The sequence below is a fragment of the Hoplias malabaricus genome, chromosome 3 (genome assembly GCF_029633855.1).
Source record: "Hoplias malabaricus isolate fHopMal1 chromosome 3, fHopMal1.hap1, whole genome shotgun sequence".
Taxonomy (NCBI): domain Eukaryota; kingdom Metazoa; phylum Chordata; class Actinopteri; order Characiformes; family Erythrinidae; genus Hoplias; species Hoplias malabaricus.
Window position 1 is genome coordinate 30,057,272 of NC_089802.1, and position 62,092 is coordinate 30,119,363.

The 62,092-nt window shown below is 38.8% G+C and overlaps 3 protein-coding genes across 6 annotated transcripts; all 3 read right to left on the reverse strand.

Moving 5' to 3' along the window:
• Positions 1-2,942: 2,942 nt before the first annotated feature.
• Positions 2,943-9,753, reverse strand: LOC136692221 (pancreatic secretory granule membrane major glycoprotein GP2). The gene is made up of 9 exons (XM_066665432.1): positions 9,621-9,753; positions 7,787-7,846; positions 7,594-7,617; positions 6,732-6,842; positions 6,371-6,555; positions 5,365-5,522; positions 5,010-5,252; positions 3,632-3,794; positions 2,943-3,473 (listed from the first exon to the last, which is right to left on the reverse strand). The coding sequence occupies exons 2-9, from the start codon at positions 7,830-7,832 to the stop codon at positions 3,378-3,380; spliced, it is 1,026 nt and encodes a 341-aa protein (XP_066521529.1). The 5' UTR covers positions 7,833-7,846; positions 9,621-9,753; the 3' UTR covers positions 2,943-3,377.
• An 11,397-nt stretch (positions 9,754-21,150) lies between these two features.
• LOC136691398 (pancreatic secretory granule membrane major glycoprotein GP2-like) lies at positions 21,151-26,971 on the reverse strand. The gene is made up of 7 exons (XM_066663959.1): positions 26,846-26,971; positions 26,016-26,079; positions 25,100-25,278; positions 24,832-24,995; positions 24,362-24,631; positions 23,126-23,288; positions 21,151-22,413 (listed from the first exon to the last, which is right to left on the reverse strand). Exons 1-7 carry the CDS (start codon positions 26,969-26,971, stop codon positions 22,303-22,305), a joined length of 1,077 nt encoding a protein of 358 aa, XP_066520056.1. The 3' UTR covers positions 21,151-22,302.
• Positions 25,110-45,521, reverse strand: LOC136692725 (alpha-tectorin-like). Of its 4 annotated transcripts, XM_066666347.1 has the most exons (22): positions 44,902-45,509; positions 44,717-44,766; positions 43,369-43,422; positions 43,155-43,181; positions 42,820-42,950; positions 42,148-42,403; positions 41,942-42,040; positions 41,672-41,801; positions 39,278-39,428; positions 33,992-34,049; positions 32,803-32,856; positions 31,830-31,954; positions 30,950-31,177; positions 30,776-30,874; positions 30,545-30,662; positions 30,104-30,234; positions 27,849-28,115; positions 27,674-27,775; positions 27,456-27,573; positions 26,133-26,206; positions 25,600-25,707; positions 25,110-25,278 (listed from the first exon to the last, which is right to left on the reverse strand). In XM_066666347.1, the coding sequence occupies exons 11-18, from the start codon at positions 32,840-32,842 to the stop codon at positions 27,740-27,742; spliced, it is 1,044 nt and encodes a 347-aa protein (XP_066522444.1). In that variant the 5' UTR covers positions 32,843-32,856; positions 33,992-34,049; positions 39,278-39,428; positions 41,672-41,801; positions 41,942-42,040; positions 42,148-42,403; positions 42,820-42,950; positions 43,155-43,181; positions 43,369-43,422; positions 44,717-44,766; positions 44,902-45,509; the 3' UTR covers positions 25,110-25,278; positions 25,600-25,707; positions 26,133-26,206; positions 27,456-27,573; positions 27,674-27,739. The 4 variants fall into 4 exon arrangements, with proteins under 4 accessions (XP_066522444.1, XP_066522443.1, XP_066522446.1 ...); XM_066666346.1 differs by lacking the exon at positions 39,278-39,428; XM_066666349.1 differs by lacking the exon at positions 39,278-39,428 and having other exon boundaries at positions 30,950-31,139; positions 44,902-45,506.
• Between the last annotated feature and the right edge of the window lie 16,571 nt (positions 45,522-62,092).

Below are 62,092 nucleotides of genomic sequence, written 5' to 3' on the forward strand. Positions count from 1 at the left end.
CTTATCCTATGGCTCCTAGGAGACAGAAAGCATGCAGCACATCCAGTCTTCTCTGCTAATCTGTTTTAGCGTTAGTAGTCCATCAAAACAACTAAAGTAATCCCTTTATTGTCAAAAACAGCAAAAGAATGGACCTTTTACTCCCTTACATTGAGAACACAATGCACAGAAGTGATATACAGAATAGGTTTGAAGGAAATGTGTTTAAGACAAACAATGCTTGATAATTCAATACACAACATCAATTACACCTTTATTAGTAGATTGACTATGGACTGTGTTGAGTCCAATCCAGTTAAAATTTTGTTTTTTAGGATGCTACTGTTACAATGTGAGACAAAAGGGCACGATTCATGGTCTCTGATGAAGTTGTCTAAATTTCTGGGGTGTAGAAAATATGAAAAAAATGAAAATATGTGCTGTACCACTGTTCAGAATAATTGACCATTCAAAATCTAGGAAGGTTGATAAATACACATACAATTATTCTGTCTGAAACCTACCTTGGTTGTGGGTATGATTCCCGCTCCAGGTGACTGTCTGTGAGGAGTTGATGTGTTCTCCCAGTGTCTGTGTGGGTTTCCTCCGGGTGGTCCTGTTTCCTCGCACAGTCCAAAAACACACATTGATAGGCGGGCTGGTGACTCAAAAGTGTCCATAGGTGTGAGTCTAGGAATATATGAATATGTCTGTTTTGGCCTCAACTGTCCACAGAACTATACTCTAGTGTGCTTCAACCGATAAGCAAGGCTTTGTACTTGTAGCACCTGCATTGCCCACCATGGTTTCTCAGTGTTCTCATGAATGTCAAAATGTTAAACTGGAATATTATTACAGTTATATTAATAATATTATATTATGTCTGACTGTGGGTTTGGTGGAGTCCAAATGTAGCCCATTATGTAATCTTTTCCATCCAGATGAGCATAAACAACCCTTTATGTTTTCAGTTTCTTCTAAAAACATAAATGACTTTGTATAGAATAGTATCTCCTTTGTTCTGATTAAATCTGGTTTTTAAAATAATAATTATAAATAAATACAGAACATTTTAAAGGGTTCACAAACTTCCCACTTTACCCACCACTTTACAGACGTCTACACTTAATGTTCATCTTCAGATAGTAACAGGATTGCGTGCTTTAAAGGGTGAGGCTTTGACGAGTGATGGTTCTGGTTGACTAGCTGTAAAATATGACAAATGACCTGTTCAGCATAAAATGAAAAGTATTGAAGAATGTGCTGGTCACACTTTTGACATTTTAAAAAAGACAGTTAAACTGTTTCTAGAGGTGAGAAATGGACCGATATTTTTAAAATTCAAGAGCTAATCAAAGAGGCAAAATGTATTAGTCAGAATTCACAGATGGCATTAGATTCTTCTTCTCTGCCCATCACTCCAGGTGTGTCAAAGTTTTATCATTTTGGCCTTCCACAAACAGAATTATATGAGGATACATTGCCATTCTGGAATATTTTTATTGTCTGAACAAGGAAGCAAAATAAGTAAAGTATAAATAAATAAATAAGTAAAAGACTTACAAATAAACAAAAAAGACTTATTACCCCTAAAAATGAACAAAGTTTCCTTAGTGCTCATTACTGTTTCATGCAAAATGTCCATTTCACCCTACATGGTGTAGAAGTCACAAGACAGAATTGGAATAAGGTGCTGGTGAATAAGAATCCAAATCAAAATCATCCCAACACTGCACCAAGAAATGAATACTAATTAAAGATGTTTGGCCACAAAGATGTAAGGCTGAACCTATATTACATGAGCTTGCTGTAAAGCTCTTTGGAATTAAATTCATTTATACCATATTCAATGTCTTTGTTACTCCTGAAGTATTAGATGTGCGTCATCATTGGGGTCTGACTTGTCAGTTTGTTTAGAGTTTGTTGAATTGTCAGTTTGTTTACATTTGTAACACATTTGACCATTTCTGCTATGTGTAGGGGACTGGTATTTTAAGAAACAGGGTGGGGCTTCTCAAAAAAAAACAAACAAAAAAAAAAAAAAACATAGCCTTTACTTACGGGAAGATGACTGATAAATTCCTGTCTGTCACATAAGGTATGTTTGCAGTGTTTAGAAGAAACATTTCTGAGCTCATACCTTGGCTTAACTTGAACTTGACTGACTGTGTGAATCACAGGTATGGTATTTAGTAGTCTGTGTTAATTTGTGTTATGTGTTAATTTATATTTACTTAAAAGGAATAAAATAAAACAGCAAGTTGAAGAGGATAGGCAAACTTCTGCATGCAAATGTTATTTATCAACAATCTTACCCAATCACAGGGCATAAGACACTCCTCTTGCTATCACAGTCTATTCCTAGCCAGCATTGGTACCGTCTACTGACGTAACAGTTGTTGGTTAGTTTTCTCTACTAAGTGTGTTGAGGTTTTGTGTTTCATGTTAAATATCAACAGTTTATAGGTATCATTTTATGCCATTTAATCCCCAGTTCTTTGCCATTTCCACACATTACTCAGGTCTCCCTAATTCACGTGATGATTTCAAGATGGCAGCACATGCTTCCTAAGAAACATACAAGGAAATGAATCCACTGCTCCATTTCGAACCACTGATAACGTCACTGGACAGACCTGTTGATGTCTCTAGGGACACTGATGTTTCTAGTCATCTTTTTCACACTTTGAAGTTTCTGGGGACGACAATACCCCAGTGATACAGCTCAGGGCTGATATCTCCTGTCGCTGTTTCTGTAATCTCTCACTGATATTTCGAATCATTTGTAATCACCAGTTTCAGTTGCTGATGTTTCTGGGGACCTGTATCTCCTGGTGGTGTACCCACAATGTCCCACAGATAGTAAGTGCTGTAAGTAACACCACGTAAGACACTTTGAATTCAGCAGATGACATCTTGTTATCTCAAATGTGTTGTTTTAGTCGTTAGTCAGATCACTGGAAAAAAATAGTTGAAAAAATTGTTTATTGTAAAAGTAGCAGCCATATTGTATTTGAAGTTATGTAACAAATTAAACAGAACAGCAAATGTTGCCAAATGTTAACAGCCAAAAATGTTTGTGGTGGTGGTGGTGGCGGCAAAACAGATTGTTGTAGGCATCAGTGCTTAAAATGTTGAAAATGATTGCCCAGTTTATTCAATAGTACTATACAAATATGTGCAAAATAAAGAAAATGCTTAAGACAGTTTTATTAACAGGAGATTACAGAACAGATGTCCAGCATTTGGAAAGACACTGATCATAACTGTGATTAAAATGCAGGTTTCTACTAAAACCTTCCATCAGACAAATTAATTTGAATGCTTTACTTATGCATAGAATATGGAAATACACAGAAAGGAAATTCTAATAGAGCCCTATGTAACAATTAGAGTTTCTAAGAGAACGCTTGGAAGCTCATGGTAATGGCAGCTGTGTCGTGGATAACCGAAGGTCTAGGTGTTGCTGTTTGAACGTTAGAGTTGCTGCATGTCTGAAAAGGAAAGCAGACATAAGGATTAGTTCAAGGGGGAAAGAGGAAGAGTGTTTTTTTACATTTTCAATGATTGTGGTACACCTTTTCATGTTGCTATGCGTATAATTGCACAAATCATTCAAAATCAGTCAGTGGGCTATGTGACCCCAAGCTACCTGAGCACAAACACCACTCTGCCGGAGGCACAGGTGAACCTGGCAGTGCAGGAAGATATTATCAGACTGGCTGGTGAAGGTGAACATCCTGAAGGAAAACATGCTATCTGTTGTGAGTCCGTTCTGCAGCACCCGCACTGTGCCATCGTTAGGGTTGGGACACCTAGAACATGAAAGAATAATTTAAGGCGTTTATGTGATTGACACATGAACAAGTCCAGACTTAAAGGAACACATTCTACCACTGCACTCTCAGAAAAAAAGGTACGGTAGAGGTACAATATTGATCACTAAAGGTACAAACTGTGTAAATGTACCATTAAAGGTATAACAGTGTTTAAAAGTCCAGTTTAGTTCTTTAAAGGTACATTACATTCTCTTCTCCAGAAGGAGAAATACATGTTTGTAATCTTTCATTATAGAACTGTGTCATATAAAAAGACATAAAAGTCCTGGAGATGAAATGGGGCATATGAAATCAACACAACTTTAAAATCTACAATTATAAGAAAATAAGGTACAGTTCCCTACTTAAAGCTATAAATATGTACCCTTGATGATACCACCACAGAGACAGCAAAACGTACCACCAGTGACAAAATTTCTGACAGCGTGTGTCTCAATGAAACATCTGGGAATTGCTTTGGCCAATATACCACAAGGATCAAACCACAGCAGATTGCTCCCCTGTTTAAAAAGACTTGTTAAGTATGGCCAGTTTCAACGCCTGATCCTTTAAATGTAAATAAGCCACTGTTTACTCCAAATGCCAGAAAACAGATTTTGCTTTGATCTCTTTCTTCTGTTTCTAGTTTTCATTATATTTAATCGATACTCATTTCTTACACTTGTTGGGATGCTTTTGTATGCTTTAACTTTATCATTGTGTTTTCACATAAACACAGGTGAAGAGCTGTGATTGGCGAGACTCAGACGAGGAGGAGAACAATTCTAAAGTTATAGGCAGCCCACAAAAACCGACTGGGTTGTTTTATTTCACAGCATGTGGATTTGTAAAAGCTCCAGATCCAAAATGTAATGTGTTCATGCATTCAGTTTGAATATTTTTAAATAAAATGCCCCTAGCATCAAAGGAAAACAGAAAACATTAAAACCAAGCCAGAGCTGAGAACAATTAGCATCAAATTTATATTTACTTAATATTGTTGAGGAATAATCTAATACAATCTGTGTTGTGGTGGATCAATCGCAGCCATAGATAGGTCCCAAAAGAAATGGGTTGTGCCAGCACTGTCAGCCTCCGAGCTGAGCAGCACTGTGTGATAAGAAGGTCTAGCTGGTGAGCAAGAATCAACAAGGGCTTCCCCAGAAAAGAAAAGAAGCAACATTCAAAGTGCTATACATTTAAGATCCTTACCCATTAATGATTAGATTCCAGCTGTAGGTGCTGTTTATGTCATAGACCGGTGTGGCCCAGCACCTGTCCAGGACAAGAGCAATCTGCTGTTCATCCACTCCGTCCACCACCACAGCAATAAAAACCTCCTGGTTCACATCCAGAGTGACATTGCCAGAGAATGGCTCGATGAAGGAACCATTGGGAAAGGGGATCATACGGATTTCGTATGTACCCTCTGTAGACAGATCCCTACTGACCACACTGTGGACAAAAACAGTCAGAGAACTGTTGAGGAACAGCTGCACTTGAAGAACATATTGAAGACCTTTTAACGTATGAGAGGACTGTCTGCTGCTGCTGGAAATATTGTTACCTCGGGTTGGCCTGCAGGGCCATGGGCATGGAGATGTCCTTAACGAGTGGATACACACAGGAGAAGTTAATAGTCAACCAGCTCTCACGACTGATCACAGAATACTGACCCACACTTGTCTGAACGGCGTTCATGTAGATGAAGTGTGTACCATTACTCTAGAATCAGAGAGGGTTTTTTGTTAGAAAATGTACACACTGATGATGTACAAACTATTCCACACCCAGTAATATCTTTTAGCAGTGTGGCAGTTTCACTCCAGGAGGTTAAGGCCAGTGCCTTGGCTTTTTTTTGTTGGCTGAGTGAGTCTCTAATTAACCATTTCAGGTGGTTTTCTGGGCACAATGGCACAGCAGCTTGTATCACAGTCATACAGTTGGGTTATTGTCTGTGAGGAGTTTGGTGTGTCATTCCTGTGTCTACGTGGGTTTCCTCTGGTTTCCTCCCATGGTCCAAAAACACACATTGGTAGGTGGATTGGTGACTAAAAAGTGTCTGTAGGTGTGAGTGAATGTGTGAGTGTGTGTTGCCCTGTGAAGGCCTGGAGCCCCCTCCAGGGTGTGTTCCTGCCTTGCACCCAGTTTCCGAGTAGGCTCCAGACCCACCGCGACCCTGAACTGGATAAGCACTTACAGACAATGAGTGAATTAATGAAGGTCGTTTTCTGATATTTCTGGGATATTTTTTTCATTTGGATTAATATGTTGTTAAAATAATCATAGACATACATTCATGCATTCATTGTCTGTAAGCAATTATCCAGTTCAGGGTGGTGGTGGGTCCGGAGCCTACTCAGAAACTGAGGCGCCAGTCCATTGCAGGGTGACATACACTCACACCTATGGACAATTTTGAGTCGCCAATCCACCTACCAACTGAGAACACACCATACACCTCACAGACAGTCACACGTAATGGGACTCGAACCCACAACTTCCAGGTACCTGGAGCTGTGTGAAATTATTACGCATACAGCATTATGTGCGAGGATCTGAAGTTTGTATACCGTGAGAGTTGTGCCACAGGTCTGATTATAGTTGTCAAAATTAAACACCAATCTGCCGTCCTGGATACTCCCTTGGCAGTTGGGATCATTCAGGTGGAGGTTCTCGGAAGGAAATCCGGCATCAAAGAGCTGACAGCGGGAAAGTGACAGAGATGCAGAACTGCCTGCACACGTCTCGATGGCATCTGAGAAAAATAAATACAACACACACAAAGAGCAACTAATACAGTTTAACAATGCTGACACATCCATGTCTGTCAGAGCAGGTCATTTGCATAAAAAATTGGGAACTTCTGATATGTTAGTGTCACTCTTAATTTGGGCTTTTTATCATTTTAATAATAATAAAAAATATATATACCAAATGTGGTTGAGTTGGACCTCGGATTGTCCTCTGAACAAGAACAGCCATAATATCCAGATCTCACTGTACACTCCTCACGCTCAGTACAGTATAAATCATCACAGGTAACTGGAAACATAAAAAGACAAACAAAGAATCACCAAGTGTCTGCTCACATCTTAGGAATTGACCGTTTTTAAATGCAGTTCACTTATTTGAGTAAATAACAGTCGATAGACCAATAAACTGGAAACAATAAATCCTCACTTCTCATATTTCACCTACAATAAGCTAATAAGGTGAATTCATGTGTCGGACTTCAATGGCGGTCCGAGCTAGAATGAGGCTCTGAGTAAACCCACCCTTTACACTTTAGTTCCCAGCTGCCTTTGTTACTATCCATCCATTATCTGTAACCGCTTATCCAATTTAGGGTCCAGAGCCTACCTGGAATCATTGGGCGCAAGGCGGGAATACACCCTGGAGGGGACGCCAGTCCTTCACAGGGCAACACAGACACACACACATTCACTCACACACTCACACCTACGAGTCACCAATCCACCTGCAACGTGTGTTTTTTGGACTGTGGGAGGAAACCGGAGCACCCGGAGGAAACCCACGCGGACACGGGGAGAACACACCAACTCCTCACAGACAGTCACCCGGAGCAGGAATAGAACCCACAACCTCCAGGGCCCTGGAGCTGTGTGACTGCGACACTAACCTGCTGCGCCACCGTGCCGCCCCCTTTGTTACTAACATTACGAATTTGTGATCTAAATGTTACACAGAAGTCTAAAAGAAACTGAGGAGAAAGTCTTTAAAGGGTCTTAAGATTTAATTTAATTTCATTTAATTTAATGGAGGGTTCATTTACCGTTCTGTGCCTTGGCCACTCCACCTTAATTTACCGAAGAGGAGAGGAGAGAAAAACAAAGAACCAACCATAAATGACCGAACCCCATTCAAAACCATGCAGTCAGTTAAGGTTATGAATTAATATGTAGGCTTATATATTCATGTGTATTTGAAAAAATCTTAATGCTGTAATAATCAGTGCATGGTCTTACTCATAAAAAGCAGAATGGCCAGACACAGCTTAAGTGGAAAGTCCATTCAGGAAAGAGAATCTACAACACAGAAATGGATAAAAAAAAATTGTGTTATATTAACACTGCCCTGACCATGTTATTCCATTTGAATAAAAATGAATGGCCAGCATGGAATTGTAAGAAAACACAATTTTTACAGAGGATTAATGTATGCTTTCTAACCACATATTAATTTAAAATAATTAAATGCATACATACATACATTTTCTTTTCCGCTTCTCCATTTCAGGGTCGCGGTGTAATTAAATGCAATATTAATTTTATTAACTTTTTTATTAAATAAATATATAATTTTTATACATTTTATTATTTCTTATAGAAAAATGTATTAGAATTTCTTGCTCAATATGAATTTATTAGAATTTGTTTACTGGATGAATTTATTAAAAATTCATATGCTATAAAAAAGTTAAGAATGTTAATGTTTAATGTTCACACACAGAGTATCACTCTGGAATAATGTTATTGGGTTTATTCTAATGTTGGCTGTTATTTTGTTGTTTGTTTGTTTGTTTTTAGTAAATAAACAAATACTGCTCAGATAAATAGCTTTTTCAGTCTCAATCTCCAGGCCCAAAATTTTTGCACAGTACTGTATATGGTTCTGTAAATTTTACATAGTTAAATTTTAGGGAATTAAACATGTCTGTTAGATGAAACATTAAATATGCAATTGATCTAGCACATTTAATATTTAATTTTTTGCCAATATATTTAATAGACTAACATTTGAAACATAATTTACTGAAAAAAAGTGTATAGATCTGATGAAATACATCAGTAACAATGTAAATAATAGACATATTATACACAGACAATTGGTGATTCTGTTGTATTCTGATTTTTAAAAACGCTAATTACAGATATAGACTGTTATGAGATTTCTCATAACAAGGAACAAGAAAGACATTATCTTCCATCAGCAACATTCCTAAAACTGAACATAAACCTGAATACAATTCAGATATAATGGCTAAACAGTAAAAAAATATACATTTTCTGTTGTTGAATTCTTAGTTTAAGATTCAAGAGTTACAGTAAACAATCTACAAAACACAACACATGTTTTTGGACAATATTTTACTTTAAAAATACATAGAAACTGATGTAAATTTGAATGTAACTGCTTTCATTCTATTTACAAACAGTAATAACATGAAATTAATAAATATATTAAATTAATATACACAATAATAACAATTATAATAACAATTATGATTATCATTATTAATAATTGCTGTTATTGTTATTATTATACATTCCATATGTATGGATATCTCCAAGATAAAACAAGAAAAAGACAGGGTTTTGTTCCTTGCTAGTGGGAAAATTGTCAATATTGAACTTTTTTCATGGTTAAATTGGATATCTGCATTTTTAAAAAACATGATACATGTATCCAGATACATAAAATAGTAAATAACGTTACTACTATTATTACATTATTATTACTATTATTATTAATGTTATTACATTATTATTATTACTCCGAAATAACGTTATGAACATTCAATTAACTTCCATTCAAATTTCAGAAAAAAAAATAAGTAAAATAAAATATTATATATTTATATAGCTAGATCTCTTGTAAAGTTACCATTAATGATTTTTATTTGTTTATATATTTATTTTTTGGCAGTACTTTACAAGAGTTAGCAAGTTTAGCAAAGAGTTGCATACAGATTGCTACTTTCAGATCTGAGAAGTAATGTTTTGAACAGGTGAAAAGAAGGTATAGATATTCCCATGTTTTTGAATGACAAACTATTATTTAAGTAAAATAAAGTCTTACCAGGCATTAGCTCTCAACACCCGATGAGTATTATAGGCTTCTTGGTAAACTCTAAAGCAAAACACATTTCAAATATGTAGCTATCAAACAAGTTCAGCCAGCTGTGCCACGGAGAGGAAACGCTTTCTCTTTTGATAAAAGTCATGTGGAGATTACTGCTCAACATTTTTGTCATACGTAATCAGTATGAGGTACAACGTGTTTTTCTCCTATGAATTTCTCAGAATTTAGCACACAGAGGATCTACATATTAACATTAATTTAATATTAAGTAAAATCATTGTTGAACTGTCACCAACTGTAGCTACATGTGATTGCATGTGTTTATAAATGCTCTGGCTTACATAATTATGTTTCAGCCACTTACTGCTTGCATCATTGATTCCCAAAGGTGTGTGTGGGGGGGGCAGCATGGCAAATGACGGACATACTTAATTCATGTCACTCGTATTAATTCTATGGTAAAAGTGATTTGTCACTTTGTTTCATTATGCTTAATAAGTTGTTTGTACAAACCAGATTCCAAAAAAGTTGGGACACTAAACAAATTGTGAATAAAAACTGAATGCAATGATATGGAGGTGCCAACATTTAATATTTTATTCAGAATAGAACACAAATCACAGATCAAAAGTTTAAACTGAGAGAATGCATCATTTTAAGGGAAAAATATGTTGTTTCAAAATTTCATGATGTCAACAAATCCCATAAAAAGTTGGCACAAGGCCATTTTTTACCACTGTGTGGCATCCCCCCTTCTTCTTACAACACTCAACATAGGTCTGGGGACAGAGGAGACCAGTTTCTCAAGTTTAGAAATAGGAATGCTCTCCCATTCGTGTCTAATACAGGCCTCTAACTGTTCAATCGTCTTGGGCCTTCTTTGTTGCAACTTCCTCTTTATGATGCGCCAAATGTTCTCTATAGGTGAAAGATCTGGACTGCAGGCTGGCCATTTCAGTACCCGGATCCTTCTCCTACGTAGCCATGATGTTGTGATTGCTGCAGAATGTGGTCTGGTATCATCTTGTTGAAAAATGCAGGGTCTTCCCTGAAAGAGATACGTCTAGATGGGAGCATATGTTGTTCTAGAACCTGAACATAGTTCTCTGCATTAATGGTGCCTTTCCAGACATGCAAGCTGCCCATGCCACAAGCACTCATGCAATCCCATACCATCAGTGATGCAGGCTTCTGAACGGAGCGTTGATAACAACTTGGGTTATCCTTGTCCTCTCTGGTCCGGATGACATGGCGCCCCAATGTTCCATAAAGAACTTCAAATCGTGACTCATCTGACCACAGAACAGTCTACCATTTTGCCACACTCCATTTTAAAAGACCCCTGGCCCAGTGCAAACGTCTGAGCTTGTGGAGCTTGCTTAGAAATGGCTTCCTCTTTGCACTGTAGAGTTTCAGCTGGCAACGACGGATGGCGCGGTGGATTGTGTTCACTGACAATGCTTTCTGGAAGTATTCCTGAGCCCATTCTGTTATTTCCTTGACAGTGGCATTCCTGTTTGAGGTGCAGTGACATTTAAGGGCCCGGAGATCACGAGCATCCAGTAGAGTTTTATGGAATTGACCCTTACGTACAGCAATTGTTCCAGATTCTCTGAATCTTTTGATGATGTTATGCACGGTTGATGATGATAACTTAAAAGTCTTTGCTATTTTACACTGGGTAACACCATTCTGGTATTGCTGCACTATCTTTCTGCGCAACAATGGTGGAATTGATGATCCTCTTACCATCTTGGCTTCAAAGAGACACTGACACTCTGAGAAGCTCTTTTTATACCCAACCATGTTGTCAATTGACCTAATTAGTGTTAATGGTCTTCCAGCTGTTCGTTATATGCTCCATTTCCTTTTTCCAGCCACTTATTGCTACTTGTCCCAACTTTTTTGGGATTTGTTGACACTGTGAAATTTTGAATCAACATATTTTTCCTTTAAAATGTTACATTTACTCAGATTAAACATTTGATCTGTCATCTATGTTCTATTACGAATAAAATATTGACATTTGCCATCTCCACATCATTGCATTCAGTTTTTATTCACAATTTGTTTAGTGTCCCAACTTTTTTGGAATCCGGTTTGTATACAAATTACAAATTGTTAATAGGATTTTTTTCCAGGTAATTGTTATAAGTAAATTTTTTACAGTGTATAAATTACAATTTTTTTTAATCATTTAAAACATAAAGCGTTACGTGCAGGTATAGCACGTATGTTTTTTTTTTTCTTTGTCTCTCTCTGCTACCATCCTTCACTATAGGTGCTGGGTGTACTAATGAGGAGGTGCCATAATCTGCACTACACTAATCCGGAGTGACTGCTGTGTATGAGGAGGCAGGTCTTGGAACATAAAAAGGCCAATTGGAAAGGAGCTCAGTGTGGAGGAGCATTATAGTTTGATCGAGACTTTGTATGCCGGTTGTGATTAATAGGAACTGTGTTTTCATATGTGTTTTTTTCCTGTGATGTTTTTTCTGTGTGCTCCCCACCACTCTCACTCACTCTCTCTCTCTCTCTCTCTCTCTCTCTCTCTCTCTCTCTCTCTCTCTCTGTATGCTCCAGCCATGTGAAGAGTGGACAGGCAAGCTCTGGGGATATATATATATATATATATATATAATGTTTAGGTTCTATAGGTAAGGGGTGGGTGCCACCTGTGTATTTATGTTAGGTTTAGTTTTGGGCCAGGTAGATTACTTGTTTTGTTATTTTCTTTTCTTTGGCACCATCCAATGTCCACATTTGCTGTTTTCCACAACTGTGTTTAACAATATAAGCTGTTCACATATATCCAATGCTATTATCTTGTTTTGTCTTTTACTTCTATCTATATGTATTTGAATCATACTTCTATCTTCCCGTAACTAAGTAAACTGGTGTTTTCTTTATACTCATTTATTGCTGCTGTGTTTGTCCTTGTGCTCGCCATACACAGGTTACAATATAAGTGTTGCCTCCTCATTATCCCTAGTTATTTCACCTTGAGGAGCATAACATATTTGGGGGCTCGTCCGAGATATTCAGTTATCCAGGATTGCTTTGTGACTTTGTATATAGTATCTGGTCATTGTTGTCTTTGTTTAGTAGGTTTGCCAGAGTGTTGTGTTCCGCTGTGGGGTACTGTGTTGTAGTTTAGGAGTATAGGTAGTATGGCTATTTCTAGATTTAACTTGGACGATTTTGTAGCAAGGCCGAGTTTGGATGTGTTGCAAAAAGGATGACTTGATTAAAGTTGCTGCCCACTTCAATCTGTCTATATCGAGGGCTTTGTTAAAATCTGATATCCGTATACAAGTTGTAGATCATTTAGTGAAGCTAGGTGTGTTGTGTTCAGGCCCAGAGGCAGACACCACTGCTGAGCCAGCCTTGCTTCCTGAGGAGGATACGTCAACTGTCCAGGACACTGAGGAGACTGGGCATCATGAGGAGGAGGTGGAGGGACAGGAGCCGGGTGTTTTTGGGGAATTACACACGCCGGCTAGGACAACAGTTGCTGAGTCTGAGATAAGAGCTACTCTGACTCGCTATGAGCCATTCTCTCCCACCTCTTCTCACACTTCCCTGAGCACAGTGGACAGTCGTGTGAAAGTACGTTTAGCACGTCTCCAATTAGAAGCAAAAGAGAAGGCTGAACCTCGCAGGTCTGAGTATGATTTTAAACTGGCTGTGCGTAAAATGGAGTTAGAATGTGAGAGGGAAATTAAGTTGCGTGAACTGGAACTGAGAACAAAGGAGTTTGTCTCAGTTCAGACATCCCAACAACCAGATTCTCTTCCACACACTGCTCCGTTATTGGACACACTGCCGCAGGCTGGGACTCAGACTATGTCTGCTGTGTTTGAGTCTCACACCCCTCCATTTGATCTAGCCAAGAACATTTCTTTAGTGCCTTCATTTAGAGAGACTAAAGTGGACACTTATTTTACTATTTTTGGCCAAAAGATGTCTGGGCTTTATTGTTGCAATGTAAGTTACAGGGGAAAGCTCAAGAGGTTTGTTCCGCTCTATCTCTTATTGACAGTTCACAGTATGATGTTATAAAAACAGCCGTATTGCATGCATATGAATGTGTCCCTGAGGCTTACCGGCAAAACTTTAGAAATTATAAGAAAATCTCCACCCAGACACATGTGGAATTTGAGCGGGAAAAAGGAACAATGTTTGATAAGTGGTGTGCTGTGAGTAAAGTCCATGATTTTGAATCATTAAGGGAGCTGATCCTTTTGGAAGGATTTAAAAATTGTGTACCAGATTGTGTCGTGATGTACCTCAGTGAACATACTGTTACCACTGCATCACAAGCTGCAGTTTTAGCAGATGAATATGTGTTGACCCATAAGCAATCTTTTAAAACTGTTAGAGAAGTTCAGATGCCAGAAAGTCAATCAAAACAGTCTTCTCAGGGTTGGTCATCTCTGCACAGTCATGTCAAGGAATGCTATTATTGCCACAAACCAGGACATGTTGCTGTTAATTGTTTGGCTTTGAGAAAGAAACAGGAAAGACGAAATCAGCAGGGTAATAATTATAATCAGTCAAAAACTGTTGCACTGGCTAGGTCTTTGTCTTCAGGACAGCTAAAGGAAGGACCCCTTGTTGACAAATCCATGATAGATCCATGTTACCAGCCTTTTATTTTAAAAGGCAGGGTTAGCTTGCAGGGAGACATTGTCTTTAAGACTATTCGTGTCCTAAGAGATACTGGTGCTGCACAATCTTTTATCTTGGCTGATGTCCTGCCATTTTCTGCCCAAACCTTTTGTGGTTCATTTGTAGTCTGTCAAGGTTTGGAAATGGGGTATGTTAGGGAACCACTGCATTGGGTCCAGTTGTGTACTGTAAATGTAAATTTGACTGAATCTTTTCTTTCTGATGATAAGTTGTCTGATTTATGTCCATCCATCCATTATTAATTGGATCGCTTATCCAATTTAGGGTCGCGGGGGGTCCAGAGCCTACCTGGAATCATTGGGCGCAAGGCGGGAATACACCCTGGAGGGGACGCCAGTCCTTCACAGGGCAACACAGACACATTCACTCACACACTCACACCTACGGACACTTTCGAGTCGCCAATCCACCTTCAACGTGTGTTTTTGGACTGTGGGAGGAAACCGGAGCACCCGGAGGAAACCCACGCGGACACGGGGAGAACACGTCTGATTTATGTATGGAAGGTAATACCAGTACAGTCCTACAGAATAAGCATGGTGAGAACAGTCTTACCGGAGGACACTTAGAATTGGCTGTTGGCCATGATAAACTTGTGGAAGCTCAAAAAGCAGATCCTGCCTTAAAAAAATATTTTGCCAGGGTAAATCAAACAGAAGTACCTGATAAATTAATCACCTATTTTATGGAAAATAATATACTCTTCCGAAAGTGGAATTCTCGTAAAAGTCCTGAGCTTGAGTGTGTTTTTCAGGTTGTTACACCCAATATATATATATAAAACAAGTTTTATCTTTAGATCATTATAACCCATGGACTGGTCATTTGGGGGTTACAAAAACTTATAATCGTATTCTTAAACTTGTTTTTGGCCAGGAATGAAAACTGACATAGCGAGATATTGCCGGTCATGTCATGTATGCCAGATCACAGGAAAACCTAATCAAATTCTTCCTCCAGCCCATTTGTGTCCAATACCAGTAATGGGTGAGCCATTCGATAGGATTCTGGTTGACTGTGTGGGACCTTTACCAAAGACCAAGTTGGGCAATCAATTTTTGCTTACCATTATGTGTACTGCTACATGTTTTCCTGAAGCTGTGGAAAGACCCAGCACCAGCTGTGGTTAATGCGTTGGTTAATTTATTTTCTATTTTTGGATTACCTAAAATAATTCAAACCGATCAGGGGACCAATTTCCTATCTAAAATCTTTGCACAAGTCATGCAGACTTTAAAAATTAAACATTTGGTTTCTAGCCCTTATCACTCAGAGTCTCAGGGTGCCCTCGAAAGATTTCATCAGTTTGATAAGAAAGCCATTGTGCGCACGTTCATTCCAGGTGATCAAGCATTAGCTTTGATACCTATGCCTGGTTCTTCCCTCTTTGCTAAATTCTCCGGTCCTTATACTATGGAAAGAAAGATCAGTGAGAGGAGTTATGTTATTGAAACTCTGGAGCGTAGGAAAAGAAATAGAGTATGCCACATTAACATGTTGAAAGCTTATCATTCTAAAATAAATCCTCTAGTAGGTGAAGTAGCACCCTGTTTGGTTTTGGGGCCTATTGTGGATACTCAGTCTGATATGTCTTCTGTTCTTAATGATGGTTTAAATTTCCATGAGACTGTTCTTCCTTGTGCTAGATTGTCTAACTCTCAAGATTTATTAGAGTTACTTTCTAGGTTACCTCATTTATCTGCAGAACAGTGTGAAAATTTGCTTAAGTTAATCCATGATTTTCCTTCCATTTTCCATGATGTTCCTTCACAAACACCAATATTACATCATGATATTAAAGTTACATCAAGTAGTCCCATTAAACAACACCCTTACCGGGTTAATGCTACTAAAAGAGCCATCATGAAACATGAACATGGATTAGACAAGCCCAGTTTTAGTCCTTGGAGTTCACCTTGTCTGCTGGTGCCAAAACCCGATGGAACTTACAGGTTTTGTACGGATTATAGGAAGATAAAAGGTGTTACTTTGTCTGATTCTTATCCTCTGCCTCGCATGGATGATTGCATTGACAATGTGGGTGCATCGTGTTATGTCAGTAAGTTGGATTTTTTAAAAGGCTATTGGCAGGTTCCACTGACTCCTGAAACGCCAGATCAAACAGTATACTGCTTTACCGTTCGGCTTGAAAAATGCTCCTGCTATGTTTCAGCAACTCATTGACGCTGTAGTTGGTAATGTTCCCAATTGTTCTGCATATTTAGATGACCTTGTTGTGTTTTCATCTGATTGGAACAGTCATGTACAGACATTACATACTCTGTTTGAACGATTAGCTTTAGCTTCCCTCACTCTTAATTTAGCTAAATGTGAATTTGCAAAAGCTACAATTACGTATTTGGGGAAACAAGTTGGTGGAGGACAAGTCTGTCCTGTAGAGGCCAAGGTAGCTGCTATAATTAATTTTACCTAAACATTTTTTAGGTATGGCTGGATATTATAGGGCTTTTTGTAGGAATTTCTCCTCTGTGGTTGACTCTCTCACTAGATTACTCAGTCCCTCTGTTCCTTTAAAGTGGACATCCGAATGTACCCATGCTTTTCAGAGTGCTAAAGTACTCTTAAGTCAGGCACCTGTTCTTGCTGCTCCAGATTATAGTAAGCCTTTTCAGCTGGAGGTTGATGCCAGTGCTGTGGGGGCTGGTGCGGTGCTCTTACAGGAGGATAATTGTGGGATAACCCATCCAGTGTGCTACTACTCAAGAAAGTTTAATAAACATCAATTGGATTATTCCACTATTGAAAAAGAGGCTTTAGCTTTATTATTTGCCCTTCAACATTTTGAGGTATATGTTCGGTCAAGTCCTGTATCACAGTTTACACTGATCACAATGGTTTTTCTATCCCGTATGTATAATCAAAACCAAAGATTAATGAGATGGGCTCTCCTTATACAGGACTATATGTTAGATATTAAACATAAAAAATGTATACATAATGTTGTTGCTGTTGCCCTTTCACGTGTGTAATGTTGTTGGTTTAGAGAATCTGCATTGCAAACAGGATTTGCTCTCTTTTTTTTTGGGGAGAGGGGGTGTTATGTGCAGGTATAGCACGTATGGTTTTTTTTTGTTTGTTTGTTTGTTTTCTTTGTTTCTCTCTGCTAGCATCTGTAAGAAATTACAGTATGGACCCAAATGTGACTGGCTTAACTTGCTGCAATCAACAGTATTAATATCATAACAAATGTTCCAAACCAGTGTGTCTTCCTAGAGATAGGTTGACCATTTGGCATATCTAGCATATGAACAGGCAAAGCAGGAAGAGCCACAACAGCTCTCACTGTGGGACCAGAAAACCTTATCAATATCAAAGGAAGTTTATTACTGAGTAATCAACAACCACCACAGACAAAGTGAACTAGTCTATACATGAAGGCATGAAGGTGATAGAACTCAATACACATTAAGTTCCCCACAGATGACAGGGTTCCATGTGTACTGTGTTCCTTAGGAGGAGCTGAGATGGAAATGGTATTGTCAAACTATATAAGCTGTGTTTTTCTATTACTCAATTTTCAGTCCAGCTCCGCTGAACCCATGGTACATCTTTGTATCTTGCAACTGCTTGCTGTAATAAAGGTTTTCCATTTTTCATCAATTTTTGAGAGACTTCCCATTATTTCCTACAACTGTGAGCCATCCACTCGAGGGATTTTCCAAAACAAAAAGTGGGGATTGGTAAGTAAAATCAATTCTGTGTTTACACTACAGGATTTAGATTATCACCTCGTTTAAAAAAATCTAGAAAATTTAAGGACAGGGATAATTGGTTAATCTTTTATTCAGTCATAGCAGGAGGAGTCATATACCAAATTTCTGATAATTCTGTAAAGATTCTAAAGTAAGTGAATCCTCCCGACGTAGTGTGGTAAACAGAATTGTATCAGTATTAGGTATTAAACATTTCCAAAGTAACTGAAACTTGTTGTGTTGTAAAGTTTCTAAAGTAACTGAAACTTGTTGTGTTATACGTTTCAAAAGTAAATGAAACGGGGTTAGGTTTCTGTGTGGTGAATACATACAATTATTTGACCCTGAAGCAGCCTGATTGGTGGAAGTACTGAGATAGTTTGACAGAAGATTTTTTTTATATTTTATTTTATTTTTTCTTTCTTTCTATTACACTGAATAAAAGTCTAAGAATGGAAGAATTAGTCATTGCATACATTTCTAAACATAGTTCAAAGGAACTGTTCAATGGGATTGAGAATATTGTGGACGAACCCTATAAGTGGGCTATGTCCCAATTAGAAAACGATCCTAAAATGCCCAAGAATAATTGCAAATGCTCTTCATGCCATCTTTGCCTCATATAAACTAACCAGGAAAAGGTTAAAGGAAGCAGAGACACAGAGAGATGCACTTGAGATGGAAAACACAGTGCTTCACACTGAAATTAGTGAAAACATAATGTCCATGAAAAATTACCAAGCAGGGGAGACAATTTTGAAGGAGGAAATAGTCAGACTAAAACAAGAAATCTCAAATTATGAGATGGACAATAACAGACTTGTATCATCTGTGGAAAGGTTATCAAGCGATCTACAGCAGACTAGATCAGCATGTCAGTTTATGTTAAAAAAATCTCCCCCATTGGCTGAAGGACTAGATAATGAGGGAACAATAGATTCCAAAACACCTTTGGATCAAATCAGAAATCACATTTTCAGAGCACGTATGAAACAAACCTAAATTGGAAGGAGACACAAGACTATGTCCATGATAGATATAAGGCCATGATCACTGCTCTAATCATACTATAAGGTTTCCTATGGCACCACTGCATTGTTCCACCACGGTTCGCCCCGGAGAGGAAGAAAATATTGCTGTCACAACTACTACTGTCTGTGCTCTGAATCCCACTGAAATGGAATCATTAATCAAAAATGTGGGAAAATTTGATCCAGTAAAACACGATCCCTTAAATTTCTTAGACAAATTGGAACAGCACGCTGACATTCATAGGTTAACAGATGCAGATGCTTGTGTTGTCTTGATTATGTGTCTTCCCTCTACTCTAGGCCGAGCTCTTTCAGATAAAGTTACAAATAAAAAGGCTAATAAGGCAGAAAGGAAACAGGCATTGTTGGAGGTCTTGGGCGCAAGAGTCATCGACTGGGAAAAGATCACAGGGGTGACCATGCAAAAAGCAGAGCACCCTGTTGCTTTCTCAGAGAGACTCATGGATGCTTTTGTAACCTATAGTGGTATTAGTGACATTACGACACAGGATCAGAGATTTAAGTCCGCTCTGATTGGCCAGAGCGACAGTTTTACCCATGCTGCCCTAGCAATGCATGTAACACATACATCTACATATAATGAAATCATTACTAAAATGATTCAATTTTACAATAGCAATGCTGATACCAGGAAATCCACTCCCATAGCAGCTATTAATCATAAAGCTTCCAATCAGAATATAGCTCGAAAAAATGTCAGTCAGGTCAGATGGCTAGAATGGCTCAGGAGAGACTACCACTCTACAATACTAATGTGACCAAGGTGTGTTATTCATGTGATAAAGAGGGACATATTGCTAGAGAATGCAAATCTACTTTGAGGCATGGATCTTCAGAGATGTTCCCAAACTCCAAGGTGCATAAAAAGCGATGAAGAAATTGAGCACAGAGAACAGCGAATTACGGGCTGCTCTAGGTGAATTGCAAGCAGCAATAGCGAAACAGCATAGACAACTGTGAATTACAGGCTGCTCTAGGAAGAGCAGACTGTAAATCTGTGCACAGTTCTGCATAGGAATCCCAGGACTCTGTGATACATGTAGCACTTATGCCATGAAACAGTATTGTAAGCCAATTTTTAAATGTTGTTGGAGGTCAGTGCAATGATTGGCTATTGAAGATATTAAACACATAAAATAAAAATGATGCATTTGGGAAATCCGTAACAACCATTCATTGTTCATTCAGTGGTTTGTGTTTATTATCCTTGCCGATGCAAGATGAAACAGTTTGGCCCATTTGACATTGCTGTGTATTCACACCACAAGCTGAATATTGGTGTTTGTTTGCGCCATTTTTCACAAACCCCCCACTGACAGGTCTGACACTCAGCAGCTAAAGCTGTGTGATAATGATGGGAGGGACAAGGTGTGCAGGCAGCTTTCATACAAAAATATAAACATTTATGCTTCACATTGACGTCCCATTTTTTTCCTACACATCCTTCACTATAGGTGCTGGGTGTACTAATCAGGAGGTGCCATAATCTGCACTACACCAATCCGGAGTGACTGCTGTGCATGAGGAGGCGGGTCATTGAACATAAAAAGGCCAATTGGGAAGGAGCTCAGTGTGGAGGAGCACTATAGTTTGATTGAGACTTTGTATGCCGGTTGTGATTAATAGGAACTGTGTTTTCATGTTTTTTTTTCCTGTGATGTTTTCTCGGTGTGCTCCCCACCACTCTCTCTCTGTATGCTCCAGCCATGTGAAGAGTGGCAAGCTCTGGGGATATATATGTGTGTGTGTATTTATGTTAGGTTTAGTTTTGGGCCAGGTAGATTACTTGTTTTGTTATATTCTTTTCTTTGGCACCTTCCAATGTCCACATTTGCTGTTAACGTTTTCCACAACTGTGTTTTAACAATATAAGCTGTTCACATATATCCAATGCTATTATCTTGTTTTGTCTTTTACTTCTATCTATATGTATTTGGATAATACTTCTATCTTCCCGTAACTAAGTAAACTGGTGTTTTCTTTATACTCATTTATTGCTGCGTTGTTTTTCTTTGCGCTCGCCATACACGGGTTACATTCTTATATTCATGTGTCAAACCTTTATCTCAAGACATATGTGAACAAAACTTTATTTTTTATTGCAATATCCATTCAAAGACTACATTTTCCAAAATCAATGAACATCTTTCTCATTCTTACCCTCATTAAAACACTATTCAAAATAGAATGTTGGCAAATCTGATTTCTGCTGAACTGAAATTCATTGCAGATATTCTGCAAGACAATAACATTTTAATAAAACAGTTCACACATGGCTGTCTGCAGTTTGATTAGCTGAGATGCATATTGGAATTTTAAATGATTAAGGTTTGGATTGGATCAATCTTTTTATGAACAGTTTGGTTGTACATTAAAGACATTTGGAGAATTTATAAATACTTATCTACTTCAAAGGCACAAGGACAATGCATAGCATCAGTCCATGTTGAGAAGAATTTCAGCTTCAGAATGCTATTAGGCCTGTTTTGTTGGGCAAAAACAATGTTTGGTTATTTTTTGTCTTTTTCCTTGGAAAAACATTCTAAAGATTCTAATTAAGTCAGTACTCAAAAACAAGTTTCTTTTGGCTAAAATAGAGTAGTTGTCAGGACCGGGCGGATGCACTTGCAAATAACAGGTGACTTTTATTTATACAAAAGATAACAAAAGAGAGACAGACTTGGACAACGTGAAATGATACTTAAAGGCAGAGACTTGGACAGAAGGACAATACATGGAGCGCTTAATAGAGAGCTAGATAAAGAAGCTAAACAGAATAAACCTGAACAGAAAGCACAAGGAAGAAACAAACATACCAGACTGACAAACAAAGGGAAGAGAAGCAAATCTAGGAGTGAGTGAGTCAGACAGACAGACAGGAGGTGGAACTAAGGTGGAGACATGAACAATAACAAACAGAACCATGTGCAAGAGCACATGGCCTGGAAAACAGACATGACAGGAACAGGGCATGACAGTAGTATTTAACAATGGTCGTAAAACCTTTTTTTTCTGGAAAGGTGGTTACAGACAATGAATTAATTAATTTACACACAAGGTTTATTCAAGTTTATTATTTTCCTCAACATTCAAAAATAACTGTAGCATTTATTTACCGAAGATTACGTAATTAAGTAATTAAAGATGCAATATATATTGGAAGGAATACAAGGGCCCCAATACATCTTCATATCGACAAATGCAAGTTTCAGCAGAGGAATGCTAGAAGCTCATGCTGATGGCCGTGGTGTCGTGGAAGTCCAAAGACCTGTGTCGTCGTTGTCTTCTTTCTGAAGATTGATCATCCTCATCACCATCATTATCAGAGCATGACTGAGAAAGTAAATATAGTAACATTTTAATATTTGTTGTTGAACATCTACACCATACCTGCTATACCTGTGATAACAAGTATATCATTCTCCTAAAGAACTGTCCAGACCTACATTTAGACTGTTCTGGTCAAATTACATATTTAGTTGACATTATAAGTGAAAATAAGTGAGCACAATCACACAGCATCTACAAGAAAACACAAGTCACACATAGTAATGTCGGGAAGCAAGCTGAACCCAGGCCTCCATGAGCCACCACACAGAGAGTAAGGCTTGAACCCAAGCACAGAGCTAGACAGACCCGGAATAAGGAAAAAAGGGGGACACAAGCCCTAGAAACTAGAACTTAAAGACTGAACAAATGGTTTGTTTTGATTGTTTATATTAGGTTGCTTATTAAAGAAGAAAACTCACATTTATTCATTTTTAACTTTATTTTCCACCCAAAAGGGAGAGCAAATGTAAAGTCTTGAGTGGAGGGAAAAGAATCAGATATTAGCTTAAAGGGAGAAGGCGTGTGTCTGTGTCTCCCTTTACTTGTCGGGAAGTGGTGTCTTACAAACATATTAAACTTGTGCACTGCTACTTTTATATCTTAATTTTATCAGTAGGGATCTGTTCACCTAAAGAAAATGAAAGAATGAAAACAAAAACCTATGTCATTTGTGAGTGTTGTCTTTTGGAAACAAATTACTTTGATCTGAACATACAAGGGCGCACTGTCCTCCATTTCTCAGGCACAGGTGGACCTCGCAGTGCAGGTAGAACGAGCTGGAAATCCTAGTGAAGGTGAACATCCTGAAGGAGAAGCAGTCGGATAATGAGATACCGTTCTGCAGCACCTGCACTGTGCCATCCAGAGGGTTGGGACACCTGGTGAAATATTTAGCTGTTAAAATAAATCCTCACAGAAAAATAGTTTTGCCAGCTGTACTTTAAAAATTATTGTATTGTTCAGTTGTGTATCGTACTGAAGCCTTGAAGGGCAAGATGAAAAAAAAAGTTTCCTCCTAAGTCTGCCTGTATGGAAGATAATGTTACTGTCTCTGAAGAAGCTGCAGAATAATATAATGCCATTCTGCCTCTATGGCTGATTCTGAAGAACTACATTCTTGCACGTTTGAGGCAGCAGAGCACTTACATTCTGTAGCTTCCTCAGAAGCAGCAAATAATGTTACCTTCCATGCAAAACAATATGCTGAGGTTTTGCAGCATTGTGCTGTAACAGAAAATTATATTGCACACACATTTCTTCCAAAGACATTCTAGCAGAAAAGACATTCTTTCAGAAAAGACAAACCCTGGTCTAGGAGGAGATTTACCTGTTTATGACATGGTACTTCAAAATCTCCACCCAATGTGTGCTAACCAATTACATTCTTCCCCGCCTTCTGGCTGGAATCCAATTACATTCGTTCTGCCTCAAAGCAGCGCTGCCTCCAGAACCATTTTGAGGTACTATGGCATGGAAACGCTTCATTGTATGTGGGCTGCTTTACCATGTAAAACTCTATTAGGGTAGAAATATGTACTTCCAGTTAATGAAAGGTTTGCGTACGCATCATGGCTTCCTTGTGTATCCTGCGTCTGTTTGATGCAAGGTGCAGTATACACGTAAACAGTAGGGAGCACTGCAGGCAAAAACAGCATCACTATTGTGTAAAGTTTTGAAGGCTGTGTCAGAGCCAAGTCCACATTCTCTGGTCTGCCTGTTACAAGTGTAGCACATAGGCAAGTATGTGAATGGTTACATTCATGACACAGATGGTTGTCTTTGTGAATACTTGGCCACACAGCAAGTAAATCTTTCCCTTTAGGCTTCATTCGTAGAAAGACATATGTTGACAAGCCCGAATACAATGGAACCAGTTCAAGAGTTCTTTGGGTGGAAAAGTAAGATATGGTGAGTGGTTAGTGATGATATTGACAAAAGTTTTTCCTCTTACTCATTAGTGACCAGATCCCAGCGAACGGGATAGGACTGAATGTTGTACGGAGTGGCCCAGCAGCTGTCCAGCACAGCAACGAACTGCTGACTGTCGACTCCAGTCACATCGACGGACAGATAGATCTGTTGGTTCACATCCAGAGTTGAATTGCCTGCTAAGGGAATGGTGTATGTAGCATCGGTGTAGGGCACCAAACTAATATGGTATGTACCCTGGGTACCAGGCAGGTTCTTGCTGACCACACTGTGAACAAAAACATTGACAAATAATTAAGAAAGACACAGAGTGTCACTGATGCAAAGGACAATAGCACCATCTTGTGTAGCAATCTATGTGAGAACTGATAACTCTACTGAAACATGAGTATTTACTTACGTTACTGAGTGAGTTTCAGGCCAGTTCCATCATGTTTGTTGTATAATTCATAAAAAAATGTTTAAGTTAGTATGAGTTACAGATAATGTTACTTCCTTTCGGCTTTGAAGACCCTGGACACGTCAACGGTCTGAATGAATGGATACACACAGGATAAATTAACATTCAGCCTGTTGTCACGATTGATCACACTCTGTGGACCTTGGCCATAGAACACCTGAACGGTGTTCTCGTAGATGAAGTGAGATGAGTTAGTCTAGAAACAGAGATAAATATTTTATTGATTATTAGAGCACATTCAAATCTATAAACTCTTTATTTACTACCATTCTAACTCTTCTTAGACAGCCTCTGTTGTACCTTCAGAATTGTGCCACATTCATTGTTGTTAAAACTGAACACCACTCGGTCGTCCTGTATCTGCCCCGTGCAGCTGGGGTCATTCAGGTGGAGAAACTCTGCATGAAATCCAGCCTCAAACAGCTGGCAGCGGGACAGAGACACTGACAGATTAGTTCCTCCACACGTCTCAACAGCATCTGAGAGAAAACAGTCAGCGGAGTCAGACCCAGGGTTCTGTTCAAACGATTAGAATCCAACACTAAAACAGTGTTTCAAAACAAAGATCATCCTGAACAGTTCAGTCAGTCAAATGGTCTCTGCAGAGTGTGACATAAACCAGGCAGACATTCATCATCACTCACTGCTGACCTGGGATACTGAATGAGGGGGGTGAGTTTACCAACACTCCTTAAGCACTTTTAACTATTATCTAAAATACTCTGAATATTCTAGACACTGTGATAAAACACTGAAAACCATTCAAAAATGAAATAATAAAATAAAAATGAAAAATATACCAAAAGTGTCAGAATTGGGCCTTGGGTAATTGGCCGCACAGGCACAGCCATAAACTCCAGACCTCGCCACACACACCTCATCTGTAGAACAGTTTAAAAACCCACAGGCTAAAAAGACAGAGAAAGAGACAAAGAGAGAGAGAGAGAGAGAGATATTAAACCACACTGTGACACTTCAAGGAAAATGAGAATTGTTCAAAGACAGTAATGTGTCTCAATATATAGGTCAAAAGTCAAAATATATATTAGTCAAAAGTCACAGGACACCATTTTATTTCAGAAACGAAAGGGAAAATGACATAATAACTGCTAAATAACCCAACAAGTAATGGGTGAGGGGGAGCAAATTGGAGCAAGGGCAGGTTTTTCCAATGGGAAGGTGGTCATGTGAACTGACTATGCTATATATGCTATACAGGAACCAGTGTTCCCATCCATCATGTTCGAAGATGGCACTAAGCTTTTACTGTTTGCTCGAACCTGTAACGAACAACAAATTTAAAAAATTTTGAACCACAGGAGATATTGCATACCTGATTGTGGCAATCGATTTCTGAGAAAATTCTTGTCTTCACTGACATGCTGCTTGTGATTTTCCCTTTCAGTTCTGAAATAAAATCGTGTCCTGATTCAGATGTAGTGGTCCCAAGGGTAAACTATTACATTCTCACAGAGCATTAAATTTATGGAATTCAAAAAACAGTCAAAAAGATTTTGAGTTTGTAAAACAATACTCACAAATGTAACAGATTTTGTAACTGCATTTGAGCAACTACAGACACGTAAAACTAAAATCCACAAATGTATTGGAATGCACAAATTTCAAACAACAACAATATTCATTCATTCATTATCTGTAACCGCTTATCCAGTTCAGGGTCGCGGTGGATCCAGAGCCTACCTGGAATCATTGAGCGCAAGGCGAACAACAATAATATTAATTTAAATTCACAAATGTGTAAAAAAGATTTGCATTTGTAAATTAAATGTAAATCAAATGTCGTGAATGTGTGAATCTGTACCTTCTCAAACGGCATAAAATGTGCAAGAGCAAACCTTTTTAAGGTTCCAAATGTGACAGTGAGAGCTTTTGAACGAGGTGGAAAAAATCCACACATTCGCCTTCTCTGCTGCATGTGCGAATATCTTTTTGGAGTTGCGGATTTAAGACCCTGTTTTGACGGCCAATTGATGGACCAATAGGAAAGCTTTAGCTGGACCAATCACATCACGAGGTTTGTTTAACCAATCGGAACACTGATTTGAACTCCTGATTCTTGGAACCTTGGTTGTTTCCAGTGAACCACGGCGTTTCTACGGACAGCGGAGAAACGTAACCAAGAGCAGCGGCTCTGACCAACGCGCATGGCATCGCGCCAAACTGCACCAGAAACACATAAAATGGGGCGTGTTCCTGTTTTTTTCCTATCATTTATCTATATGAAACGTTGTAAATGACAAGCTCCAATGGGCAATAACGCTGTATTTGAAGCTCCGAGCTCTTGGTTACGTTTTTCCGCTGTTTACAAGGTCAGCAGGACGCCTCTGAAAAGATCTGGAAAGAACCAAAGTTCCAAAAATCAGGAACGGAAACGGAACGGGAATTTAAATTATTATTGTTGTTGTTGTTGTTTTAAATTTGTGCATTCAAATCATTTGTGGGTTTTAGTTTTACGTGTCTGTAGTTGCTCAAACGCAGTTACAAAGTCTGTTACATTTGTGAGTATCGTTTTACAAACTCAATCTTTTTGACTCTTTTTTGACTCCATAGTAATATATCATCACATTTTAAACATAGTTAAAAAATTCTACATATTTAAATAAATAAGTAAATGTAATTTTACTACAGTTTGTACCATCAACACGGAAAGCCCAACGACCCGGTATGCCAACATTAGTACTTGTGTTCAGGTTAGCAGAACTGGAGAGTGTAATGGTGAAGTGTTGGGTGTTGTCCAAATTCCGATAGCCAGCCTAAAATAATAATTTTCAGAAATGTAAAGAACTTAATACGTATTGCTAAATGTATTTCCCATTTGATAATATTAAAAAACATTCTATTGATTCATCTCACTGTCCAGGGTTGAGGGTTATCAGGAATGTCACCATAGTTGAACAGGACAAAAGATACGTCGCTGTCTCAATCCGAGATCAAGACAATCTGGAAAGTCGCTCCCTTCAAGAAGAAGAAAGATATCACACACTGAACACGTGGCTGTAGAGAATGAAATGTGTGGATGTGCACTTACCCCCGCATCAGGCTCAAACTTCACATTCTGCCAAGTGGCAACAAAGACCCAGCCTGCGGTGAAGTCTGCTCCAGGAAAACTCTGCCGAACTGCATCTGTAGCTTGATCTATAAGAGGTCCGCTAGTGGCTTGCTCATAGGAGATGTTTTTTCTTGTGTAAGTGTTAATGTCAGTCCATATACCAGCGATGATATCTCCTGGGACTGATAGAGAGTAGCTGTCATTGTCAGGGATGAGTTGAAAGGACAAGAATCCATCCATATTGAGCTGAGAGCAAAATAATTAAAAACAAATCAAATCTTAGTTCTTGTAAGAACAGTATGAGATTAAAAACTCAGAAACCACAGACACATTTCCTTTTTGAAGTGATCTGTAATTATTATGTTCATAGTTTATTGCCACTGTCATTAAAATACAAAAATGTTTGTTAATTTGTTTAGCATAAAGTCTGCACCAAACACACTGTTAAAAAGACAAGCAGGTCTGTCAGTAAAATGATAAACTGTGCAAACAACCTTTAATCATTTATTTAGGGATTTCAGAGTAAAGGTTTTGCATGCTGGTGTTTATTATCTTGATCAGACTAAAACATAGAAGAAAATATATACAAAAAATTAAAAGTAGAAATCTATATTTATTTATTTTTTTAAATCTTTTTTAACTTATCTGTTTGTGCTGTGAGGTGCTGTACTTATTCTGAAATTCTCAGATGTGTAAGAATAATAAGATGTGGTCTTTTTAAATACACTCAATGTCTGTAAGGTTGGATTTGCTTATCCAATTCAGGGTCAGGGTGGGTCCGGAGCCCTGGAGGGGGCTTCAGTCACTCATGGACACTTTCAAGTCACCAATCCATCTACCATCTTGTGTTTTTGGACCATCTTGTGTTTTTGGGAGGTAACAGCAGCACCTGGAGAAAACACCAAACTCCTCACAGACAGTCACCCGGAACGGAACTAGAACCCACAACCTCCAGGTCCCTGGAGCTGTGGGACAGGCACACTACCTGCTGTGCCACCGTGGCACCTCTTTATAAGTACATACTTAATCTACAGGGTGGGCCATTTATATGGATACACCTTAATAAAATAGGAATGGTTGGTGATATTAACTTCCTGTTTGTGGCACATTAGTATATGGCAGGGGTAAAACTTTACAAGATAGGTGGTGACCATGGCGGCCTAACATCCCTTCTGCGGATGTTAGCTACTCACAAATGGCACCCTTACAATCTCCAGTTGCTGCAGCATCTCAACGAAGACGACCCAGATCGGCGCACTGAATTTGCAGAATGGACAAAACAAAAAGTGGAACAGGACCCTCCGTTTACACAGAAGATTTTGTTCAGTGATGAGGCAAACTTCTATGTGGATGGTGAAGTTAACAAACAAAACCACCGCTATTGGTCTGACACTAACCCACATTGGATTGAACCCTCCAAGACTAAAAAAAAATTGTTGGTATGGTGTTGTATATGGGGTAAAAAGATAGTCGGGCCATTCTTCATCAATGGAAACCTCAAGGCCATTGGATATGCAAAACTGCTACATGACAATGTGTTTTCTTCTTTATGCACAGAAGCTGGCATGTTCCCTGAGTTTTTCCAGCTAGATGGTGCACCACCACAATTGAGAGTGTCAGGTCCGAGCATTCCTAGATGAACAGTTTCCTGGAAAGTGGATTGGTCATCGTCGTGGGCCAGTTGAAAGGCCCCCAAGGTCTCCCGATCTGACCCTTAGACTTTTATCTTTGGGGTCATCTGAAGGCAACTGTCTATGCTGTGAAGACACGAGATGTGCAGCACCTGAAACTATGGATACTGGAAGCCTGTGCTAGCATTTCTCCTGCAGTGTTGCTATCAGTGTGTGAAGAGTGGGAGAAGAGGGTTTCATTGATAATCCAACACAATGGGCAGCACTTTGAACACATTTTATAAGTGTTCAGAAACTTGTAAATAACTCATAAAAGAATAAAGTTACGTTAAAACCACACCTTCTTGTGAAATTCCCAATAAGTTTGATGTGTCACATGACCCTTTTCCCATTGAAAAAAACAAAAGTTGGATCCAAAATAGCCGACTTCAAAATGGTCACCACCCATCTTGAAAAGTTTCCCCCCTCCCATATACTAAAGTTAGTAACTGAAGTTAATATCACCAACCATTCCCATTTTATTATGGCGTATCCATATAAATGGCCCACCCTGTACTTTTACAGGCTCCTTAGATTCATAAAGGTTTGATTTACTTTACTTACATAAAGTGTCGTGCAGTCTCTTCCAGTGTAGGAGAAAGGATGCTGAAGCTGGATCTGAACATAAGTTGCATCAACAGTAACAGCATTCTGGACAGCAGTAGGTAGAACCGGAAAGAACAGCTCATATTGATCTGGAAGACCACCAGCATGTCATCATTCTTTTAGCACTATACTTAATAGCACTCTAATATTGGATGATTTAATGAAAATTTGTATTGAAAATCAACCCATAAAACTAGTGCTGTACACTTTGTCTAGTATTATATGTCAAGTTAATACACAGATTGAGGGTTCAGGATATAACACACCAATATTGTGATGTCCAGCAATAAAAGATTGTAATTGTTTATAAACAAGAACATTTACACAGTATATTCAAAGTTTGCTCATCAGCTTAAATATAAAAACAATAATAATTTGCAGATACACTGGACACTGTACCGTTAACTTTGAAAGCCCAGAGCCCAGGAAATTCTTGATTGGAGTTCGAAATAAGGTCTGAGATATTGGAGAAATGTAGGATGTACTGATGCCTGTTGTCTGCTGCCTGATACCCCGCCTGAAAGTAACCATTCAAATAAATCAAACAACTGAACAAATGCTATAACTTGGATAAATCCTCTTGTAATATTGTGAGGCTTCATATAATAAATAAAAACATGCTCTTCTCACCAGCCAGGGATCTGGATCACTAGGCAAGTTGAAATATATCAGCAGGGCGTAAGAGCTGCCGTCTTCACCAGAGCTCAAGATCACTCGGAAAGACACAGACTACAAGAGAAGAACGATGTCAGACGTTGTTGTTTTGTAAGCAGCGGTGACTCAGTTCAACGGACTGGAACTTACCCTTTTATATTCCTTATTAGGCCAAGAGCCCACAAACACCCAGGAAGTAGAGAAGCTGGTCACGTTATATATCCGATTTATTGCATCTGTGATCTCTTCCAGAATGGGGCCGCTGGAAAATTGCTCAAAGGTAACGTTTTCTCTGGTGTAAGTGTCAGTGTCAGTCCACAGTACAGCGATGAGGTTTACACTTGGTAAGGAGCCATTTGGGTAGTAGAGAAAAGGGTGCTATTATAATCAAAAGACAGGAATCCATCATATATATAATTTCATATCAGTACCTGTAGTTAGGGAACATAGTTGTACCAGTTACACTGTTGTTTTCTAATAATTGTAGATTTTAAAATTGCGTTTATTTCATATGCCCCATTTAATCTCAGGGACATATATTATGTAATATATTTTATTGCACACAGTTCTGTAAGGAAAGTTTACAAATATTCACCTCTCCTTCTTTAGAAGAGAATGAAATAAACCTTTAAGGAACACAACTGGACTTCAACACCACTGTTGTACCTTTAAATTGTTGTACCTATAATATGCTGTAAATTAAACATTTTGACACAAATGCTGCTAAGCAAGAGATATCCTGGTGCCATTTTTTTATCCTCACATGACTCGTGTGAAAATGACCCTATGCTATATCAGTAAGAGTCCTGGGGGAAGATTCCTGCATTAGTTTACATTATCTTTGAATGTTTAATTTTTTCCCCTGTAAGTGGAAGCGTAGAATGCAGTAAGTCATTTTTATAAGTGCTGTGATAGTCTCTTGAGTTTCTTTCCCTCAGCCCTGACTTGCCCTGCCCTGACTTAGTCTCTGAACAGTACAGAAAATTACTGTTACAGGATACATCTTAAATTCTCCGCTCGTTTTACTTACATATAATTGGGAAAAGGACCTTCCGAAGTAGGAGAATGGCTGGGTGAGTTTGATCTTTTGGAAGTTTCTATCATAATTATCAATGTTAACAGCAGAAGACAGAACAGGAAACAGAAACGCTGGAGCTGGAAGAAAGTAGATAACCGGGAAAAGTCATTATTCTTTCTGAGCTGCTGTTAATAACAGAGCAAGTGTATGTTGAGTGCCCTTCGTAAATATGGGTACAGCTAAAGTCAAAACAAAATGTGTTGGAGCTCAAAATGTTTTATACTGTACTTAAGCTGTTTGGTTTAAACAATGAAAGGAAACAGAAACTTTAATATTATTATTATTATTAATAGCTGTGTCCTTGGTGTCTATTTGTCTTTTGAGGCTGTAATAGTAAAAATATTTTTGAATCTTTTGGCCAGTGGGAATGATAAAAATCTAAATATCCTATGACAAATTCATTGACTCATTGACTTAGGTTTATGGTAACAGATTCATTAATTTATTCATTCATTCATTGTCTGCACCCGCCTATCCACACTCGCTGTGTGTCCAGAGCCTACTTAAAGTCACTGGGTGTAAGGCAGGAACACACTCACACACATGGGCACTTTTGAGTCGCCAGTCCACCTACCAACGTGTGTTTTCAGACTGTGGGAAGAAACCAGAACACCCGGAGGAAGGTAACAGATTCTTATTTCGTATTGTGTGTAATCTCATTCATGAGTATATAGACATAATGAGTTTGACTTGTCTCAGTCCTTATGTAGATCTTTTTTACAAAGTATATAGCTGCAAAAATATTTGTTCATGTTTCTAGAGCATCCTAAACTATCATTGATTGTTGAAAAGTGGTTTAAGAAGATGCACATTGTCTTAGCTTTTTAAATCCATCTAATCCTGGATAGAAGATAAAGGAATATGCAAAACTGAAGATATAAACGACCTTTAACCTCCTGTTCTAATGGTCAGTGCATGGACTTACTCATACAGAGCAGAACGATCAAACACAGTGGAAGCTCCATTCTGGGAAGAGAATCTACAGCAGGAAACAGATGGAAAATAAGACTTATGCTGCACACACAGTTTTTATGCATTAACCCTAAGTCTAATATCACTGTAACCTTAACCCTAACCAAAAAATATATTTCCACCTAAAATGTAGCATTTGCTTCAGATCTTGTGGACCGTAAGTCTCAACAATGTATGTAAACAGGTTTTAATCACACACCTTTGAAAACACACACACATGGCATGAGCTAATGGTAACCTGCTGTTTGTTTTAATAATGGCTTGACTCCAAGATATTTCAGATCATATGTAATATTTGAAATGTACACTAATATTCAGAAGTTCAAATCATTTGTCATCAGTAACACTTGGTTTGTATTGGATACGTCACAAAAATCTTAAGGATCTGCGTGTCTAAAACTGCATCACACACCCCATGCAAAAGTTCCACGCATCTGTGGATCATGGTGTATCGTGCACACAGGACGTTTTTTCAAGCACAGTGCAGAGACTTGAAAAGAGGCTTTCGTCTCACCATTGAGCATAAATGCATCCACCATCATTCATGTAAAACTTGATGTGAAAAATATAGTTCCTCATACAGCCACAAGTGAGACAAAATTATTCAGCTGTTCTTCAATATTTATTTATTTATAAAGCTATTATATTAAGTAATTCAAGAAAAAAATATATATCCTAACATTTATATTAAGAACAAAGACACATTGCACATGTTCATCTATAAATGTCATATAAATATTCATGAATATGTTGTTGTATGATCAAATGAAATATTGTTCATAAATTATTGTCAAATGAAATAATGATAATGCAATTATGGAATTTTTTTTTAATTGTCTTACTCCATTGGCAGCATTATTTACTGAAAATATTGAAAAGATCTCTCAGTAGAATAAAACAAATTCTCTAAAATAACTCCAGTCAAGTTCTGTTTTGCATTCAACCATATGTATTTTATGTTAAATATATATGACATATAAATATATTTAATAGAAATAAAGTTCCACAAATAAGTAAAACGTATGACATGATTTATTCAAATATTTCCTAAAGACTTCTCATGCTTTTTGACAACTAGAAATTTAAATGATTTTGAAATGCCCATCAATGAGCTAAACTTGAAAGTTAATTGAAAGTCTTACCAGGTTATTGATTACCAGATTATCGGTGCTGTGTGCAGAGCAGCTACCTGCAGGCTGCCTGATGATAAGAGAATACGAGTAGGGTTATATAGGCTTTGAGAATATATCAAGACAATGGTTAATCAAGACAAACATGTGAATAGGGGCAACACAATGCTTTCTCTATAACTAAAATAGAAATCACTTCCTCAATTGTTGAGGTTTTATTCTTGGCTTCAGTTAAAGAAAGAAAACTCTATGACTCAGAATGAGAGGCACATGACCATGAAACACAGGCACCAGTTTAGTTTCATTCCAGATTTAGTTTTGAATTTCTTTCAGCCCCTGGGTCCCCCTACAGTTGCGGAGTGTAATTCAATTATAGCACTTGAATGAAATCAAGGGCGGACATAGTGCCATTTCTGCAGTGCTGATGATTGCTATTTTTTTCAGGCTTGTTTTCTGGTCTTTGAAATGCATGTGCTAGATTAATCACTGATTTATGGTGTTGTTGTTTGGTGATATGCAAAAAGACCTGATTCAGTCTCTGGCTTGCTCACACACACTCACTGAGAAGTTTTATGTGCATACATTGGAACTTTACAGACAGCTTGTGTGGGATGGTTGTTGTGCATAATATGAAATACATTCCTGCTGGCACCTCTGCACAGACTTACTGGTTTATAAGGAACATCTAATTCAAGCCTGCATTCACTACCCAAGGCAAGGCTGGAAAACACTGTTGAATGCGTGACCTTCAAGCCCTCAGACTGCACTGCATATTAGGCCACAATGCTAATTAATGAACAAAGTCTGCATCAAAAGGAAAAAAAACAACAAACAAACAAAAAAACAAAAAAACCCTGAACTATTATGCAAGGAGAAATCCAAATATTAATTCTTTGCAGAAAACCTGCAGAGATGTCTGGGCTCAAGTGTATCTCTGATGGTCAGAATAACAGTGGAAACATGATGTTGTCTAGTTCAAGTTTCAGCATAGTACAAGAAAAAACAGATATTGAGTTTTCTGTGCTGGAGATGAAGGGGACAATCCAAATTGTAAGCAAAAAGAGATGCAAAAGTGTACAGCCATCATGGGATGTAATTTGTGAAAGTACCACTGATTTGGATGTGTATATTGAGCTTATAGGGAGACATAGGCCACCATTAAAATGATATCCATTTTTGAGACATGCATTGTTAGTTCAGTAAAACAATGCCAAGCCACATTCTGCATGTGCTACAACACTTTTCTTTCCATCTGCACCACATTCTCTAATGGGGAGAGATCAGAACACATGCCAGTTCACAACCACACCCTTGTTTTCCACAGTTCAGCAGCATATTATAGAGATGACAGTAAATGTTTTTTAAACGTCTTATAGTAACGTTTGGATGCTTTCAAGATGTTGTCTATAGCTCATATGTATTACTTTGTTGCACCAAAGTAGTCAATAGAAAGTAGTCAGTAGAAAAATACAGTGTCACATCAGATTCATAGCAAAATAGAAGAAAAACTAATTAAAATATCATAAAGCTGTAAACCCCAGTGTGTAGACAACACCCATGACTACCCAGTTCAGAGCTCTAAAGAAACTTCATAAATGTTCACAGTATGTCACTAAATAACAGCACCTAGGAACATAGGTTTTTGGGAAGTGATAATAGAACTGGATTGATATGCTAAAATTTTCTAGTTTTAAGGAGGACCCTGGATCTTTGTGAAGCTGAGCGACTTTTCTCTCTCACGCATACCTAGCATACTGATCTTTATGTTTGGTTATGTAATGGCCCTTATGAATATCTCACTAATGTATGGCTTTTAAGGTCTGAAAGTGTTTTGAAACATTTTGCCAAAACATTTTTCTTTTTTCTCACTGGGTGATTAGGTTGTGTATATATATATATATACACACAGGGAATAAAGGTAAATTGACCAGCTGCATTACCTTAAGTACGGTGGAAGTGTATTAATGATGATGAATGGTATATTGACTGGTCTGGTCAGCAGAGAAGAAATTGCAAAAAAAGATAAAGCAAAAGGGAAGACCAAGATGGCAAGTAGAAATAGATAAACTAATTCAGGAGTTAAGGGCTCTTAGAAAGGATTGGAGGCGAGTAGGGGAAGAGGAAAGAGAGGGTATTAAGGTTCTACAGAAAGCTTAAGGGTAGGCTGGCGGTGTTGAGATGTGCAGAAAACTTGAAGAAAAGGAGGAAAAAAAGGATTTAATTTTGTGAAGACTTTATTTGGTAAGGAGAAATCTGGGAGTTTAAAAACTGGACCTAGGGAATTATACAAGGATTTCAGTTGTGTGTATACAGTTAAAGATGAGCCAAAGGAGGTAGAGTTGCCATAGGATATTCTACCATTAGGTGAAATTGAGCAGCAAATGGAGGTTAGTCCAAAATGGATTGAGGTTCAAGATGTGGTGCGTCATGCAAAGGCTGCTTATTTGAAAGGAAACAAAAAAGGCAGGTGTTTCTGGTTTTGCAGGATGTTTGGAACATAGCAGCATGATCTGGCATCAGATTCAGAAGCTAAGAAAGAGGGTAGATACTTAATGTTGTTTTCCTAGATTTAGCTAAAGCAAAGCTAGAAAACTTTAGAATACTTCCAGGTACCAGATAAGGTTACTGGACTGATTAAAGCCTGCTTTGAGGATATTCAGTTTTATTTTAGTTCAGGGGTATTTGTTATATCATGGCAGCAATTAGAAATTAATTAGGGCCTCTAAGTGGGTTAGTATTCAGCTCCCCCCCAGTTAGGACTTACATGGATGATATTTCAATGCTAACAACTGTAATGGAAATTTTTATATGGCTCTATTGAAAGACACTGTCTGCTTATTTTGTATCTATATTCATTTCTAACCATCAACAGAACTCAGAAAAAGAATATGTCAGGTCAGTTTTGAGGTCAGTGCTTTATCAGAACAAAACATTTTGTCCTTCATCTTGTTTATCAAACTGGGATGTCTCTAAGGAAACTAAGCTTGCAGAAATTTAGTGTGATTATCTTATGCTTATGACATATAAATTGCCATTATAAACTCTGTGAAAACATCTTTGTCTGCATTCACATAATGCTCTGTGCTATTGTGTGTTGACCCCCTTAAGGTTAATAACCTACTTTCTGATTGCAAATGCTCTGTTGTATTAAGAATTGAAATCTTTGTACTTGTTTTCTCCACCACAATGACTAATGTGCCTGGCACACAGTGGTTACTGGAGAAGTTAAATGATAATCTAAGGTTGACTAGGCTAAAAGTTAAACCAAGAAAGTCTAGAGGTCTATCGATTGTCAAAAGAAAACTTGTGCACAAATGTTTTGATGGAAGGAGAAATGATCCCTACAGTACTGGAGAGACCAGTGAAGAGTATTTAGTGCAGCGCTAAATGATACATAAGTTAAGGCTATTAATAGCATTGATGGATCGTGTTTAGCAGGGAAGTTGAAATTGTGGTGTCTGCAGTTTGGCTTACTGCCAACGTAGAGAAGATGGAAAGAGTTATTAACAAGGCCATAAGGAAGTTGCTAGGGGTGTCAGTGTTTATGTAGCGTGGCATGGTATGGGAGAGGGGTACAGGAATTACCACTCACAAGTTTAGTTGAGGAATTTAAATGTGCAAATGTGAGTTGTGACATGATATTGTCAGGACCGAAAGATGCAGTTGTAAAAGCAGCAACGCCAATCACAAAAGCAGGAGCTATGGGTTTTAGCTATGGTATTAGCTATGGGTTTTAGCATGTTTGTTGGACAGCAAACGGCTAGAGGTTAATTCATTGATGAGTAGCTGTAGTAATAAAATAGTTAGCTTTTTGCGTGAGGGGGAATGTTTTCAAGAAAGTGCGCAGGCTACAAATATTGGTAGATGGAGTGAAGAACAAGATTGGAAATTGCTGGTGGATGTAGGAAAATAGCTACAGGTCCCAGATTGCATTGTGTTAACTACAGGCCAGACATGGTGGTCTACTCTATAAAATAAGATATCTGTTTATTTTCAGAGTTAACGGTTCCATTTGAGAATGCAATAAATGAAGCAAAGGAAGAAGCTGAAGTGGCGGCTGAGGTGAGGGTGTGCTTGGTTTTAACGTAACTTTATTCTTTCATGAGTTATTTACAAGTTTCTCTTTGTTTACAGCCATTGAAATGTCGCAGAGGTTTTCACATGAGGAGCGGATAGAAATTGTGTTGATGTCTGGTGAACAGTAACCGAGTCATTGCAGCAGATTTCAATGCAAGTTAGCAAACTGCTTGCCAAGTTTCGTGAAACTGATTCAGTGTTGGATTTGCCAAAATGGGGACGCATGAAAACTGTCACTAATGTAGAAACATCAGTGGCTGTACTAGCTTGATTCAGCAAGAGCCCACAGCGTAGCACTCACTGCATGTCACTGGAGAGTGGCATCGGTCGATCCCTTCGGCAGATATTAGCTACTCACAAATGGCACCCTTACAAACTCCAGCTGCTGGAGCATCTCAACGAAGATGACCCAGATCGGCGCACTGAATTTGCAGAATGGCCAAAACAATAATCGGAACAGGACACTCAGTTTACACAGAAGATTTTGTTCAATGATGAGGCAAACTTCTATGTGGATGGTGAAGTTAACAAACAAAACCACTGGTATTGGTCTGACACTAACCCACATTGGATAGGTCCCTCCAAGAGTGTTGGAACAAAAGAAACTGATGGTATGGTGTGGTATATGGGGTACAAAGATAATGGGCCATTCTTCATCAATGAATACCTCAAGGCCACTGGATATGCGAAATTGCTACGTGATGATGTGTTTCCCTCTTTAAGCACTGAAGCTGGCACACGTTTTCCAGCAAGATGGTGCAGCACCACATTATGGGTGTCAGGTCCGAGCATTTCTAGATTAACAGTTTCCTCTTTTTGGTCATCTGAATGCAATTGTCTATGCTGTGAATATACGAGCTGTGCAGCACCTGAAACTACGGATAGTGGAAGCCTGTGCTAGCATTTCTCGTGCAGTGTTGGTATCAGTGTGTGAAGAGTGGGAGAAGAGGGTTTCATTGATAATCCAACACAATGGGCAGCACTTTGAACACATTTTATAAGTGGTCAGAAACTTGTAAATAACTCATGATAAAGTTATGTTAAAACCACACCTTCTTGTGAAATTCCCAATAAGTTTGATGTGTCACATGACACTCTTCCCATTGAAAAAAAACAAAAGTTGGATCCAAAAGAGCAGAGTGTGAAAGTTCAGTTAGTATAGGGTAAGAGCACAGTTTTGCTCAAAATATTGCAATGCACACAACATTGTGGGTGACATACCAGAGTTCAAAAGAGGACAAATTGTTGGTGCACGTCTTGCTGGCACATCTGTGACCAAGACAGCAAGTCTTTGTGATGTATCAAGAGCCACGGTATCCAGGATAATGTCAGCATACCACCAAGAAGGACGAAACACATCCAACAGGATTAACTGTGGACGCAAGAGGAAGCTGTCTGAAAGGGATGTTCGGGTGCTAACCCTGATTGTATCCAAAAAACATAAAACCATGGCTGCACAAATCACGGCAGAATTAAATGTGCACCTCAGCTCTCCTGTTTCCACCAGAACTGTCCGTCGAGATCTCCACAAGGTCAATATACATGGCGGGGCTGCTATAGCCAAACCTTTGGTCACTCGTGCCAATGACAAACATTGGTTTCAATGGTGCAAGGAGCGCAAATCTTGGGCTGTGGACAATGTGAAACATGTATTGTTCTCTGATGAGTCCACCTTTACTGTTTTCCCCACATCCGGGAGAGTTACGGTATGGAGAAGCCTCATAGAAGTGTACCACCCAAACTGTTGCATGCCCAGAGTGAAGCATGGGGGTGGATCAGTGATGGTTTGGGATGCCATATCATGGCATTCCCTTGGCCCAATACTTGTGCTAGATGGGCGCGTCACTGCCAAGGTTTACCGAACCATTCTGGAGGACCATGTGCATCCAGTTGTTCAAACATTGCATCCTGAAGGCGGTTTGATGAACATGAAAGTGAAGTTGAACATCTCCCATGGCCTGCACAGTCACCAGATCTAAATATTATTGAGCCACTTTGGGGTGTTTTGGTGGAGCGAGTCAGGAAACGTTTTCCTCCACCAGCATCACATAGTGACCTGGCCACTACGCTGCAAGAAGAATGGCTTAAAATCCCTCTGACCACTGTGCAGGATTTCCAAGACGAATTGACGCTGTATTGGCCGCAAAAGGAAGCTCTACACCATACTAATGAATTCTTGTGGTCTAAAACCAGGTGTTTCAGTTTCATTGTCCAATCCCTGTATATACACACACTAACATATACAAACCAGATTCCAAAAAAGTTGGGACACTAAACAAATTGTGAATAAAAACTGAGTGCAATGATGTGGAGATGGCAAAGGTCAATATTTTATTCGTAATAGAACATAGATGACAGATCAAAAGTTTAATCTGAGTAAATGTAACATTTTAAAGGAAAAATATGTTGATTCAAAATTTCAGTGTAAAAAACTGGAAAAAGAAAATTGAGCATATAACGAACAGCTGGAAGACCAATTAACACTAATTAGGTCAATTGACATCATGATTGGGTATTGGACATCATGACTTTTAAGTTATCATCATCAACTGTGCATAACATCATCAAAAGATTCAGAGAATCTGGAACAATTGCTGTACGTAAGGGTCAAAGCTGTAAAAATCTACTGGAAGCTCTTGATCTCCGGGCCCTTAAATGTCACTGCACCTCAAACAGGAATGCCACTGTCAAGGAAATAACAGAATGGGCTCAGGAATATTTCCAGAAAGCATTGTCAGTGAACACAATCCACTGTGCCATCCGCCGTTGCCAGCTGAAACTCTACAGTGCAAAGAGGAAACCATTTCTAAGCAAGCTCCACAAGCTCAGACGTTTGCACTGGGGCAGGGGTCTTTTAAAATGGAGTGTGGCAAAATGGAAGACTGTTCTGTGGTCAGATGAGTCACGATTTGAAGTTTTATGGAAACTTCAAATCATTATGGAACACTGGACGCCATGTCATCCAGACAAGAGAGGACAAGGATAACCCAAGTTGTTATACTGTAGACATGAATGGGAGAGCATTCCTATTTCTAAACTTGAGAAACTGGTCTCCTCTGTCCCCAGACGTCTGTGGAGTGTTGTAAGAAGAAGGGGGGATAACACACAGTGGTAAAAAATGGCCTTGTCCCAACTTTTTTGGGATTTGACGCCATGAAATTTTGAAACAACATATTTTTCCCTTAAAATGATACATTCAGTTTCATCTGTGATTTGTGTTCTATTCTGAATAAAATATTAGATGTTGGCATCTCCACATCATTGCATTCAGTTTTCATTCACAATTTGTTTAGTGTCCCAACTTTTTGGAATTCGGTTTGTATGTGTATATATACATATATAAACCAAATTCATACCCAACGAACCAATTTCTTAATATTCGGGAGCAGCCCTAGTAAAGAGCCATCCATAAACCCTGTCCCAGTGAATTTCTAAATAAAATTAGCTGGAACTCAAAATGTCCATTGCTTTATACCTAGGCTTATACATTTGATTTTAAAGTAACGGACTCTTAGTTTTCTGGATGCACTGATTAAACACTCTTAGTATCCATATCAATGGTGTGGAGCCTTTAATCATAAAATCAGTTTGGAGACAGTGTGAAAGTAAACGTACCCAGAGGTGAACCGGCAACTTGGAAAATCAATTGACCAGGTATTCCAACATTGGAGCTCAAAGGAAGGTTAGTGATGCTGGAGACGTGAATGGTGAACTTTTGATTGTTGTCCTGTGTCTGTAAGCCAGCCTAGAAAAATATAATTTAAAGAAAATTAACATAGTAAATCAGTACACAGTAAAAATACTACTGTACTGTGCGCTATATCTTGAAATGTCATGAAAATTAAAAAGAAAATGTAAAGAAACGCAATAATTTCCTCTACTCACCAACCAGGGTTCTGGATCATTAGGAATGGTCCCATAAATAATCAGGACACAACTGTGGCCTTGATTATCAGAGACTAAGACCAGTTGGAAAGTTGTGGCCTTAAAGAGAGAGAGAGAGAGAGAGAGAGAGAGAGAGGTCATCGGAAATAGTTCAGCTTTCAAGCAGTAACTGAAATGATATGGCTGTGGCTGTGATGGACACTTACCCGTGTCAGGTTCAAATTCCATGTTCCACCAAGTGCTGACAAAGACCCACGAAGCAGTGAATCCAGGGTAAACCGAGTCCATTTGGTCTGTAACTGTCTGTAGAAGAGGACCGTTTGTGGCTTGCTCATAGGAGATGTCTCCTCTGGTGTACATGTCGAGGTCAGTCCACAGTGGAGCAATGATGTCTATGTTTGAAATTGGGCTGTAGCCATCGAATGTGAGGGGTGTAAAAGACAGGAAACCATCCACACTGAGCTGAGGAAGAAGCAGAGGAAGAATTCAGAGTTTACCTTCAACACTATGACTGTGTATCATTCATGAGGCTGTGACCCCGGGACCCACAAACAACAAGGAAGTGTGTGCTTTTTTAATCTGAATTCTATCCTACTCAGCCTTGATTTCCCATTGTCCTCACATCCCAGGTTAATTTGAAATGAGATTTATAGACTTTTGACATATGTACTGGCAGTTAAAAAAAGTCAAAACAAAATTACAGCACTTTATAAAGTAACTGACTGGGGCTGAATGTCAGCAGTAAAATCTTCATTGTAAAATGTTTTATTCTGAAACAGGAATAAAGTCAACATATAAAAAAATAGCTCAATATTTACTGTTTTGCTCTTATTATTTATCCAAATAAACCTGAAACAACATTCTGTTCTGTCGCTTACATAAAGTTGACTGTACTGTCTTTCAAAGTAGGAGAAATTCTGCTGAAGTGGGATCCCTTGCCAATTTCCATCCCCAATAACAGCAGAGTGAACAACACCAGGCCCAAACTGAAGGAGTGGTGCAGGCAGCGCTGGAAGAAAATTGTTAAAAGTTATGATCAAACACACAACTTCAGAGACCTCTGCTAATAATGTTTTTTTTAAGTTTGGCAAGTTTTCTCTCAAGGTCTTTCTTCAGTGTAGCATTTTCTAACAGAAGACATTCTCAGTACATTCCTTAAATTAAGAGCTCACAATGATGTAACTGAAGGAAAGGGGAATGTTAGCTAGCTGACCTTGTCCTTGTGTCTTTTCCACTCCACCTGAGGGAGAGAGAGAGAGAGAGAGAGAGAGAGAGAGAGAACAATTGTGTTGTAATGTTTTGAGTCACTTCTGCACCATCTCCGATATTAAAAAAGAAAAGCAGTATATAAATATAATAAAACTGAATGTATAACTTCACATGACTTTTAACCCCTCTATTTAGTAAAGGTCAGCACATGGACTCACTCAAACAGAGCAGAACGACCAGCGGAAGTGGAAAATCCATTCTGAAAAGAGAACCTACAACACAGGAAAAGGAAGAGAGAGATAGAGAGAGAGAGAGAGAGAGAGAGACTTACATATCAACGATAAACATCCGGATTCATTGAAATTTTCACCTGCTCGTGAAAGTGTGTAAAGTGTGTGTAACGACAGAAAGATGCTGAAGGTGTTATCTGGCAGGATTCCACTTAAATTAATAGTAGCTAAAAGTCCATTAAAAGGTATGAACTAAGTATTAAAAGAATAAATTTAAATAATCAGAGAAAATTTCACTCAGCAAACAGCTGTCTTCCTAAGGCAGCCTGGTATTCAGACATCCATTAACTAATGGGCATTTGACTCAAATATTAATGTAAGATTTTTTTTTTTAATGTTTAAAATTATCAACATTCTAAAGAAGCATAATTCATTCATTCATTCATTATCTGTAACCCTTATCTAGTTCAGGGTCGCGGTGGGTCCAGAGCCTACCTGGAATCATTGGGCGCAAGGCGGGAACACACCCTGGAGGGGGCACCAGTCCTTCACAGGGCAACACACACACTCACTTTTGAGTCACCAATCCACCTACCAACGTTTTTGGACTGTGGGAGAAAACCCACGTGGAACACAAGGAGAACACACCATACTCCTCACAGACAATCACCCGGAGCAGGACTTGAACCCACAACCTCCAGTTGTGAGCTAGTGTGAAAAACAAAGTTTGTTTGTAGATATTGTATATGGATTAATTGTATTAGATGAAACTTCAAATAATACGGGACTGTCACAAGGAGAGATGTGGAAAGGGTTAAACCTACGCATCCACACACAGAATATCCCACCTATTGGAATGATTTTACTTGATGTTATTCAAACATTTATTTATTCATTTATTTTTCAGCAAATGAATTACACTGCTCAGAAAAAGCTAATTTTATCAGTGAAAAATAACTTTTACCCATTAATAAAAAAAAAATTGATTTTCTTATATTTAGTTACATGGTGGCCATTCATTTGTGTGGATGATGATAATAATGTGTTAATAATAAGGAAATGTAAATGTCCTCCCAATTTGTAAACATTTGGTACTTGCCAAAAAACTCACTTTCTAAAAAAGTCTGTTCATACGCAGTGTTGATGAATTTGAATTTGTGAAAAATGTTAAAAAATCCTAACAAAATAGTACTTTTCTAAATGAGGGTTTGAATTTAAACTTATTTATTGATATTTTCCACAGACCATCTTTATTTTTCACTAAGATATATCTACAAATTAAGTCCATTTATTTTTTATTGAGTTTAATGAAAAACAGATTAATTGAATGTCTTACCAGATTAAAGGTTACCAGTGCTGTGTGTAGAGCAGCTATCTACAGGCCACCTGATGAGAAGGGCATCATTTTGGGTTATATACACTCTGATACAATAGCAAATGTATGCAGGTATTTACCAAGAGGAACCTGTTAATCATGGATAAAAATACTTTCAGTTTTGATTAAAACAGCCAAGCTTCTACCTGAATCAATCTTGAATATAAATATGAAGTTAGTCCTGTTTCTTTTCTTTGTTTCACTCTAGTAGTTTAGCTGGAGGCACAGATTTTCTGGATAATAAATCAACATAGCACAAAAAGTAAGGAAATTTGTGTTAGGTAGATTATTTCTTTGTTGTAACAATGCTTCCTGGCAAATCTTAAATCTTATACCGTTGGAAAGCCTGTTAATTTCCCTCTTAAAATGGTGCCACGATTGTAAGGAACATGTGGGATGAACATTTGTGGGATGAACATTTGTGGGATGAGCAGTGTGGGTATGCTGAGTATGTGGGTTACATCCATGAAAAATTCACCTTTAAAGCACATGGATTATAATTATATTGCCTACATGTTTTGTATCAAAAGGTTGCAAACAATCTCAGCTCACTCATTAAGAGATGCCCATGTGACCTAGAGCATTGTATGAAGAGATAATCTGTCTCTAACATTGAAAAACTTAATCTCTCACTCTAAGGAAAAAAATATTCATTCAACTCTGACAAAATGAAACATTAACTATAGGCTTCACTGTGTAAAAGCTATAACCAGCTATAACTTTGTTTTCCCCTTCGTCGTGTGCATAAATCCCCTCTGTTTCTGATGCTCTGTTGTCCTCGTCGCTGTTTTCCAATCGCAGCGCACCAAATTCAGGTCATGTAAACCTTCTCAAGTCATATCTCCGACGTTGACTGAATAAGACATGGAGGGTAACTGAAGGGATGGGTGAGTCCATCGTGATTTCTTGATAGTCCATTGGTCAGTTTCAAACAAAAACACTGATGGACGCACAAATTCACCACTTACATTAGAGATGCAGATGACGGACAAGTGAATCCACCAGTTAGACACGGCCAGAGGCAGAGGAGGCGTGTCTCAAGTATTTTCACAGGCTCGCAGCTCGGGGTGTAAGTCCCGTAGAGTCTCGCGATCAGATGCAATCATGAGAGCAGTTTCTACAAATTCAGAGTGTTCAAATGTGCTGTGTTATCGCTAAGATTAATAGAAACATCACGAAATATTTTGATCCGCCGTTGCGTTCTTCGACCCCAGAGGGTTAAACCTCAAGCGATTACATATTTGAGTAGCCAAGGATCTTAAGAAAGGAACACAACATTTTTAATATGGCTATGTTAAATAATTGCTGTTTAAATGTAGCTGAAATTTGCACTGACAAAAAAAAAAAAAAACCCACAGAATCAGCAAATTCAAAATAGCTAGGGTGCATGGAGTTAATTACATTAAGGATAATATGTACTTTTAGGGGGGCATGGTGGCGCAGCAGGTAGTGTCACAGTCACACAGCTCCTGGAGGTTGTGGGTTCAATTCCCGCTCCGGGTGACTGTCTGTGAGGAGTTGGTGTGTTCTCCCCATGTCCGCGTGGGTTTCCACCAGGTGCTCCGGTTTCCTCCCACAGTCCAAAAACACACGTTGGTAGGTGGATTGGCGACTCAAAAGTGTGAATGTGTGTGTGTCTCTGTTGCCCTGTGAAGGACTGGCGCCCACTCCAGGGTGTGTTCCTGCCTTGCGCCCAATGATTTCAGGTAGGCTTTGGACCCTGAACTGGATAAACGCTTACAGATAATGAATGAATGAATTTAAGTCTTCAGATTTCCACCACTGAATATTTTGCGTCGCAATTATGCATCTGAATATAATTGCTCTTGAGTAGAACTCAAATTTCAAGAACACGTTTTCACTATTATTCAAGGTTAATAAATTCAGATAAAAAAAATATTCTGTAGACCAAATTCAGATACCAAAATACGAGTGAAAAAGATGTAGCAATCGATTCATTTGGATTTTCTGTTCCACCTTAAATGCTGCAGTAGTTCCATTCTGTCGCCGCTAGATGGAGAAATACGAACACAACTTCCATACCGTGGAAAAACTACACGAATATTATCTCTTTATTTTCAAAGTGTCTCAAAGATCTGAAAAGCTCAATAAAGACACAATATAACAGACTATTGATATCCTGAAGATGAAGAAATTTTAATTTCTTTGTAATGTCCCTGTGAACATAGCATGTGATGTGACAGAAATGTGGAAACATGAACTGTGGGGATACAGTCATGTGATAATTAGAACACCCAATGAAAGCCTGTCTTTTTAAACATATGGACATTTGACTGTCATTTGAACATCACTAAGAAATGGAGCTTATACAAATAAAAATTACTTATAAACATGGGTTGTACAATGTAATTGTCTTTGGCAGAGAGGATTTGGCAAATTTCATGGGTGCAACCCACACACTCAGCTCTACTGCTCATCCCACAAATGCATGTTCCTTACAAATGTGGCACCATTGAAAAGGGAAATTAACAGGCTTCTCAACGGTATATGATTTATTGCCAAGACGCATTGTTACAACAAATAAAAAAAATCTACTGGCATTTGAATTTCATCTACTGAATTTCAGCAACTTCAAAATATAATGTTTGATTTTTTTTTAGCTTGAACTTTATCTGAATTTATCAATCTTGAATAATAACAGTGAAAACGTGTTCTTGAGAATTCAAGAGCAATTATATTCAGATGCATAATTTTGAAGCAAAATATTCAGACGTGGAAATCTGAAGACTTAAATTCAAAATCAGCAAAATTCAGATGCATAATTTCAGTGCAAAAATATATTCAGTGCTACAAACTCAAAGGTGGTAATATTTCAAAGTCTGATGAGACAGATTTGCTTCCATACATTGGTTCTTGAATCATCATTTTGCCATCAGTAGCTAAACCACAGTAAAAAAAAAAAAAAAAGATTTTTTTCTCTTTTTTTCTGTGTATGAGAGAGAGAGAGAGGAGCACAAAAACCCCAGAAAGAAATGTTTAGAAACTCGAAAAGAGGACAGAAAGAGGAAAAGCTCTTAACCCTTTTACCAATATTACCGGCCGTATCTTTTGTAGAGACAAAAATCCAGCAAGAAACTATCCAGAGTTTCTTGTCTTTTGGGTTTGGGACCCAGGTGTGGGACATTGAGCCTGATTAGCTCTGGGGCTGGAGTAATGTCTCCCTCTGGTGGTCAGAGATGGCCCAGCGCTGGAGCCACCATGAGCTAATGCTAATAAACGGACCTGCTGTTTGTTTTCAGAATGGCTTCAGTCAAAGATATTTCTGCACGTACAAAATATCTGAAATGTTCACTGGAAATCAAAAGTTCAAATCATCTGTCATCAGTCACCCTTGGTTTATATTGGACATGTCACGGATATCTTGAGGATCTGTGTGGCTAAAACTGCATCTCACACCCAAACAAATGTGGATCATGGCCGTCGTGCACACTGAAGTTTTTTTTAACCAGGCGGCAAAATGGAGACCTGAAGAGAGGCTACCGTCATGCCTTTGAGCATAAATGCATCCACCAAAAAACTTTATGTGGAAAGTATAATCCCTCATACAGCCACCAGAGTGTGCTAACATTTATATTAAGAACAAAGACACATTGCACAAATTTATCTATAAATGTTAGATTCATTCATTATCTGTAACCCTTATCCAATTCAGGGTGGCGGTGGGTCCAGAGCCTACCTGGAATCATTGGGCGCAAGGCGGGAATACACCCTGGAGGGGGCGCCAGTCCTACACAAGGCAACACAGACACATTCACTCACACACTCACACCTACGGACACTTTTGAGTCGCCAATCCACCTACCAACGTGTGTTTTTGGACTCTGGGAGGAAACCGGAGCACCCGGAGGAAACCCACGCGGACACGGGGAGAACACACCAACTCCTCACAGACAGTCACCCGGAGCGGGAAACAGGGAATGTGTGATCTCTAAAACAGTTCAAATGTTACAGAAGAAATGGTACAATTCAGATCAAGGAAAAAAAAACAATACAACATTCCTCCCTCTTGTACATAAAAGAAACGTACATACAATAAACTAAAGAAAAATAGAACAAAAACAAAATAAAACAAAGAAACGTTTCATATTCCTAAGTGGAATAGGCCTTATTTGTTTCCTAATGTATCTTAAATTAGATATAATTGTTAGTTGATATTAGCATAGAATGTAACAAATTGATTCTGTTTTAATTTGTGCTACCTGTAATCTGTGATTTTTGTTAGTGACACAAATAGTACAACAACGTATTATGACATATAGTAATACAAAAATTAGTACCATATCACGACCCAACCTCCACCATGATCCAAACCAAGTGGTAAAGAAATTTGCTTCAGTTTCATCTATATGGTTGAGACGATCACGTAAATCCTCTATATCTTTGATATTTTCATTTAAAACATCAGTTGGATCAACCACATCGGAGCAACATTCAGGCCCAATGATCTTGCAAGTACCACCTTGTTGCACTACGAGATAGTCTAAAGCAACTCTATTTTGAAGTATCATTAGACGATGTGATTGTAGTGTAGTGGAAATGATACCTAAAGTCTGAGCAGTATCATTGGCCAGTTTTTCAACCTCATGGGCTAGAACACGTATTTGATCCAAAGCTATCATTACACCATAGTTTGGAATTAGTGCACCTAGAAATCTGCTCCAAAATGTTTGGCTGCATGTAAGATGTTCGATACAAGGATTTGGGTCATTGCCTACCATAAAAGAACTGAGAGGATGATTTAGATTTTTTGTGAGGGTATGAACTAGATATGTAACTGGACATTTAACTTCATTAACTACAAAGGTAACATGGCATCGATATCTAGGAATGGAGCCATCAACAAATATATTTCATTGTTTAATGTTTGGTTGTTCTTCCGGAGGATGCTGGAACAATGCTTGCTTCCCTTTGCTTGGTGGCATAAGTGTTAAAGTACCATTTGTGAAAAGTTTAGCATTTAACGGTACAGGATATCTGGTATCTGCGAAAGCTTCAGTGTTTTTGTACCGTGTACAATCTTGTTTCTGGCAATTAACAGGACCACATGTTTTTGGAACATCCAGAAAAATATCATTATTCAGTGTACTTGCAGTAATAAAAATAATGTGATTTCCTGAACTCACATTATTTGCAGACTGAACATGAGTAAAAGGTTGTGGTCTCATTGCTGGTAGTATATAAACTAATGTACATCGGCCATTAAACCTGACTGGCAGTTCACTAAACGCAGTGCTTCCACATAACCAATATGTTCCTGTGGGAGCAGGCATACGACAAAATTTATTAACTGTTAGCCAGTTTATCCATAGACCTCTCTTGTGAATGCAATCACTTATTGTTTCAGCTGTGAATACAGCTGATTGATGTTGGTAAGTGTTACTCAAGTTGATTAAATTGCATAACAAACTCACATAATGGTTTTGGAATTTCTCCTAAAAATGGTGACATATTAGAATTACTTTCTACACACCAGGGGAACCTAAAAGGAGTAATTATGTCAGATACATTATGAGCTGGAGCATATAACTGATCACATGTTGGTAAACCTGGTGTACAACACTGTGTGATACGTGGTTGTGTAATGTTATGACAGGAACTAATGTTAAATAAACGGATATTTGTGTGAAGCAAAGCACATGTATTGCATTCAGAAATCGCATGTGCAGTCCAGGCTATACCAGCAGATACACTGACTGGATGAGGGATGCAGACATTTTGTCCTGGGAATAATGTCTGTCTTGTTAAATTGAATAAATTCTGAAATACATTTTCCTCATCTGAGATGGGAACTGCAGCACATGTATTCCATACAGTTAGTAGAAGAAACATTCCTTTTTTCATTCCTTTTCAATTTTCATTCCTGTCATCTTCCTTGATGAGCTATGCTGGATTATCAGGAACGGTGAGATGAACACGTGTAGCGGAGTGACCGTATTCGAGCTGGTTATGCTTAATAGTGATTATAACTTATAATAACTATTATTATTATTACTGACTTAAATGACAAAAAATATTAACAATTAATTAGAGAGGGAATACTGTCACCGCTACGCGAGTTCTCCAGGATTTTCAGATTCTTAATGAACAAACTCCACACCCTATTATTTCAAATAATGGAAATTCTTTATTAAAATGAAAGATAATAGTTTGATAAACATAGCACAATCATCAAAATGTCACGGAATCAACGCAGGTGAAACCAGTTCGAATTTAGAAATGGGCTAGGCTATATGACTTGTCAAGTCAAGTCAAGTCAAGTTTATTTATATATCACATTTAAAAAGACAGTGAATGTCAGCCAAAGTGCTGCACAATAAAAATCAACTAACAAAACAAACCAGATAAAATTATAAAACATACATGTAAAAGAAATAAAACAAATAAAAGAATCAAACAATAAAACGTTGTGGAGACAACATAAACCAAGGCAGAGACAAATGGCTAAAGTAATTTAAAAGGACCCAAAGGCCAGAGAAAATAAATAGGTTTTTAAATTGGACTTTGTAGCGTATGTTAGGTTTTTAATCACACGTCACGATACCTTTGTGAATATATATTTATAATTTGTGTTTATAGCGTTGACCTTATTCAAACTCTGATATTTGACTTAATGATTTTAATTATTATTTATAATTGGCTTAGGCAATTAAAACATTAATAATTAGTTTGAGAATGAATAATAATCACGCTAAATGAGTACTTCAGGATTTTCAGAAAAATAATGAACAAATTGCAAACAATGTGATTTCAAATAATGAAAGTTTTATTAACAAAAAGAAGATATTTAATTAACATAGCGTAGCCTTGTAATCTCACGGTATCACCGCAGGAGAAACCGGTTTTGACCTTAAGGTGGGCTAGGCACTGCTGGCTTGTGACTAAATTGTTGCTAACTAAGGTTAATAAATGGTAAATTATAAAGGGATTTACTTAGACATCAGCTCCTGGAAAAGTGTGAAATACGCTAGCTTACTCGTTTGCCGTTTCACCGAGCCGTCGCGTCCTGCTGTTTGATCTCCGTGTTCTGGGGTGTTTCTCGTCGTTTCCACGTGGTGAGAGACAGGCCCGCTTGTGAAGGAGATTTCCGGTTGAATTAGAAGCTTGCTGCTTCAGGCGGAGCGGCGTCGATCGAGATTTCCCCTCTTTGGAGAGTTGCAGGCGTGGCAGGTTTTCCACCGTAGTGGAGCGGCTTTTTCAGAGTATTAGCTCGTATCGTTGTTCAGTTTTCCAGGAGTAATGTCTTCAGAAATCAGCTTATAACGTTAATATATCTGCTATCGACTAATCAAAAGGTTGATATCTTATTCTGGCCACGAATAAGTTTCGCCTACTTTGATTACTCGTGAGATCACACTTCGATGGGTAATAAAACATAAACAAGATTAAAAAGAAAGAAAATATTCAAATCGCTCGACGCATTATTAAAGCTTCATACTTTCAGCTAATTCAAGACGTCTCTTGTAAGCTTTTTGGATGAAGTCTGAGAGGGTTTTCTCTCGTGGTCCGTTACTTCTGTCGAGCTCTCGTAACTGAATTGTGAGCAGTCGAGCTGTTGTTTTTCAAAGTCAGCGCGATCACGCCCTAATGGGAGGTGTTCTTTCCTGATTGGACACAAGTTCAGCCTCACGTGACCCTCACGAGGGGGAGAGAGTAGGAGGGGGTTTGAGTCAGTGATTCACAGAAAGAATATAAATTTCGCGCATCGAAATTTCTTATACATGTTAGTAACATATAACAATGAGTACACTGGGCTGTTAGTATCAAACATCCATATAAGATCCCATCTTGAGTACGTTGTTTACATCCAATTCATGATGGTACGCTGGAAAAGAACATTAATCCGTTTTCACTATTCAGAGACAGAACTTCTTTTCATGATAGAAACAATCAACAATATACATCATTTCATTATAAGATAGGCATTCATCTGAGGGTACAGAAAGTGACATTAATACATTTGTTTATACACATTTAATCAGAGTTTGACTATTTTCCGCTAATGTTTAGACGACCCCGAGCGAGGCGTAGTTTCGCCATTGTCCATTTGGGGTCGTTGTTGGTCCATGTGTAGGTTGTCGTGTAGATGAGTCAATGGGGTTCAACTCGAGGTCACCCCTTCTAAACATCTGCTGATTCCCGTGGGAGATAACGAGAGACATTGAGGTGCCACTTCATCATAAACGGGATTATAACCCTTCCTTTTGTTTGAGGTTCCTGTCTCTTAAGAGCATTATAAAAACTTATCTCGATATCTCCTGAAGAGAGGAGGGGTCGTTGGGGTCATGTGTTACTTGAAAGTGTTCTTAGGTGGGTGCGTGTGTGTGGGGGCTGCAAGGCCTTTGCCCCCTGTGGTTCGTGGAATGCTGACTTCGGGACCAGATGAAAGTTCTGGTCATAATGGAAAGTTTTGAATTAAAACTTTTCATTTCTTCATTTATATTCTGTCCATATCTATCTTCGGTCCATACTCCACTACAACTTAAAAGTTACTACTGTAGGGGATTGTTTTATAAAGAGTGGGAGACTGTTCCAAAGTCTTGGAGCGGCTACAGCAAAAGCCCGATCTCCTTTGAACTTCAACCGAGAGCGAGGGGTGTCTAAAAGCAATTTGTCAGAGGAACGTAGGGCAAGTGAGGTAAATCGAAAGCAAAGAAGATCCGAAATATATTTCGGAGCCAGGCCATGGAGAGCTTTGAAAACAAACCGTAAGATTTTAAATTCAACTCTGTATTTCATTGGTAGCCAGTGCAATGATTTCAACACAGGGGTAATTCTCTCCTTTTCTTAGTACCGGTCAAAAGCCTTGCAGCTGCATTTTGGACCAGTTGCAATCGTGACAGGCTCGATTGAGATATACCCAGGTACAGAGAATTACAATAATCGATACGGGAGGAGATAAAAGCATGTATAACTGTTTCCAGGTCTTTAAAAGACAGTATTCTCTTAAGTTTAGCTATATGACGGAGTTGAAAGAAACTACCTCTCACAACAGTGCTTATTTGCTTTTCAAATGTAAGATCGGTGTCAATGATGAAACCAAGGTTTTTTTACTTGGCTGTGTACATTAGATGACAGACGCCCCAGTTCATTGGCCATGGTGGGGGTCAAGTGGGAATTTCCGAAAATGATCACATCTGTCTTGTCTTGGTTCAGTTTGAGAAAGTTTTTAGACATCCAGCACTCCACATCCCTCAAACAATCCAACATGGGTTTTAGTGAACAATTCTCTCCTGATTTCAGCAGAAGATAAAGCTGTGTGTCATCGGCATAACAATGATATGAAACATTATATTTGTGAAAGATTGACCCCAGAGGGAGCATGTACAGGGAAAAGAGGATGGGTCCCAAGATAGAGCCCTGAGGTACACCACAAGTAAGAGATGCAGGAGAGGAAGAGGAAGACTGTCCTATATTAACAGAAAAAGTTCGATTTTCTAAGTAGGAGGCAAACCACTTCAACGCAAGATCCTGGATGCCAACATCAGACAACAAGCGATCTAACAGGATGGTGTGGTCAACTGTGTCAAAGGCTGAACTTAGGTCCAGGAGAATTAAAACAACACACTTTCCTGAATCAACTGCCAGGAGTATGTCATTTAATACTTTAAGAAGAGCAGACTCGGTACTGTTGTGTGCTCTAAAACCTGACTGAAATGTGTCTAAGATATTATGATTGTCTAAAAAAGAAGAAAATTGATGAAAGACAACCTTCTCCAAGACTTTTGACAAGAAAGGTAGCTTAGAGATTGGTCTAAAGTTATTGAGGACTGATGGATCTAGGCCCGACTTTTTAAAAAGAGGCTGAACAACTGCATGTTTAAAACAAGAAGGCACAATACCATTAATGAGACTGCTGTTTATTATGGACAATATACTTGGGCCAACTGAAGACAGCACATCTCTAAGAAGCGGCGTGGGGAAGGCATCTAGGGAGCAAGTGGTTGGTCTCATATGCAGAATTAAATCGGTGAGATCCAACAATGACATGGGCTCTATGTATTAAAGAGAACTTTAGGACGGTGAGAATGCTTGGCAATGGTATCGGCAAAGTATTTAGCTCTGGCTGCTTTTACCGCATGCTGATAATTATTCAGACATTCATTAAGAATTTGATAGGAGATTTGGAGTCTATCTTTCTTCCATTTGCGTTCTGCTTTCCTACATTGCTGTCTGAGTGCACGAGTAACACTGTTGAACCATGGCTGAGACTTTACTTTAAATCTTCTACTTTTAAGTGGAGCAATTTGATCGATGATACCAATGCAAGTAGAATTAAACAGATCAGTCAGCTCATCAGTATTAGTGCCAAAAGGGGGATTTTCCATAATACAAGCTGAAGAAGAGGTTACATAGGCGGCAGAAAACTGACTGGCTGTATGGGGTGTGATGGAGCGTGTACAATGATAAACAGGCAGAGTACTTGTAGGAGAAGAGCATGGAATTAGAAGATCAAACAGGACAGATCTATGATCAGACAAACATATATCTATAATTTCTAAATTGCTTACTGAAAAACCCAAGGACAAAACAAGATCCAGAGTATGGCCTTGCACATGTGTAGGACCAATAATGGACTGAGTCAGGTTAAAAGAATAGATTAAGCAAGACAAGCAATAGATTCCCTGACCAGTGGTTTAGAAGGACAGCAAACATGGATATTAAAATCACCAAGAATCAGGACTTTATCTGTACTAGGTAAGGTGACAGACAGAAAATCTGAAAATTCTTGAATGAAGTCCTTGTTAGGTTTAGGAGGTCTGTAGACTAGAGCACAGAGTATAGGACACGACAATTCCACTTTACACAGCTGCATTTCAAAACTTGAATACTCTCCTGCAGTCAGTAAGCGGCATTTAAAATGGTTTCTGAAAATTGTTGCAAGCCCCCCTCCCCGACCGGTAGATCTGGGGGTATTAAAAAAGGTACAGTCACTAGGAGAAAGCTCAACAAGGGGGCTTGAATCGTCTATAGTTAGCCAAGTTTCCGCCACGAATAGAAAATCCAGGCAGCGGGAGACGAAGAAGTCATTTAGTAAAAAAGTCTTGTTAACCAGCGATCTAGCGTTGATCAACGCTATTTTAACTGGTACCGGTTCAGAAACTGATTGTGTAACATTGTTCAGGGTTGAGGGTGAATACACCAGATGACGGTGGTTGCCAAAATTGACACTATTTCTTCGACCCCATGGTCTCATTTGATAGCGGCGGAACGCTGAATATATATGTAGCCGGGTGAAAAATAAAATAATTATTTTTCCAGAGTGTCTTAATTTGGCAACATGAACACCAACAGGTTACCGGAATTATATCTGTCAGTGCATGTAAATTATGTTTAAACAGACACTGGCCCTTTAAGAGACCCGACTTATCGCATGATTTGTGCATCTCTCGCGAGAGGTTGTTGTCAGAGCGCATGGTTGTACAGAGTGTATGGTGAGGGAGAAATAGCTCTGCGAGAGAAATCCAGTGGTAATTATTTCATCCTTAAAACCTGAGGCATTATCTGTGTGCAGACTGGTTAAATCTTGTTCTTGTTATGTAGAAGTGACCATATTTGCACATTTGTGAATTAGTTATTTTCATATATGGTTCGGAGTACAAGAGAGAATATTCGGCTTGCGCTCCCATTTCGGAGGTCTTAAATGTTATTGAGGACAACTGTAATAACTATGTGACCTTGATAACAACAATGTAAATCTCCTGTTAAATGTAGGGCTATGTGTAAGCAGTTGTGAGCAGTTCAACTGGGGAAAAGGCTCTGAGATATCCAAGATGTGAGTGTCTGTTTTGTTTCCTCTGTACATTTATTTGAGGCTCTATGGTTTGGGATTTTTTCACTGTTTTGTATTTCTTTGTTTTACAGTCGTAAATCATTGCCGTATTTATTTTGCCAGTCATTTTGCACTCTAATTATTTGTACTATATTTTTCAAGTTAAAGTGTGCTCTATGAGGTTGTGATAAATACTCAGCTGTACTTAAATACAGTAATTAGAAAGGAAATAAGCAAGCAAAATAAGAACGTTACTTTTTGTTTAAGTGACAAGCAAATAAAGAGCCCCAAAGTATTGTGTATGGTGTTTTACCTATCTCACCGCACCACATATAGATGGAATAAGCTCTTCATTGCTAGTGCATTCAGAGATACAGAGAGCGCGGCGAGATCCCCGGTGAACGTAACGAGGGCGTCGGGCTATTCCCATAGCGACACAACGAACATAGATCTGAGGGGGCAGTGGAGCCTTGGTCCTCAGACGCAAAAGCTCCGACGTTGTGTAACGCAGCATTTCACAGTGCAGGATAGCGGGGTTAAATAAGCCGTAAAACAAACCAAGCAGGACACCGATCATCAGATGCATATCCACATAACACATCATGGATTCCTCGTGAGTAGGCTCAGCCAAAACAACCAAACCACGTTAGCCAGCAAACCACTAAACCAGGAAATGTAGTTAGAACTACATACCTGACAGCATGAAGCAACTTAAGGTGAACGCTAATTTGCAAACACCCGAAGTATCACACAGGAGTAAAGTGGAGCAGGGCAGCGAGGGCTTGTGTTAGGCTGGTAGATAAAAAACTCATACAGGTGAGACGAAAATATCCAGGGAAGACTGTCCAGAACTGTAATCCATTCGGTTGTGGAAAAATAAGGTCAAGCCACCAAATTTCAGGAACAAACAAACAGACAAACGAAACACTGGAGAGCAGTGGAAGTAGCGAGGAAACACCAGGAGTTTTTTTTCTGTCCTCTTTCTGCTTTACACAACACCTCTTCCTATTTGTAAATAAGGTGTGGCTATATGATTTAATTAGGATATCATTTTACCAAGAAATGTAATTCATTCTCAGCTCTGGAAATGAGGAATTTAGTGTACTTTTCTATGATTCAACCACTCGATGGGTAGAGCGGCACTTTTGAAGTGATTGGAGAGAGGTCCAGCTTGGTTCCCGCGGTCCTTTTGTGGGAGCGTTGATGGTCAGCGTAGGCTTTGTCACTTGCAAGGCAGGCCGCTTCGGGCGCACTCAGAGCGTGGTGACGTCGGTGGACGGATTTCCTCTGGCTCACTGTCCTGAGTGGGATGTTCCCTCCAAAAGGGGCGTCAGAATAAAAGTTTGCTGTTTTCCTCCGATCTTCAGAACTAATCTTTGAATTATTTAGCTTATACTTATTTTACGATTTTCCTCTGTTTTAGCGGTGTCTTTTATTCTGGCCACAAATAAGTTTCACCTGCTTTGATCAGTCGTAAAATTAAACTTGGATTGGGCTACAAATACGAACACAAATAAAACAAAGGTTTTAAAACAGAGGGTAACATTGCAGAGTCTTTCAACACACACATTCTGTGGAATGTGGGTTCTGTCCCAAAACTTATCATCAGAGTGGAGAGTCTTAATTTTTCATTTCTTGATCTGGTCCATACTCCACTACACACGTCCATGCAGAAATCTTCAAGCAAATTTTATTTCATCCACTGTTGTTCTTGACTTTACCTAGAAGGTACACACACAAAAAAACAAGACTAGGCAGTATCACGTTGGCTGTATATAAACTTTTAACATTTTGAGGAACATCACTTCACTATTGCATCGAGTATTACCACGTCTTACCCTACCTAACACTGGGCTCCTAAGATACTGGCTGGAAGTGTGGAACGCTAATCGTAGGGTGAAAGAGGATGTCTTCACTTCATGTTCTTCCTAAAGCTTTCTCAACCAGTTCAGCCATCTGTCCCTAGTTAGGTGGTAACACTACTTTGCAATGTGACACGTGTCCAAGCTTTCTTCCCTTGACACAATACAGCTGCATCTGTTACTAATAGCACTTGGAATGGGCCTTTCCATTTTGCTTCAAGTGGACCAGCTGTGTGATTTTTAATCATCACAAATTGTCCTGGAACTATTGTATGTCCCCCCCTGGATAGCTCAGTCCAAGCATCTTTGACATGTTGTTGAGCAGAATGTACAGAATTGGTGAGCTGCTTACAGTACATTAATAAGGCATCTGACGTAAGATGCATATCTGCCTGTCTAAGGTCAATGCTTCCTGGTAGAGACATGGCATGTCCTGTAATTATTTCATATGGACTCAAACCAATTTTGCGTGTAGGTGAGGCTCTGATGTTACACAATACAGCAGGTAGCGCATCCACCCAAGAAACCCCACTTTGGTGTAGCTTTGACAAACGCTGCTTTATATTTTGATTCTGTCGTTCCACCTGACCAGATGCTTGAGGTCTGTACAGACAGTGGACCTTCCATTTGACCTGCAACATTTTCATCACTTCCTGCACTACTTTTCCTGTAAAGTGTGTTCCCTGGTCAGACTCTATGATGTCAGGCAAACCCCAACGTGGAATATAGTCTTGGACCAGAACCTTGGCATGTCTGCAAAGCAGTTCCCTTTTTTGTTGGATAAGCTTCTATCCAGCGTGAAAATTTATCAACCACAATCAACACATCTTGCTTTCCCTGACAGGGAGGTAGTGTGATGTAATCAACTTGCAGCTGTGTGAATGGTCCTGGGGGTGCCATTGTGTGCACAGCAGGTGTGGAGACACCCACCACTGTATTGTTTGACTGACACAATATACACTGCTTTACTACATCAGATGCATGGGAGCGGAATTTAGGATTCCACCATACTGAGGAGAACCGGTGAAAGATGCTGTGGACACCCACATGTCCTAAACTATGAATTTGCTGAGCCAAGTATGGTAAAAGTGCCTCAGGTGTGTAGCGTATGTTGGGTTTTTAATCATACGCCGAGAAATATAAATATATTCCTATATTTATATTTATAATTTGTGTTTATAGCGTTGACCTTATTCAAACTCCTATAATCTCTGATATTTGACTTAATGATATTAATTAAAGTTTATAATTGGCTTAAGCAATTAAAACGTTAATAATTAGTTTGAGAATGAATAATAATCAAGCTAAGTGAGTACTTCAGGATTTTCAGGAAAATTAATGAACAAACTGCATACACTGTGATTTCAAATAATGAAAGTTTTATTAACAAGAAGAAAGATATTTGATTAACATAGCGTGATCTTGAAATCTCACGGCATCAAAGCAGGGGAAGCCGATTCGACTGTAGCGATACGCTAGGCACTCTGGCTTGTGACTAAAGTGTTGCTAACTGAGGTTTAATTAATATAAAAATTTATCAAGAGATTTGATTCAATTTTCAGCTCTGGAGGTGCGTAAGTTTAGCTTACTTTTTCGTCGATTCTCACCACTCGTTGAATACCGAGGCTCTCTGAGGTCCTGGGAGTGAAGGCGTCTCACTTAGTTTCGCGGTTCTCTCGCGGAAGTTTCCAGGCTGAGTCAGCGTGGAGGTTTTTCTTCGTAGGTTGAGTCGCCTCGGCGTGCTCGGAGCGTGATGACGCCGGTGGCAGGATCCTCTGGCTCAGCGTCTTGAGTAGGAGGGTCCAACCATATGGACGTTTGAACGAAAGTTTCGCTGGTTACTGCAGATCCAGAACTGAAAATCGATTCAATAAACTTACTTATTCTACGACTTTCCTATATCTCGGCGGTGTTTTCTTACTCTGGCCACGAATAAGTTCACCGGCTTTGATCAGTCGTGAGATTAAACTTTTTTTTTAAACCAAGATTGGGCGATAAAACATAAACACGATTAAAAGAAAAGAAGATATTCAAATCACTCGACGTATTAGTAAGACTTCATACTCTAGCTAATTCAAGACGTCTCTTGTAAGCTTTGATGAAGTCCCTTTAAGGTTCTTCTTTGTTTCTTTCGTCGGCGTGAAGGAGAAAGCGTCTCGCTTTGGAGAGGTTTTGGAGTCTGGAGCGATGTTCTCTGCTGATCTCTTTGTTGTTTCGAAGTTCCTCGGATTTCCTTGAACTGTTGTTGTCCTCTCTTCTCCGTTTTCTTTCTCTGTTCTCCTTAACTGAACTGTGTGTCGAGCTGAACTGTTTTTCAAAGCCAGCGCGGTCACACCCTAATGGGAGGCGTTCTTTTCTGATGGGGCGCGAGTTCAGGCTCACGTGACTCTCACGAGGGGAAGAGAGTAGGAGGGGGAGTTTGAATCAGCGGTTCACTGAAACGGAATATAACTTTCGCGTATTGAAATTCATTATACATTTTAGTAACATATAACAATGAGTATACTGGATTATTAATATCATTAAACATTTACATAAGATTTCATCTTGGGTACGTTGTGTTTATGTCCCATTTACAATAATACGTTAGAAGTATTATTCTGGTGTTTAATTCACTTTTCTAATCAGAAGCAGAACTTCTTTTCATGGTTAACAATCAGCAATATACATCATTTCATTAGAAGGTGGGCATTCATCTGAGGGCACATAAAGTGACATTAATACATTTGTTTATACACATTTAATCAGAATTTGACTTCATTCCCGCTATTGTTTAGGTGACCCCGAGCGAGGCGTAGTTTCGCCAGTGTCCATTTGGGGTCGCTGTTGGTCCATGCCGTTGGTCCGGTGTGGATGGATGATTCACGGGGGTTCAACCGAGGTCACTTTTGGTTTAACCATTTGCTGATCCTGTAAGCGATAACCGGACACTTAGGCGCCCCTGTCGTAAAAGAGGGTCGTAAAAACTCTCTTCTTTGTTCTGTGTTCCTGTTTCTCACAAGAGAGAAGGGGTGTTGGGTGCCATGTGTCACTTGAAAGTGTCTTTGATGTTTAGATTAGGTGTGTACGTGTGTGTGGGGGCTGCAGGGTCCTTGCACCCCTGTGGTTCGTGGGATGTTGGATTCTGTTGCAGACAAAAAGGGTCCTCTTCAAAAAGGGAAAGTTTTAATTCAAAACTTTCATTTCTTCATTTCGATTTTTCATTGTCCGGTATTCATATTCGGTCCATACTTCACTACAGGTGCTACATACTTCACTCTCTTTGTCCAAAACCCACTAGAATCAAGACAGGCACCTTTATCAACCCAAGACCACACTTCAATAGCAGGGGCATCATAGTACATTTGCATTAGTGATGAACGTACAGTTTGTAAACTAGTCTCATTAGTTTTTGTAGCAGCCACTGTCACTGCTGGTAATTTCCCTGCAGCGTTTGCTGCTGCATCAGCCATGGCATTACCTCGTGCTTTATCTGTGTCAGAGGAATTATGATCTTTTACTTTAACAACTGCGAGTTCTCTTGGAAGCTCACTAACTGACATGAGATCAGAAACCAAAGAGACATGTTTAATAGGGGTACCAGCAGCTGTCAGAAAACCACGACGACGCCAAATATGGTCAAAATCATGAATGACACCAAATGTGTACCTGGAATCTGTATAAATTGTTGCAGTTAGACCTGAA

Excerpts from the sequence above, each read along its gene's own strand:
- LOC136692221 (XM_066665432.1), bottom strand. The coding sequence starts at position 7,832 with ATGGACTTTCCACTTAAGCTGTGTCTGGCCATTCTGCTTTTTATGA. Across the intron at positions 5,523-6,370 it reads CCTGTGGCACAACTCTCACG|AGTAATGGTACACACTTCAT; the intron begins GTATACAAACTT and ends CTCTGATTCTAG. Across the intron at positions 3,795-5,009 it reads TGGAATCTAATCATTAATGG|GTGTCCCAACCCTAACGATG; the intron begins GTAAGGATCTTA and ends TTCATGTTCTAG.
- LOC136692725 (XM_066666346.1), bottom strand. The coding sequence starts at position 32,842 with ATGGAGCTTCCACTGTGTTTGATCGTTCTGCTCTGTATGA. Across the intron at positions 31,955-32,802 it reads GATCGTTCTGCTCTGTATGA|CTCCAGCGTTTCTGTTTCCT; the intron begins GTAAGTCCATGC and ends ACTTTCTTCCAG. Across the intron at positions 30,663-30,775 it reads GTGATCCAGATCCCTGGCTG|GCGGGGTATCAGGCAGCAGA; the intron begins GTGAGAAGAGCA and ends GGTTACTTTCAG.
- LOC136691398 (XM_066663959.1), bottom strand. The coding sequence starts at position 26,971 with ATGCCATGCGCGTTGGTCAGAGCCGCTGCTCTTGGTTACGTTTCTCCG. Across the intron at positions 23,289-24,361 it reads TGGGATCTGGTCACTAATGA|GTGTCCCAACCCTCTGGATG; the intron begins GTAAGAGGAAAA and ends ATATTTCACCAG. Across the intron at positions 22,414-23,125 it reads ATGGAGGACAGTGCGCCCTT|TCATGCTCTGATAATGATGG; the intron begins GTATGTTCAGAT and ends TTACTTTCTCAG.